Source organism: Marmota flaviventris, chromosome 8, assembly GCF_047511675.1.
Source record: "Marmota flaviventris isolate mMarFla1 chromosome 8, mMarFla1.hap1, whole genome shotgun sequence".
Lineage (NCBI taxonomy): Eukaryota > Metazoa > Chordata > Mammalia > Rodentia > Sciuridae > Marmota > Marmota flaviventris.
In genome coordinates this window covers 74,115,089-74,187,177 of record NC_092505.1, presented here as the reverse complement: position 1 = coordinate 74,187,177, position 72,089 = coordinate 74,115,089, and positions in this window count along the sequence as shown.

The window sequence follows — 72,089 nt, the reverse complement described above, 5'->3', positions numbered from 1 at the left end:
AAATGGGACGTACTCAAACTAAAAAGTTTTTTTTTCAGCAAAAGAAACAATAAGAGAGGTAAATAGAGAGCCTACATCCTGGGAACAAATCTTTACTCCTCACACTTCAGATAGAGCCCTAATATCCAGAGTATACAAAGAACTCAAAAAATTAGACAATAAGAGAACAAACAACCCAATCAACAAATGGGCCAAGGACCTGAACAGACACTTCTCAGAGGAGGACATACAATCAATCAACAAGTATATGAAAAAATGCTCACCATCTCTAGCAGTCAGAGAAATGCAAATCAAAACCACCCTAAGATACCATCTCACTCCAGTTAGATTGGCAGCCATTATGAAGTCAAACAACAACAAGTGCTGGCGAGGATGTGGGGAAAAGGGTACACTTGTACATTGCTGGTGGGACTGCAAATTGGTGCAGCCAATTTGGAAAGCAGTATGGAGATTTCTTGGAAAGCTGGGAATGGAGCCACCATTTGACCCAGCTATTCCCCTTCTCGGTCTATTCCCTAAAGACCTAAAAAGAGCATGCTACAGGGACACTGCTACATCGATGTTCATAGCAGCACAATTCACAATAGCTAGACTGTGGAACCAAACTAGATGCCCTTCAATGGATGAATGGATAAAAAAAATGTGGCATTTATACACAATGGAGTATTACTCTGCATTAAAAAATGACAAAATCATAGAATTTGCAGGGAAATGGATGGCATTAGAGCAGATTATGCTAAGTGAAGCTAGCCAATCCCTAAAAAAACAAATGCCAAATGTCTTCTTTGATATAAGGAGAGTAACTAAGAACAGAGTAGGGTCGAAGAGCATGAGAAGAAGATTAACATTAAACAGGGATGAGAGGTGGGAGGGAAAGGGAGAGAGAAGGGAAAATGCATGGAAATGGAAGGAGACCCTCAGAGTTATACAAAAGTACATACAAGAGGAAGTGAGGGGAAGGGGAAAAATAATACAAGGGGGACAAACGAATGTCAGAGGAGGGGGCAGAGAGAGAAGAGGGGAGGGGAGGGGAGGGGGGATAGTAGAGGATAGGAAAAGCAGCAGAATACAACAGACACTAGTATGGCAATATGTAAATCAATGGATGTGTAACTGATGTGATTCTGCAATCTGTATATGGGGTAAAAATGGGAGCTCATAACCCACTTGAATCAAATTGTGAAATATGATATATCAAGAACTATGTAATGTTTTGAACAGCCAACAATAAAAAATTTAAAAAAAAAATAAATAAAATAAAAATATTAAAAAAAAAATACTGATAACCACATTTGTGTTAGGCTTATCCAGTGTAGAGATGCAAAACATGGCTGCTATATTGGAGGCTGCCAGTAGGTGGCAACAAGACTTCCAAAGACATTTAGAGAAAGCTGTCAGAAAACATTCCTAAAAGAAATGTAATTAACTTATTCATCTCTCGAGACTCAAGGAAAAACTGAATCTATTTTTTGTTTGAAGATTTTCCTAAGAATAAAATTTTGTTTTCTTCTAAAAGTATTTTTCACTTGGATGTAGTGGACAAAAGTCTGAAGAAAATAGAAAGTTCTGAAAACTAATTGAATGTACCCAGTCAGATATATTTAATTGATAACATCAGTCAAATCAAATAAATCGATGTTACATTTTATAATGCAATTAGTGAATTCAACTGGAGTTTGAACAGAATTAACCAGAGATGAAGACTAGATTCCTTTTTAAGTTATACTGATACTTAATCCTCACCTACATAAAAATAACTTATCTAATTATTGTATCAGGCATAGAGAAGAGAAACCAAGATTAAAAAGTAAAAGTTTCTGAACAGCCAAAATACTTGTTAAAAGTTCAAAGAAAAATAAAAATAACCATGAACACATTGCCTCATTTCCTACCCAGTTCCCCAACATGTAAGTGCTCACACAAGAAAACTTTGCACTTTCAACCGACTTAGTATTTTAACTCTAAAAATATTAGAAGAAACCAAGTAGAAATGTGAAAAAAAAAACAACTATTAAAGACACAACTAACCAAATAGTGACTACTGACATTTAGGGAAGAGAATAAAGAACCTTAAAAAATAAATAAATAAAATACATACACAGATTTACCCTACAAATGCACCCACATATACACGGATACACACACAAATTTTAAACGTTCTTATTAATCTGGGGTAATTTAGTACAATATTAAATAATGCTATACATTTCATGATTTCTTTTGACATAAATGTATTAAAATCCACTATAAGTTCCATTTATTATAATGATAATGAATAAAATTTTATGGAGTATATTATTTTTAAAAATTGTCATGAATTTGGAAAATAATGTTTTCAATTTAAATTGACTGAACTAGAACTTTAAATTAGATGGGCGCAGTGACTCATGCCTGTCATCCTAGCAGCTCAGGAGGCTAAGGCAGGAGGATCCAGAGTTCAAAGCCCCCCTTGGCTGAAGTGAGGCCCTAAACAACTCAGTGAGATTCTGTCTCTAAATAAAATACAAAATAGGGATGGGGGTATTACTCAGTGGTTAAGTGCTCTTGAGTTCAATCCCTGCAACAACAGCAACAACAACAACAAAAATTACAATCAGAAAAGGACTCCCATTTGTTACACAGCAAGCAGAATGTTTATTGTCTCATCGTACAATCTGATTAACAAAACATGCCTATTTGGTACATAATTTTAAAACCCTACTTTGTGGATGAGGAATACTGGCACAATAATTACTGAAAAGTAGTAATGTTGACACTGCTACTAAAGGGACATAACTGGGACTCAAAACCAGACCTGACTCTGGACACACTGCTTCCACCACACTGTAACATTTTAATGACTGGAATACTGTCTTAGAGGGAGTGTCACAAACTCTAAGATGAAGCATGAATGTATCAACTAGAAAGTTGCATGTTTAAAATGACAGACAGAAAGTTATATTACCTATCTAAATGATATGCAGCATTTTGGTTCTAAGAAGATGTGTATAAGCTCTTCATCATTGTACTAAGAAAAAAAATTGAATTTGTTCTGGATATCTATTTATGTTTATCTACAATATTTATTTGTTTGATTTTAAATTTCCTGTCAAGAATTTGGGTATCACTTTCCCACTGTGAATACCTCTACCAACCTCTTCTTGACTAATTTATAATCTAAGCAACCAAAGTTTTATCAACTCATTAAAGTTTACCTTATAAAGGAATTTATCATTGAATAGCTGTATATAGTTTTCTATAAATAAAGACATGAATTATAGTCCCCAGATTTTTAGGTCATATATTTTGCCTAGAAATATTCTTCATTTTTCTTTTTTTCTGAATTCTCAACTATGTTTTGAGTATTTAACCATTCATTGGAATAAAAAGTGATACCAGCTTTGTACTTTGAAGAATGAGGTATGGGTACTTATATTTCACATGAACTCTATCTCATCATCCTTTACATCTTCTTTACTTCTGCAAGTTTTTCTTCTATTACTTATGTACACTGGATACCCAACCTAATGCAATAATAAAATTGATTATTTTCTAAATCATCCAAATTCCAACATCAATTGTGTATCTGTCAGGAGTGTACGAAACTATCATGAAATTAGCTTTACTATCCTTTAGAAAGTTGTTAACCTAAATAAAAATATTACATTCTATGTGTATGCATTATCTGTAGAAAATGCACAACAAACATCTATAAATAGTATATGTTATACTTCTTAAGTGAAAGATACAGAATGTTTTCAATAATACTTTGTCTTTTACCTCTCTTGATTATATGCATATATTTCTCTAACACAAGATATATATCTGTGTTAGTCACCACTTTGTGTCTATTTCCAAAATAGATGAAAAGTATAACTTAGAGGAGGAAAAGATTATTTTGACCTCTTGGTTTTAGAGCTTTAGTCCATGGTAAGCTGACTCCATTGCTATGGGCCCAGAGTCAGGCAAAACATCGTGGCAGAAGGCATGGTGGAGGAGAATTGCTTTTTTTGTGGCTGGCCAGGAAGGAGAGAGAGAGAAGAATGCCCCTAAAGAAAGTCACCCTTTCCAGGGCATGCCCCCAGTGACCCACCTTCTCCAACCATGCCCCATTTGCTTAAAGTTACCACAAAATTAGCCCATTCAAACTAGGGTGAACTAATTAGTTTATAGCTCTCCTAACCTAATCATTGCAACCCTGAATATTTCTTCATTAATAAAGGAGCTATACTCATGATAGTCATTAGTGATTGCATGTGTAAAATGAAGGACAAAACTATCATTATGACTTTTGCCAGTTATTATTTTCATATGTGAGCTGTTCTTAGTTCAGTTTGTATTATAAATTTTCTTACTCTACAAAGAGAAGGGAAAAAAATAAGAGTCACAGAGAGATCCAGAGAAGTGACACAATTGTTTTTTAACGTACTTTTCCATTTAAAGATCATTTGCTCATTTACTCACTTTTCCCTTATTGAATCCCCAAACCTGGTCAAGCAAAAATGTAAAGTAGTAATATACATGTCTTAGTTAATTTAAGTATAGATCATTAGGCATTTAGAAAAAAAAAAAACATATTCACTTAGCAATCAAAATAATTGTACTGGTTAGCAAAGGATAACAAAAGGCAAAACTGTAGAGAATGATTGAATGGTTGAACCACGCCTCTGCCAGTCTCTGAAAGAGACCAAGCATATTCTCTGTAGTCTTCACAGGAACCAACATCTTTATAGATTTCCAGAAAACAGGGAAAGAAAGATAATGATGCTTACAAATGAATTTTTCTTTGTTGTGTTCCAAAAACATTCTTGCTAAGTTTGATATGACATTAAGTGTTCTGTAATTAGTCTCAGTATGTTTTTGCAATAAACAAATAAACTCAGTTCAGAGAAGTCATGGAAGGATAGAAGGAAAAGTGGACTCGATTTGAAGCCAGATAGAAGTAACACTGGAATTAGAATCCAGCAATAGTCATTATGCTAGATAAGGAATGGAATCTATTGTGATGGAAAACATATATATTGAACACATGAGCATGTATACTACAATAGCTAAAATGAGAGAGAGGAGAGAGGGAGATGATGAGTGAATCGCCCATTTTGAGCTTGAACAAATGAGTTTCTTCTTTAATTAAAGAAGAATACGTAAATGGAAAGGAATATGTGTGTCAGTGGTGGAGGAGATAAATATCTGTGATAATATAACAACTCTTCAGAGGTGAGTCAAATTGATATTTTATATCAGGGTTTTGTTTTCACCTTATTTAAAAATTGGATTGCATCTTTAATTTTTTTTTGTTCGATATTTAAATTTTACAGAGACAAAATAAATCGGAAACTTGCAGAAGTATTCTGATCAATCTGTTTACCAGGTAATATCAGGATGATGACAAAGACATAGAAACAAAGAATATCTAGATTATTATCAACCACTTGGGCAAATAATGTGTTTTATCTGAGATTTGTTCTTCTCTTCTGTCTTCTTCAAAGCTCTTGCATACACCACAAGTTTGAAACAAGGTACAGGATAGCTACATGAAATGAACAATGTAGCAGAAAGTACTGTATATATGAAAAATAGTATTATTACCAAAGTATCCCTAATTTTAGCATCTAATATGGAACCTTATTTCTCCAGATAATATATAAAGATTCATCTGTCATGGGATATGCATATGTTTGAAATATAGTTCACAATTCATAAGATGTGATGCTGATTAAACCTGTAATTAGGTGTTTTCTAATTTTAGACCATTGATGATGCTACAAGCCCTTAGAGTCTTTTCTCTGTTTTACCAATTTCAGATTTCAGAACTAACTTAAAATTAAATACATGAAAGTCAGTGAAGTGTGTGTGTGTGTGTGTGTATACATATGAGTGTATATATATATATATATATATATATATATATATATATATATACACATACATATTACACCATTAACTTTGATAATAAGTATATTTGTATCCATTGGAAATATACAAGATGCAAACACAGAGATTTTTAATATACTTTAAATCTAGAAATTAATATTTGAATCTGACACTTTAAAAAAAAGTTGGTGAAATTTAGACATTTTGCAATGCTTTTTATCATGTCCACAAAAAGAAAATGTGCCCCAATTAATTTTGTTAGACATTTACAAATGAAGAAATAAAATTGGAAGGTGCTTAGTTCTATTTTCAGAATGACATAGAAAACCACTATTTGAAAAGCTATTATTTAGCTTAATAAACTTCAAAAATATCACTTTTTTAAAATGTTAAGATTTTAAAGGAGCAAGAAGAAATGTTTATTTAGAGCACAGACTCCTGTTCCACAGGAGCTTAGAATGACACTGGAGGTGATGTATCTGGCATTTATTCAGTCACTAATCCAAACATTAAGTGATATCATCAGTATAATATCTTCACATTGAAGAGGTACCGAGTTAGTTTTTATATAGGTCCTAATTTTGTAATGCAGATCCCAGAGCTATGAATGATAAGTAGTTGTTAATAATTTTATATAATTAACCAATTTAAGCTTATATATATTTTGGTACTTTTTATCTCAGGATAGTAACTTTAAAAAATTCTTACTGCAACAACAACTACAGAGGCAATGAATACTCTATAGCTTTTTCAATGTATGTGTGTTATTCTATCACATTTATATTGATTCTGTGAGTATAACTGAGATTATTTTCATTTCCAATAAAATTTTGTAGGTTTTATAGTTATCCTTCATCTAAATTTGAGTGAAGTTAGATTTTTAAATTTATGTTATTGAAACATTATTCACAGACACAATTCTATTTTGCAAATACAGACAAAATAAATTATAAATTATAAACTATATTAACTGGTTTACTGTAACTACTATTTTTAAACAGAAATATTTTCAAATTTAACTCCAATATTGAAGGCATTGATGGTTCAAGATGTTAGGAATGTGCGAAAGAGATAAAAATTAATATATCTATATAAGGGGAGTAGCATTTATTAAACAGCTATTGTCTTTTCCTCATCAGTCTTGCCTCACATCCTCTTAGTGGGTCTTTATATAATGCTTTGGAGTTTCATAAAATATTATCTATTGAAAAAGTTGCTATCATTACCAATGTTATCAGTGCCCCAACCAACTATCTCCTTGCCAGACTGACTTTAGCTGTATATGGGTAAGGGAATACCATCTCCATGTCACTTCTACACAAAGTAATTCTCTGTAATCGCTTGCATCTTGTTCATTGTCAGTATCACCAGCACTCTCATCATAATTTGTCTTATTCTAACATAATTCTCTCAGTTACACATAGTTAAAAGGAAAGACAATTATGGTAGTCCTATGAAGTGGAAAAAGGATAACTTCATCTGCTAGGGCTAAACTGCAGTGTAGTGGCCAAGCTTTGACTGCCAGTATGCTATTGCCACTAGCATAGACTCATTCTTCCCCTCATGTCCTTGTATGAGTAGAAATTCTAGGCTGTGAAGCACAACTTTTTTGGGCTAAAGAAACTGTCCCTAAAGTTTTATATTACGAGAATCATAAAAGACCTGGAAATTCAAATCAAACTGTTATAATAGGAAAATTTTACATTGAGGAAAGTGTAAAAAACAATTCATATCAGTAGAATAAAACCCTAAAATGAAAATACAACAGAATCTGGTAAGCAAAGAAAGAAATGTAAAAGACGCTACATTCTACAGACAAGATAAGACAGCAGTTAATATAGAAAGTGGCTTATTCAGATTTACCCTTTTTGGATAAGAAGAAAAATCTATACATAAATACAATATAAAAAAAAAAACTGTAAGGACTTTCTATGTCCCCCTTTTAAAATCCAGTTCTAGAAGTGGATAGTAGAGTTGTAGCCATAATTTTAATCATGTTCTTTTTAAATTGTTTACAATAGAAAACAAATAGCTTTAAGGTCATAAACTGAGTATCTTAAAATTGTAAAATGTGAGGCAACAGTGTTTTGTGAGCATGTAGAAATAGTGTGTTTATTAGTTTAGTGAAGAAAAAAAAATTCTCAAATTCTTTTAGATCTGAATAATGATGTTACCTATGTTTTCTAGCATATATAGGCCAATAGGTAGCAAGACCTTGAAATCACTACTTATCTACGTAAGGTTTTCTTGTTTCAGGAACTTCAGTATCTTTCCAAATTCTCCTGAAATATCAAGGAATATCCATTATGTTATCCTTTCAGATAGACTATAAGACTCCTAGTTAAAGTATGTCATAAAGACATTTTCAAGTTTCTTCATTTGGTTTAACATGATATGCTGCTTTTCACTGTTACCATTAGAAAAAAACAGCTGTCAATATGCTGCATTAATTCCATGAAAACTCAACTAAAGAAGGTAACATAATCATGGGAGTCACAGAGTCAGGTTAACTTTTCTAACAAAGGGAGAATTAACCAGATACAAGAATAATAAGTAACAATATATTTCTACATTAAAGGTGCAGGTAAATAAATATTTTGTGTTAGAATAACATAGATGAGCCACAAAATAATTACTTTTTAAAGGTTATTGGGCATACAAGAAAGGAAATTTTCCAAGTTCCAAAAATAAATAAATAATTAACATTTATTTGATATCAGAAAAGAGGTTTTTCCCTAAAGCCAATGATCAATATCCATATCTGGAAACAACAACCAGACAAGCCCTAGATATTAACAAATTCAATTATCAGAAATTATACAACCATTGAAATTGAAAAAATGCATCTGGGATTATATAAGATTTAGCACAATTTTTTCTACTATTAAGGATTGCATTCCATCTGAAAGAAATAGAATACCCAAACTACAGAAGAAAGGACTAAGAATATTTACAAATAAAAAGTGTATATGTGCACATGTGAGTATGAATGATAGAATGAGAAAAGGTATAATATGTATTTAAGTAATTTACCATAAGGTGATAATAGAGAAAATAAAAGAGAAGTAACATTCATGAAATACTTTGTTAAAGCCAAATGAAGGATATTAATCCACAAATATTAAAGCAGATTAAATATCAAAAGTGATAATCACAAAAAGTATTAAAAAATAGTAAAACAAAACACGAATGGGCTAAATATTCAACTTTAGATGTAAGCAAAAGTATAAATGAATACATTCAAAATAGATGGAAGCCAACAAAAAAAGAAAAGAAGACATTTTTATCATTATAAAGACATTTTATAAAGTTGAAAAATCTTGGCAACAAAAATAAATGTGAAAGACTCTTTTGTCCAAATTTAAAATGAGATTTGTAAATCAACGCATGAAATATGAATACTCCAACAGAAAAAAAACTCAAAGGAGAGAAATTTGAGTAGTCATTTAGCATAGAAAAAGTTATGCAAGTTTATTAGTATTAAGAGAAATGCAGGTGCTGGGGTTGTGGCTCAGTGGTAGAGTACCTGCCTGTCATGTGTGAGCACTGGGTTTGATCCTCAGCACCACAAAAAATAAATAAATAAAATAAAAGTATGTGTCCAACTACAACTAGGTATATTTTTAAAATAAAAATTCAAACAATATACAATATTATAGCATTTTATACCCATTAGGACTGGCAAAAATTAAGAAATTTGCAAATATTAATTGTTAATATGAATATTGAGAAAAGGAGGAATTAAGACACACAGCTCAAGGAAACTACACTGGTATAATGGGTTTTTTTAAAATTTTGTATTATTTTGAATAATCCCATGTTGTATAAATCTAAATACAGTATTTAAAGAGAGAAGTTTGCGAAAGTACAACTAGAGACATACAAAGGAAATTTCAGGACAGCATTATTTATAATAACAATAAAAACAAGGGTTATATAATATTTATCAACAGCATATGATTAAGCACTTTATAGTTTATTTACCTATAGAATATTTTATTTTATTGTAGATATGTGAATTAGACAAGTAGGCCACACCATGGAAAGATCTTAGAAAATAAAGTAAGCTAGAGAACATATTCATATATAATAACATACCTGTAATCCCAATGACAAAGGTAGCTGAGGCAGGAGAATTTCAGGTTTAAGGACAGCCTCAGCAACTTAATAAAGCCCTAAGTAACTTGGCAAAACAATGTCTCAAAGTAAGAAAATAAAAAGGCCTGGGGATATGGCTCCATGGCAAGTACCCCTTGTTTCAATCCCTGGAACCCTAAGAATGGTATAATAGTATAGTAGTTGTTTGTATGTTGGATAATAGGTTAAGGAATTTTTTTGTATTACTGTACTTGGATTATTATGTTTTCATTATAGTTTCTTTTCTTCCCTATATATTTCCTTTTTGGTACATTAATTATTTCATTAATAAACATCTGGAAAAAAAAGATGTGTGTATACTATATAATATACTATATACATACATATGTGTGTGTGTGTGTATATATATATATATATATATATATATATATATATATATGTATATACTTATATCTCCATAAAATATATATAACATATATATTTGCTTATCTGAAATTAAAATTTAACTGGGCATTCTATACTTTTATTTGATAGTCTGGTGACACTAGTCTTGCACTTTACTTTCACAATTGAAGTTATCTTTAAAGAAGCTGCTTACTTGAATTCTGTTGATAGTTCACACTCGCATCATCCTTGGTCTTTCAGTCTTTGCTATGTTTTGTTTATAATTCAGGCATGCTAGAAAAAAATAAGTATTGCCAAGAGTATATTGTGTATGGCAGTGCTTTCTGACGTTCTGTGAACGAAAGGCATATGCAGACATCATTCTCCTCTGCATAATTCTTTACCAGCAATCTCTCATGTAAGTAGAAACACTGCAGCATTTTGCATGGCATTCCTCTAGGAGCACTCATACATAACTGAACCCTGAATTAATAAAACCCAAGCTCAATGTGGGGCCCAAGTTTAAGGGAATGTTCAATTGGTGAAGAACTAATAATTATTAATAACAAGATTCACTGAGTAGCTTCAGCTAATATCAATTACAAGACTGCAAGAAATTGTTTCTTACCAAGATTTACATTGGTTTTCCCAGTTTTTAGGCTTGTTTCTTAGAGTATCCTTCTTATAATAATGAATTGAATACATAAAATAATTTTATAAGTTGAAGGATATACTATTTTTAGTATTACTTTCTCTACATATAGGAGTGATATACTCTCATGTGGAATATTTTATTTATTCCCAGTGTCCTGAAACCAATATATAAAACAATGAATTATAATAAACCATATCAAGTTGAGGAGAGTTAATAACAAAGAAAATACAGGCCCATAGGACAAGATATTGTTCTGCGATATTCTGCTTTCAATTTTACAGCACCAATTTTGTGATTGCATACTAATTCAAACCAGTATATTGATTTCTGAAACTTTTACCTATTTATATTTATATCCTCCTGATAAATCTTTGTCCTTACTCCTTTTTTTTTTTTTTTTTGGTGCAGTCTTGACTGTAATTGTACATTCACATAAATAGGTGGAATTTTATAAGGATAAGTAGGATAACCCAGTATTCTGATAGCTGGTCCATAAAAAATTTCTCATTTTAATTTTGGGGAACCTCCGTGATGTTTCCCACAGTGACTGTACAAATACACATTCTCACCAACAGTGTGCAATAGTTTGTTTATCTCTAAATCCTTATCAGTGCTGATTATCTTTAGTCTCTTTGATAATAACCATTTAAATAAGTGTGAATCACAGCTTATTGTGATTTTTATTTTACATTTCTCTGATAATGTAAAAGGTCTGATAATGTAAAAGGTATTTTGCATATATTTAATGACTATTTCTGTACCTTCTCTTGAGAAATGCTTATTTTGGCCATTTTACCATTTTTAATTAAGTTAGTGTTTGTTCTCCTGCAATTAAGTTGCTTAACTTCCTTATATATTTCATATTATTAACTCTTCAATATATTTATAGTTTGCAAATATTTCTCCCACTCCATAGATTATATATTTACTATCTTGATTATTTCTTTTATGTCCATATAATACAGCAATCCCACTTCTGGGTATATGTTCAATGGAAATGAGATCAGTAGGTTGAAGAACTTTTTGCACTCCCATGGTCATTGCAACATTATTCACTACAGTCAAGATATTGAATCAGTCTTAGTATCTATCAGCAGATGAATGAATAAAGTTAAAGGGTATATATACACAAAAGACTACTATTCAGAACTATTCAGCCATTATAAAGGAAATAGTCATTTGCAACAATATATAACCATCTCAGGAAGTTTTTGTTGAGTGACATATATAAGGCACAGAAAGATAAATTCCATATGATTTCATCACATGTGAACGCTAAAAAAGCATATCTCATACAGGCAGAGAGTAGAATGGTGATGGGCAAGGGCTATTGTGTGTAGGAGGGAGACACTTCAGGGAAATATTTGTCAAACGTTAGAAAATCTCAGAGAGAAGGAATAAATTCAAGAGATTTATTGTATAACATAATGACTACATGTAATAATATATATTCTAGAAAATTATTAAGAGAGTTATGTAGTGTTCTCTTCACAAATGTGATAAATGTGTGAAGTAAATTGCATGATAATTACCTAGTCTTAGTCATTCCACAGTATATGAATACTTCAAACTTTCATAAATTTTACAACTTCACCTGTTATAAAATTTTATCTTTATAAAACAATAATACAAATAAAAATGCAAACTATAGTAGAAATTATAAAAATAGGATAACCTATAAGCCTCAATATAACTTTGCTAGACCTAAATGAAATAGAAAATATGTCAATACTTTTTATATATTAAAACATATTTTTAAGTGTGTTCATGTAATTGTTTATGTGCTTGGAAATTATGGTATTGAGTGATATAATAAGGTATTGGTAACTGTATCTTTCTGTGAAATCTGTTACTATGGTTTTACAAATACATTTGTTCAGGCATTCTAATAATATTCTCTAAGACTTACATGTCTTGTCTCCAAAGGAATGAAAGAAAATCAGCTTAAAAGTATTAATACTACATTTGTTATACAACTTGAATACCAACTAATCAAGGGGACTAAATTATGTCTCTGTTTTTGTAATGCAGAAAACCAATATCATGTAAACCACTTGAAGACACAAAATTTACCTAAGCCAATACCCTGCATTTGAAAGATTAAAATCAGCATTCCTCATTGGTTCAACCCTAATAAGAAATATTTAAAAATATATAATTTTAAAGAATTACTAAACTGGTAGATAACAGAATGTTGGTACTCACAAAAGCCAAGAAATAGAAACAATCTAAATGCCCATCAATTGATGAATGGATAAAGAATATATGGTAAATATACAAAATAGAATACTATTCAGTCATAAAAAGAATGGAATCCTGACATTCACAATGAAATGAATTAAACTGAAGGTCATTATGCTAAGTGAAATAAAGCAGCAAAGAAATATAAGTAGCACATAATTGCACACCTATGTACAATTTAAAATCATTGAGTCTGAAAAAAAATGTCAGTTACATGAGACAAGGTAGAATTTGAGTGAGGGTGGATGAGGAAAGGGTGATCAATTTATACTAAGTTTGTTAGAAGCAATAATTCTCATGTGCTTTTCACAGTATGGTGACTATAAATAATAGCAAGGTACAGTTTTAAAAGTGAGCAAAAAATTTTTTTTGAAAGTTTTCAATATAAAAATAATAAATGAAAAGAAAGATGTTTAATCTGATTTAAACATTATACATGGTATATAAGTATCAAATATCACATGATATCGTACAAATACGTATATTTTTAATGTTCTTATACATTAGTTAAATAAGTAAATAAATTTTTAAATGCTTACAGGAAAAAATCCTGAAAAATGTCAACAGTGCCTCTTCAAAACTAACACTATGTATTAAGATAAAAAGATAAGAATTAAGTCTACTTTCTCATAAACCATGCAAGCAAGAGTGAAATGATTTATGTAACATATTTAGAAAATAAATCACTAACCTACAATTATATAATCTATGAAATTATCTTTCAAAACAAAAAAGAAATAAAGCCTTTATCAGAAAAAAAATTTTAAAGTTGGAAGAATTTGCTGCAAGCACTTCTTTCTTGGATAAAATGTTAAAATAAGTTATTTAGAAGATGGAAAATGATGTAGGTCTAAAACTTTGATCTATATAAATAAAGGAGGAACATTGGGAAGGAATAGTGAAGTTTATTACAAAAACTTTTATTTTTCTTATTCTCAATTTACTAATATGAATAGAAAACAACAATAATCAAGGGAAGGATGATTGTATATATAGTATGATAAAGCTGAATTCCAAATAATAATGATCAAAATAGTAATAGCAACAATATATTTGATTATACATACATATGATTATGTATATATATATATACATAATTGAAATGAATGACAGGAATTATATAAGTGATGGAAGAGAGATATTAAGATTATTTTGTTAAAAGATACAGATATCTGTGAAATGTATAGTTTTATTAAATTGAATATGGATTATTTGTAAGTATATATTGCAAACTGTGTTAGTCAGATATTCATCATTATGACCAAAATACCTCACAAGAACAACTTAGAAGAGAAAAGATTTATTTGGCTTCACAATTTCTCAGTACAAGGGCAGCCAACTTCTTTGTAGAAACACTATGGCAAAGGTCCTTGGTAGATGAAAGTTGCTTAGCTCATATGAGCCAGGAAGAAGGCAGAGTGGGGAGAGGCCAGGGAGAAGATAAAGTTATCCAGGGGACCTCCTCCCCCAACTACAGTGACCAACATTCCTCAACTAGGTCCTACCTCCCAGTACTACATCTAGCTATCAGTGGATTAATCCATTTGACATCTGGTGAGGTCAGAGCTCTCATAATGGAATCACTCCTGAAAAGCCCTATCTCTGAATACATGAGACTCTGGGGGACAGTCCAGATCTGAACTGTAACACATTCTATGGCAAGAACTACAAATGTTTAAAAAATAATAAAATTGATACACTAAGAAAGGAGGAAAAAAGATTCATAATAATTGGTTAAGTAAAACTACAAAAATAAGAAGAGTGGAAGACAAAAATAAGAAAAAAGAACAAAGAAATGGAACAAATATGATGGCTGTTAATCCAACTACATCAATAATACACTTGAATATCAATAGCCTAAATACACCAATTAAGACAAAGAATATTAGAGTGAATAAAAAGCCAGACCTAAGGAACTATTGTTTGCGAGAAAATAACTTTAAATAAAGATACACTTAGATAACAAGTAAATTGATAGAAAAATATATACCATACAACATTAATCATTAAAAGTTGAAATAGCTATACTAATTTTAAACAAAGTAGACCTCTGACCTAGGGAATCTGTCCAGGTTAAAGAGGGAGATAACATAATAATAAAAGATCAACTCTCCAAGAAGATATTAACATGTATGTGCCTAAAAGCAGCACATCAATTACAGGAACCAAGAATACATAGAATTGAAAAGAGAAATACATTAGTCCATTCCTGTATAGACATGCTAATATCCCTCTATCAGAAATAGACAGTTCCACTAGACAGAAAATCAGTAAGGACATAGTTGAATTTAACCACACCATTCATTAACTAGATATAATAGACTTCCATAGACTACTTCATAAAAGAGCAGAATATATATTCTTATCAAGTGCACATGGAAGATTACAGGGAAAAACTTGTTTCAGGAACTAAGACACAAAAAAACTTTTAAAAAAAGTAGTAATCATATAATGCCAGTTCTCAGACCAAAACATAATTTATTCAGAAATGAATAATAGGAATATATATATATATATATATATATATATATATGAAAAATCCCAAATGCATATTAAACAACACACTTCAAAATAATATATAGGCTAAAGAAGAAATCCCAGGCAAAATTTAAATATTTTTAATTAAATAAGAAAAAAATAGCAAAAATATTTGTTGGATGCAATAAAAGCATTATTTGAAGAGAAATTTTAAGGCATTTAATGTAGCCACTGGAAAAAGAAAAAGATATAGGGCTGGGGATGTGGCTCAAGCGGTAGTGCGCTCGCCTGGCATGCGTGCGGCCCGGGTTCAATCCTCAGCACCACATACAAACAAAGATGTTGTGTCCTCCGAAAACTAAAAAATAAATATTAAAATTTCTCTCTCTCTCTCTCTCTCTCTCTCTCTCTCTCTCTCTCTCTAAAAAAAAGAGAAAGATATAAAGTTAATCTTCTAAGTTTAGGATGTTATATGAAAGATAGCAAACTAATCTAAAGGAAGAAGAAAATAATACACAATAATATTAGAGGAGAAATTACTGAACTTTAAGAAGTAGAGAAAATCAATGTATTCAATAACTGCTTCCTTGAAAAAAAATGATAAAATTGACAAGCTGAAATAAGAGGACACAAATCATTAATATCAATAATGGAATAAAATCATCACCACAGATCCTAAAAACATTAAAAACACATCAAGAAACACTATGAACAATTGTGCCCACAAATTTTAAAGTCTAAATAAAATGGAACAACTTCTTGAAATGCATAATCTATGAAAATTCAAGCAATAATTATTATAGACATAATAGTCTCATTCTATTAAAGAAATTGAAGCAACAATAAACAAGCTTTCAAAACACAAAGCACATTGATAAGATCACATTGTGGATTAATTCCACCTAACATCTAAGAAATCACTCCAATTCTCTGCAATCTATTTCAGAAGTGAGAAACAGAAGGAATACTTCCTAACTCATTCTATGACGTTGGCTTTACACCAATACAAAAACAGACTAAGATATTTCAGGACAATAAAACTACAAACTTACTCATATACAATGATGCAAAGAATACTGAATAAAATGTTAACAGATTAAAAATTTTAAAAAATCAATATAAATACTAATTGCATTTCTAAAAGTCAAACCTACTTCAAAATTGCAATGCCATGTATATGTACTCCTAAACTATAAATCTAACAAAACATGCACAATATCTATATGATGAAATTTACAAAACATTGATAAAATAAATAAAAGAAAGCCTGAAAAAAATATAAAAGAATTATATATCATAACCAAGTGGGAACTCGTCCCAGGTATCCAAGGCTTATCAAATATTTGAAAAATCAATTAATTCGAGTCATCAAACTAATAAGCCAATGAAGAAAACTCACATAATCATGTAAACAGACACAGAGAGTACATCTGACAAAACCCAACACTCATAATTAGTTATCAACTCATAATAACCTAGGAATAGAGGAGGATTTATGCAATTTGATAGAGAACATATAAAAAAATTTAAAACTGACATGATACTTAATTGTTAGAAACTCTTGAATTTTTCCACTGAGGTCAGCAGAAAGGCAAGAACATTCTCTCTTATCACTGTTCTTCAGTTTTGTACTGATAGGCCTGGCTAATGCAATAAGAAAGAAAAATGAAAAGTATACAGATTGATAGGAAAAAATGTAGCTGACTTTGTCTGAAAATGCCATTATTATCTTTGTAGAAAATCCAAAATAATTGATGCAAAGATTCTTGGAATTAAATGATTATAATAAGCTTATTTTAATTAATTGATAAAGCTGACTAATATTTGATAGTCAATTGCTTTCATATATATTTGCAATAAAAAATAATATGAAATTAAAATACAATGAATACCACATGTATAAGCAACCCCAAGATGAACTACTTAGACATAAACCTATGAAAACATGTATAGAATTATTATGAAGAAAACTATAAAACTCTAATGAAAGAAATTAGAGAATAAATAAATACATGAAAAGATATTCTCTGTTCATGGGTAGAAAGACTCAATACTATCAAGAGGTCAGTTAATCCCAAATCTATAATTTCAAGGCAATCCTAAAAACATCTCCAGCAAGTTACTCTGTGGATATCAACGAACAGTTTCTAAAGTTTATATACTGATGTAAAAGACCTAAAATAATCTACACAATATTAAAGAAAGCTAAAATTAGAGTATTGAAACTACCCCACTTTAAGACTTACTACAAAGCCAATGTGATTCCATTCAGATTCACATAAATAGAGTCAACCGGGCTGGGGATGTGGCTCAAGCGGTAGCATGCATGCATGCAGCCCGGATTTGATCCTCAGCACCACTTACAAATAAAGATGTCGTGTCCTCCGAAAACTAAAAAAAAATAAATAAACTCTCTCTCTCTCTCTCTCTCTCTCTCTCTCAAAAAAAATACAGTCAACCATCATTAACAAAGGAACATAAGCAATACAAAGGGGAAAGATGGCCTTAAATTTCTATAATATAACACAACAGAATTTCTATATGAACTTGAATTAGGTAATGGCTTTTTAGATACAACACTATGAAAGACTGATGACAGAAAGAACTGATAATCTGGACTTGAATAAAAATAAAAATTTCTCACCAAGGGCAGTGGCACATACCTGTAATTCCAGTAACTCGGGAGGCTAAGACTGGAGGATCAAGGGTAGCTACAGTAACTTAGCAAGACCCAAAGCAACTTAATGAGACCCTGTCTCAAACTACAAAAATAAAAACACATCTGTGGATATAGATCAGTGGTAAACACCCCTGGGCCTAATCCCCAATGCCAGTAAATAAATAAAAATGTCTGTCTTGTGAAAGACTGAAAAGAGGATGAAAAAATAAACCACAGTCTGGGAAAAAATATTTGTAAAATACATATGATTAAAAAAAAAACTGTTGTTCAAAGCAAACAAGAAAAAACTGATAAAACCCGAAAATAAAAGAAAAACAATGCAATTAAAAATAGACCAAAGTACCTGAAAGACCCCTCAGTAAGTAAGGAAATAAAATTATTTAATTTAATCCATCAAATTAATAGACTAAAAAAAATGGCATGATTCTATCAATGGATACAGGAAAAGCATTTGCTAGATGCTTTGGACAATAAGCAAAATAAGCAAATAAGTGTATGAAAAGATGCTTTACAGCACATCATCAGATAATTATAAATTAAAACCAGAAGATACTACAAATACTTGTTTGAATGGCCATTATCCAGACCACTGAAAACACCAAAAGCTGAGACTAATAGGGAACAACAAGAGCTATCATTCATTGCTGGTCGAAATGATAAACTGTACATCTACTTTGAAAGATCGTTTAGTAGTTTCTCACACAAATTAATGTACTGTTTTCATGCAATCCAGTAATCATGCCCTAAGGCACTTACCCAAGGAAATTAGAAACTTATGTCTTCACAAAAACCTGCACACAGATATTTAAAACAGTTTTTATAATTGTCAATTGTCAAAACTTGGAATCAACCAAGATTTCCTCCAGTAGGTGAGTAGATAAATATACTGAAGTCCATCCAGAAAATTGATTGCTAATCATTGCTAAGAGGAAAAGATTGATTCAGGAAAAGACATAGATTAAACTGAGATGTCTGTTAGTAATAGGAAGAAGTCAATATATATATGTGTATGTATATATATATATATATATATATATATATATATATATATATATATATATAAAAGTACATACTACATGAGTCCAACTAAATGACCTTCTGGAGAAGGTAAATTATGGGGTAGTAAAAAGATCAATAATCATCATCAGGTTAAGGGGAAGAAAAGGTATGTATGATTAGTTGGAACAGAAAATATTTAGGGCAGGGAAGCTACTTTGTATGAAACTGAAATGGTGGAGATATATATATATATATATATATATATATATATATATATATATATAATTATAAATTTGTGCAAGCCCATAAACTATACAACATTAAGAGTAAAGCCTAATAATGTAAGTTACAGACTCTGGGTAAAAATGGTGTTTGAACATAAGCTCATAAATTATGATAAATGCTTAACTATGGTAAGAAAAGTTGATTATGGGGGATTCCATGCAAGTTTAGGGATTGATAACAGCTGACCAACTTTGTTATGAGCCTAAACATGCTTTTAAAAATTGCTTAAACAAAATCTATTAAAAGGAAGTATGAGCCAGGCATGGTAGCACACGCCTGTAATCCCAGTGGCTCAGGAGACTAAGACAGGAGGATCATGAGTTTGAAGCCAGCCCCAGCAATGGAGAGGAACTAAGCAACTCTGTGAGACCCTGTCTCTAATAAAATACAAAATTGGGCTGGGGATGTGGCTCAGTGGTTGTGTCCTCCTGAGTTCAATCCCCAGTACCTGAGTAAATAAATAAATAAATAAGGAAGTATGATATCAGTGAGTAGGACTAGGGCCAAAATGCAAATACACATTGAGATAGATTTCACTCTATATAGGATATGATGAAAACTTAATAGGATAATATGTTTTTGTTATCCTTGTTGCTTAATCATGCTTTAAATTATTATTATTTGGGCTGGTATAGAAATTTCCAACACTGATCATAAAATGCATTAAATAACATTAAAAATAATTCTGAGCCCTGACTTATGGATTCTACGATCATTTAACTAGGCTTCAAACTGATCTTTGCCTTGCTCTTATTGCTCATCACTCTTTGAGTATTTTATATTTTCCAACATTTACTGTGGCATGAATAGATATTACAAGAAATTACCGATACCTCAAAAGGTTTTCAGGTCCTTAGTTGTATTTGATTCTGCTTTGGTAAATATGTTGATAATGGGAAACATTTTAGCTCCATAAGCAGTAATTTAATTGAGGACTATGCCATATTTATGTTATCATTAAAACCATGACAGATTATCTCAGGAAACTATAGACCAAGACAGAACAGAAGAACTTCAATGGAAAAGACCATGAAAGCAAACTAAAAAGACTAACGAACATGAAAGTAGGATGAGAGGGGAAAAGCCCCCCCCCAATCTACCAAAAAAATGTTATCAAAGACAAAAGGATGAGATTAAAGAAAACATTTTTATAAAAGAAAAGAGTGAAAAGGAATTAGCATTGAAAAGAAAAGAATTCATCACAAGGGGAGAATGTGCACAAAAGGTAAATGCATTTCACCTCAAAAAATGACTGGAGCATGTCCAGAAATGACTGGAAAGGCTAGAGTGAGGAGAAATGAGGTTGCATTGGAATTTGCATTCAATTAAGCCAGTTTCCAAAAAAAGAAAAGAATTCTAACAGGGAACTAGAAGCACTAGCCTGACAAAGGAGAAGGAAGCCTCAATGGGAACTGACAAGTGGAGCACCAAACAATGCAGATGGTGGGTCCCTTAAGCACAGGGAAGCTGCATAAAACATGGAAAGGCAAGGCCAGTCCACAGGCAGAGAAGAGGAAGAACACTGCTGGGTGCAAGAAAAGCCCTGTGAGAAGTGATAATAAAAATGGGCAGGGAGATTGAGTAGAAAGGAGCTTAAGGAAATTGTTGATATTGGAAGCTTTTATCAAAAGGAATACAAAGAAAAATATCTGAATGAATCAGTCTTTCTAATCTCTCTCTCTCTCTCTCTCTCTCTCTCTCTCACACACACACACACACACACACACACATGCACACATGCACACACACGCACACCTGCACACACATGCACAGGGACAATTTACCATTCCATTTAAACTGCATTTTGACTTGAATTATTACTGGTTACCTAGCTCATACAGACAATTAGTGTCAGAGTTTAGATGTGGTATCCCTCCAAAACTCACATGTGATACAGTGCAAGGAGGTTCAGAGAAGTTATTGAGTTATAGCCTTAACCTAATCAGTGAATCTATCCCTTATGGTATTGACTTAGTGGTGGAGGTAGTTTTGGTGTAGATGAAGGAAGTGGTTCACTGGGGGCATGGCTGTGGTGTAGAGATTTTATATCTGGAAAGTAGAGACCCTCACTCTGCTCCCTGATAATTATATGAGCTGCTTCCCTCTGCCACACTCATTCACCGTGATGTCTTGCCTCACCTCAAGCCCCAAAGAATGGGCCCTGCTGTCTATCAACTGAGACCTGAAACTAGAAGCCCCCAAATAAACTCAAATGAACTTTTCCTCCTCTACAATTTAGTCACAGCAACAGAAAACCTGACTAGAACAATTAGCCATTCTCTTTCTCATCATAATCAAATCAAGTTACACTGTAGGACCTTAAACTTGGCAGACCATTCCAACTCCTCCAGAAAGTTTAGTACTATTAAAAAATGCAATTATTCATCAATTATTCAACAAGGCTAAAATTACGACTCCATTCCTATCATCATGGGTTTCTTCATATGTGTTCAAACATGAAGTGCTTAGAAAAGTATGAGATGAAGCTTTTTTATTTGAGCCTTTTCAATACAGAATGAATGTCACTTTCTCCTTATGACAAGTAATATTCTGGATAGAGTGAAAAATCTAAAAGGCAAACACTTATAAATTTATTTATTTATTTGGGCACTGAGGCCAGGGATGGTGGTGCACTTTTGTAATCCCACTGGCTTGGGAGACTCAGGCAGGATGATTGGGAATTCAAAGCCAGCCTTAGCAACTTAGCAAGACTGTAAGTAATTCAGTGAGATATCTCCCTAAATAAAATACAAGAAAGGACTGGTGATGTTGCTCAGTGGTTAAGTGCCTATGAGTTCAAACCCAAGTATTATATATATATATATATATATATATATATATATATATATATATACACACACACACATATATATGTATATGTATATATATAATATATAATATATATAATTATGTATTATATATACATAATTTTTTATATATAAAATTATGTATATATTGGCACTGAGGATTGAATCTAGCGGTGCTTTAACACTGAGCTATAGCCCCAGCCCTTTTGAATTTGATTCTGATTTTGAGAAAGGGTCTCACTAATTTGCTGAGGCTGACCTCAAACTTGTGATCCTACTGCCTCAGCCTACCAAGTAACTAGGATTACAGGTGTGCATCACTGTGCCTGTAAATACTTATTCTTTAGTAGTTAACCCCCACTATTAGATAAGCAGATATATTAACATCAGGAAGAAGAATTAGATAGGGTATTTTTGGAGATTAATATTTTATTGGTAAGAGTAGGAAAATAGACATTACACAGTTGCTGGTTGAAAAAATGTTGAAACAAATATTCTGGAAGACAACTTAACAGTATTAATCAAAATCTTTAGAAATGCTTAAATCACCTATTTCAACAATTTCCCTATGAAGATTTTATGCATAAAATAATCAATTAATGGTACAAAAATGTGCATAAGTAATTTTTACCACAGGCCAGTTTATATTGGAAATATAATGAAATCAACCAAAAATGAACAGGTTAAAAAAATTCATTATCTATTTGTATGGGGAATAATATGTAACCTTTTAAAATGACTGAATTTACTCAAAGCAAATACCATAGGGTTATGTCTAGATACCTTACTCAGAAAAAAATTCATACTATGCATTTATATAAAAATAATCTAATTTTTGTGTTGAAAGGAATTATATATTACATCTATGTAAAGGAAAAGTCTGGATGACAGCATGCCCATACCAATACACTTTAAAGTATTTTTGATCTTTTAAAATTGAATACTTTTTACTTTCATAATCAGAAAAATTGTAGGCATCTTTTCAAATATGGAAAAACCATGATATCTTGGTTTGCTTCCACAGAAAAATGTAATTTGAATATGGACACAGGATATTTTAGACAAATATCAAAATGGAACTGTAGGGTTGATATGCTTTTGCCTTTATAAGAAAGAGTAAGAATTGGATTAGAGAACACATTCTGAAAGCAGCAATGAGACTGTATCTTTATGACTTACATAAACCCATGTTTTATAGAATGTAACAATGATGAACTGGGAGCACATGGATTCTATTTTAACTGTGTTTCAATAAATGCTTAGAAATAAAGCCAGGAAAACTCTGTCAGGATCTATTAGTGGTTTCACTAATGCAAATCTTGAAAACCTATTCCAGATGTTAGTAGAGGTTGAATACATTATCAGATTCCCAAACTGTTGAGATATTTACTTTTAGGTTACAATGTCCGTCATCCTTTGTTAGCCCATATTCTAACCACTATTTTCATTATTAACTTTTTAAATGATAATATAACTAACTTTTAAAATTAAATAATTAACAATTTTAGTATCTAGTTACAGATATGTGCATATCTATATGTGTCTGTGTGTGTGAATGTAACTTTCATTCAGGAACTTTTTAACTTGCCAATGACCTTTGAAATCCTGTCACATTCTTTCTTATTCAAACTTTAGAGTTAAGGATGTTCACTTACTTGAAGTTAAAGGCAACGAAAAGGAGGGGTCCTTGAGCACTTATAAAACAATTTATTTTTAATTATGAAGTGATTTACTCTAATCTTGAGGGTCTTATAACTTTTCATTTCCCTTTGCAAAAATGGGAACTATTTCCCCCAGTTATAAGAGGGTACAGACTATTTGTAAAGCCATGAATGGTACATGACAAAAGCATTATCCACAGTTTCCCTGTTTTTTTTTTTTAATAATAACTTGCTTTTCCTATGTATGCAAGTATAAGAAATACTGTGACTTTTTTCATTTAAGTGAATGAAAACAAATATTCAATGTTTGTCACTTAACATAATTGATCCCAGGTTATATTGCCCTCAGAAAATGGGGTCTACAGGAAATTGAAAATATTAGAAATTAAATAATGCATTAAGAGAAGAGTAAGTTGAATCAGAAGTAGAGCAAAAAGGGGTAGATCATTAAGACAAATTAAGAGAGAGATCAGAGGAACAAGAAATAATAAGATCATGAGAGGTCATAATGCTAATTGAACTGAATTAAAGAAGCCTCCTGGACTCCATTCATAAGAACTGGGGCCATAAGAAGGAATCAACTTCAAGTTAATAATTGTCTTCTTTGGTCTCTCATCTATCAAACAGGATTAACCTGTATAAACAAGTATTCTTTCTTATCTTTGATCATTAGTCTTTCACATTTTCTTTACTTAGTAAATAAGATCTATGTGATTTTGGTCTTCATCTGATCTTAGGGTAAAGGACACAAAGAATATTACTGATACCAAGATAAGAAGTTATACCTAACTCTATCTGCTAAGATTTCAATGTTCACATGAGAGTACTGTGCACACTGAGAGAAGAGCATTCAAATTAAACTTAAATAAAAGCCTAAAGATCTGAAATAAAATTAAAGGATGCTCTGTGTATGTGTGTGTGTGTGTGTGTGTGTGTACGCACACACACTCGCATGCACACCTAGTTTTGTGTGACTTGAGTTACTACAGTGAGGCAGGAGATTTCACAAGATTTTCACAAGGAAGGAATTATAACATCTTGAAATAACAAACAGGCTTTTTTCTTTCTTTACTACTTTTTTGTCTCTTGCTGAAAATATCTCCTTTTTTCCTGAGTTGAGATTGTTCCCAACATTACTCTCATATTGCTGACATTAATTAATATTTTTTTTTTTATGGGAAAAGTGGTTATTTTATTTTGTGAAATATACTTCAAGGTAAATCAGTAGTTTAAAGCCAGAAAAATCTAATAAATTGGGGCTGGGGTTGTAGTTCAGTGGTAAAACTCATGCCTAGCATGGTGAGGCACTGGGTTTAATCCTCAGCACCACATAAATAAATAAAGTTATAAAAAGAATATTTTTTTTAAAAAAAAAAGCCTAACAAATAATAAGAGACCAAGAAAATTCTTTGTCATGAATGAATCAAGGTATGTCATCCCATCTCAAGAAGCTGTTCCTACCTCAGGATGCTCAGTGAATAACTGTCCCATGCATTGGAGAAACTGACTCAGCCAGTCTGGAGGTTGCTGAAGAAGCTGTTTATTTGAAAGAAAAAAAAATCCTCACAAGAATTAATATTTTTTAAAAAGTCTGAATCAGTGAGAAGGACTGTCATTCCTTCAGCACCTAAAACTCCAAATATCCTTAATCACCAAAAAGAGAGGTCCTGGTATTGCTAAAAACTTCTTTTAAATTGTAAAAATCCCCTGAGGGGAAGCGTTAACTTCTTTCTTTGGGCCAATGGATATTAAGAAAAGATCACTTTCGAATAAGTGGCAAAGCCAGGATGAGACCTAACAGAAATGATGGCAGTTTGTGAATATTCTTATCAGCAATAAACCCAATAAGAATATAGTGTTAAATGCACTACTCTGGTAAATATGAATAAAGAGTCCAAGGCCTAGTTTTTTAATTCAAATTAAATCAGTGTCATAAGGAATTAAAAATGTGAGGTCATTAGAAATCATTAGTTTAATATAGTCTCCTTTTGCAATCAATGTGGCTTCAGTCCAAAAATCCTAAATGTCATTCTTTAAAAACTGACAGTGAAGGCAGAAAGTGTCAAAGCTCAGATTATCCTGGTTTTTATGTCACTGTCAATTTCATGATGTCAGCTTTCCTTTCTAAGTCAAAGCAATGAATTTCTAGTCATCCAGCAGGTGGAGTTAGGTCACCTAATCTCCATCAAGTCACAAAGAAAATGCCGAGAGAATACTGAAAGTGGAGCAGCCTGGCCTGTGCAGAGAGATGGCAATATTCCTTTATTAAGAAAGTTTAAATCTTTCCTTTTCCCCTTGTACTACTGAAAATCAATTATAATTTTGGTTATTAGCAGAAAATTATTCTTTCGGTGGTTCCCCAAGTCAGCCTTTATTTGTCTACTCTCAGAGCAAAGAAAACAAAAAGATTTTTTAAAAAAGGGGGGGGCGTGATTTTTGGTGTCTTTAAATCCTAAATTCTCCCCCCCCCCCTTTTTTTTCCTGGAACTTCCATTTTGTATATGTTTATAAAAAAAGTGTTACCATAGATCCAAGGATACATGCATGTAAATGGAGTCACAGAATCTCACAAGACAAAAACAAATTCAAACTAGAATCTGTTCTTGGCACTAATCAATCCATTTCTTCCATGTGAAGCCCAAAGTATTCTAGAATTAGTAGGACAAATCACTGAAAATGCCATTTAAGTAAGAGGTACATGCTCAGTTGGGATAGAGGGGTATGTACATGTGAAATGGATGACTGGGGATTAGATACTTGAAGACAGAAAAAAAACAAAACAAAGCAAAAAACCCTTGTGGAAACTCTGTGCACTACAAAGTAAATATCATATAGGTACCTGGTTAAGGTCATAGGTCAAATGATATAAACCTGTTTTGGATAAAACAGCATCTCTAAATTTATATATATATATATATATATATATATATATATATATATATATATATATATATATATATATATATATATATATATAAAACAAAACCTCATGCATTAAAGGCTTCTAATTTATCACCTCTCCTCACATTGAAGCTATTGTGCAGGATGATATGTCAAATGTGCTCATGGGACCTAAACAATCATCTGGGGAAGATCTGGGGAAAAAGAGAGAGAAAGAGATTGATTTAATTATAGAAGATAGATAATCTTGGTTTTAATGCCTATAGTTGCTTTCTTAGAAATGTTTTATATAAAATAATGGCTTATTCCATTTTTTTTCCACTGGGGATGGAGGAAATAAAGTTCATGTATCATCCTCCTGTTGGGCACATTAAATCACATGCATTTATTCTGAATCTTATTTCTCAAGTGTTTAGAGCCAGGAGTTATGTGTGGGATATAAGGGCAACAAGAAGGAAGAGGATAATTAATGCTTCAGTACAGAAAAAACTTTTTCACATTCTTCTATTTTCGTATTCATAAGTAGAAATATGTACTCAAGGTTCATCATTTCTGCATCATTCATTCTTTAGGAATTTTATTTATATAGTAAGGAAGCCAGAGTTCTCTCACTTTGGTTAAATTAGGAGTTCATGTTTTGGTGTTAATATGAAGAAAATTAGTGATGTAGACAGATATAAGGGTCAGGGCCATAACAGCCTGGAGACAAAGAGAAAGGACAAAGATGCCCCCAGCCATAGAGTTCTTACCCAGAAAAACCACATATGCTCTAAGACCTAGAATATTTTCCATGGGTCAGGGAAGGGAACAAAGTTCACATACCAATATTTTAAAAGATGTGAGAGATTATTTGATTGTGTTCTTTTTCATCTCAACTTTTGTACATAGGTAACCTTTATACATAAGAGTTTTATATTTATAACAATTCAGTTAAAGAAATAATAAATATAATTTAATGGGAATATGAGATTCATTTTCATATAGAGCAATAGTTTGAATAGAACTTAAACAAGTTACCAACAAGGGTTGTTATCAGCAGACTATTCTGATTCTTCAGGGTACAGATTTCTCCCTCTTTTATTCTTGCTACCTTCTATCAGAAAGTTTCTACATTTTTATCCAGGCAACTATTCCCTAGGGCTTCTTATTTTATTCCATTGATTGAGTAGTGAGAAATTCTTCCAGAAAGTCTCCTCTGAATCCTTATTTCATTCACCTTCTAGGAACATGAGATATTAGATGGCTTCCACTTTTATTAAATTTTATAAAGCTTTTATCTGCAGAAAGTTATACTCAGCAAACTGATTTATGTCTAGGAAGCAAATGATTAAAATTCACCTAATGGGGCTAGGGATGTGGGTCAGTGGTAGAGTACTTGCCTACCATGCACTAAGGCTCCAAGTTCAAGCCTTCAACACCACACTAAAGAACATTTAGAGGCATTCTTAAACAACAGTAGGAATAAAGTAATTTAAAATGAGTCTTTCCATTCCAGAAAAAAAAAATATATAATTTCAGTGAAATGAAATTTGGGATACTCTACAAAAGTGGAAGATTTCAGTATTTGGAATTGTGTTTTCTTAGTCCTTTTTGTGTGACTATCATAGAATAGCATAAACTGAGTGGTTTATAATGAATAGAAATCTATTTGGTTCATGCTTCTGAAGGCTAGATCCAAGATTGCCTCAGTGAGCAGCCTGCCATGGCAGAAGGCATTAAAGCAATGGCACAAGAGACCAAGAGTGAGAATGAGGATCGATGTCAATTTGTGGAGTAAAGCTACTACTGCAGTAATGACATGAATCCATGCAAGTGGGCAGAGTCCTCATGACCTAACCACCCCTGAGAGTTATGATCTCTCAGCACTGCTGCATCAGGGATTAAGTTTCCAATGTGTGAACTTTGGGGTACATCCAAACTACAGTCTACATACTTAGTATTAATCTTCATTGAATGAAAATCCCAGGAAATGGGAAAATAGAGATGGCATTTTACACAATCTTCATTTGTCATGTTAGAGGGCAGTGTTTTCGATCAACAGGTGTGGTCTTCTTGGTGTTTCTACAAAGACTTCTGGCTGCTCTCCAGATTACTCATAAGCTGCACCTGCCAGACACCAAAGCCTTCCTTCTACCCTTGAGAAAGAGTAAGCAAAAAATGTTTTCACTCTTTTATTCTTTTATGAGTTTCAATTTAAAATGTTTGTTTTATCCACACAGAGGCCTAGACTTCTTTCAGAGAAGAAACTCATTACCAGTGTGGGAGCTTGCAAAACCCGCTGTTGGCCTGGAACACAAGCAGGCTCACCTATCAGCTTCCACCCCCTCCTGCACACACCCACTTTCAACCTGTTTTCAGTATACACCCAACCCTCGCATAGAGACTTGGCAGGGTCTAGACGTACACACTGCTGCAGTTCAAACAAAGCAGAACAACAAACAAAGAATCTTTTTTCCACATTTAACTGCCAGTGAGAAAAGCCATTCCTTTAATGGGCACAACCCAAAACCTTAGGTAAAGAAGGTGGAATGAGGAGAACAAATCACAGCTTAAGAACCCACACTGTCTACCACCCTGAGACATTCCCCCATCCTGCTGAGTACATTCTGTTTTTACTCTAGTCTCTTCTGGCAAGAAGTTTTCCCATGGCACATGATCAGATGTTAGAGAAGAGACGCTATAAGGTATTAAGAATACAAGTGATAATAAAAATGTATTTCTATAAGTGAAACTCCTTAATTCTGCATTTAATGCATGAGCTCAAGGACATTCTGTACAGTTTCACAGAGAACAGATGTCCAACCCATTATGTAGCTCATTTTCCAATCCCAAACAGATCAATAGTAGTAGGATTTACTCTTACAGCCCCTGGACAGAGTTGATCAGTACACTTTTCTTTCTACATTTCTTCCTTCTGGTGATCTCGTCTTATAAAAATTCCCAAGCTTTTGACAAGTGTTCTGAATTCAACTGGATAGCAGCTTCAGGCAAATTCAACTGTTATAGAAACTGAAATATGTTTTTAGGTCTTGTCTTCAGTAAAAATAGGATGCCAGGGTGGTGGCACCAAGTCAAGGTTTTTGTCTTTTGTCTTCAAGTCCTTACCTTTGGTCATATCTGATTTGAGCAGATGAGTGGCTTAGCTGGATTTCAGGATAGTGTTTTCTTGTTATACATGGATCAGGCAAGAAGGCATGCAATTATCTCCCCAGCACACAACCTCAGTAATTATAAGCAAGCACTCTAAAGGGTTTAGACAACACCTTTCATCTAGAGAAGAGAGAGTCCCAGGAACTTTTCAGATGGTGTCAGCTCTTGTGTTTACATATCATATTAAGTGAATTGAGAGCTATAATTACTGATGTTACTTGTTATGAAATTCATCTGCATCACGCAGCCTCCATTGAAAATCATGGTTCACAAATGACCTTTGGGTTGGAGGTACAATGCATTCTTCACATTAGAGGGAAGACTTTCACTAATTTCCAGGCACAGAAAACTTTTCTATTCATTATTTGGTCATTTCAGGTCCATGAGGTCATTTTGATAGTAACAGGTCTTCTTTGACAGGAAATAGTTTTTAAACACTATTTTATAATTCCAAAACAAAGGTAGCTCTGTGTATCTTTGAATGTCAAATAAAATCAAGTCAATCATTTCTTCTCATCAGTTTAAGAAACAGATTATCATATCAGGGCCACTAAGAAATTCCTTAGAAATAGAAATTTACCCAATTAATTGAAGAGCAATTCTGTATCTACTGATTATTCATGACAAAAATGAATTTTCATAATAAAAGTTTAATTATTGAGCTGAAGAAATGTAGAAGTGTGGGAAGGTAGAGAAAGCTCCACAGAGAAAATGGAAGAAGTGGGTGAATAAAGATGTAAATAAACACACACAACAACAACACCTGTCATATATTTGACTATTCACAAAAATAAAACCAGAATTTTCTGAACTTTTCTGTGCTTTTATTGAACTTATTTAAAAAAAACTTCAGGTCCAATGACTTAACTTTGTCAAACATAGCTCTTTACTTGTCGATAGCAGGAAAATACAATTTTGATTACATATCTCCTGCATATATTATTCTACTGTATTTCAAAATGATAAGTTATCATCAGAATGAGATTTTTATAATGGTAAGTATTGATGAACCTTACTTGCATTCAAAAGGACAAAAAATTATCTATTTTTCCAAATATATGAAAATATGAGATCAGATAACAAGGGTCATTTATGGTATTAAAAAGAAGAAAATTCTCAATACTAGGGACTTTGGTTGTAATTGTAATTACCTAGTATCACCTTTCTTTTCATTTCTGAGCCAGTCAGATCATGCTCATTTGTGTTGCTAAATTATAATGCATAGCCTCTTACCATCTGACATTCTTGTCTGGCTCTGAGTTCCTCTTCCTCCCTAGTGGCTCAATAAAATCTTATTTGTCCCATCTAATGAAAGGTTTTCAAGCCAAAACCCTCAAGCTAAAAAATGGACATTCTCTCAGAGCTTGTTTTAGTACAATAATTCTTACAAAGAAAAAGGAAAAGGAAAGGAAGCATCTCTTCCCGATCTTGTTTTTACTGGGCTGTAATCAAAGACAGTAAGCTGTAAGCCTAGGTATGCACTAGTTAGGCTGAATTGATAGTGCAGACCTTATTCATACTATTGTTTTTGGTTATAAGAATTTGGAATTCAAAGTAGAAACATCATTACTACTAGTAATATTTCATGTCCAAAGTTTTTTATTGAATTTATGTAAGGGTGCCAGACAATAAACTCACCAACTTGTAAATAAATAGTTCATTGCTACATTTTTCAATATTCTCTTCGTTTTAAAACACACTAGAGCATTATTATAAGGAGAAAGAAAGACAGGGATAGAAAAAGAACATTTTCTCTCACAACCAATGTCATTTGTGAAATTACATACAAAAGTAAATTTACTACCAGGTGGTGCTCTGAGATACATATACTTTGCTTTTATGTTCTTTTATCCATTGTAGCCTTGGTTTTAGCTCAAACTAGATGTTTCTACTGAGTTCACAACTGAGGTTTTGGCTGGGATATGCAGCATGATGTCACTACCAGTGAGGAGGCCAACTATCAAAAGTGACAAAATGATACACATTTTCTCTCCAAGGAAGTGAAATAGAGACAAAAGACTGAATCTGTGATAACCTCCTCAGGCTATAAGGTTATTCTGCATAAAATTCAGCACTTGTAGCATGAGCCAAGTCCTTTCCAGTCAGGAAGCTCTTTGGGGGAAGAAAAGAGGTAACAAATCCCTCCTTTGTCCCACACTTGAGTTCTTCCATGAAACCCAGGGCATTTTCATATAAGGGGAGACTTGGAAACATTTCCTGCAACCTAACATGATCATTGCTAGTCTTATGTGCCCATGTAGAATCAGATGCTATCAGACTTGCTTATCTTTTTTTTCTGCCATACATTCATAATTACAGGGGAAATATACATTTGCACAGTATAAAGTAACAACTGGGTAAGTGTCCAAGTTTGTAGATTCCTTTGGTAAATTCAAGGATTTTCTGTTTCAAAATAAATATGGATATATCAGTGTGAGAAATATATATATATATATATATATATATATATATATATATATATTCTCAAGCTTTATTAGTAGAGCAGAATTCTATCAATTTTTAAAACAAATTCCTTTGCTTTTGATTTTCTTTAAAAGTGTTCTTTTAGTCAGTCTGATAATTTTGGCAAAGTTCTGGAAATCTATAAACATTGCAACAGAAGTCATCTAGCAAAAGTTTGGAATCATGTAAGTGCTTTGTTTGCTGTCTCTTCATCCAATTCACCCTCCATCCCTCCTCTGCTAGTTCCTAGTGTTATCATGTTGAACAGCAGAACCCTGCTTTATTTTGAAGTTCTGTGATAAGTTCCCCCACCCCCTATACACTGTCATCCCCCACAAACCTGTGACAGGAAAACTGTAGCTTTGGCCTATTTTAGAAAATTTTGTTAAAGAGCACAAAAATTTATTAATTAAGTTAAGCACTAGGAAAGCCGGCGTCAATTAGCTATTTCCTCATCTATAGACATAGTTACAATTAATAAAATAATTTACTTTGAAATGTTTCTAATGCCTCAATTTTGTTCCATCTGCCAAACCAGTATATAAGTTAAAAAATTATGTACAGAATAATAAAAGAAAATAATAATTGAAGAAACTAAAGATGAGATATTAAAAGGAAACTAAAGAGGAAACATTGAACATAAACTAAATTAAACAAAAAACATTAGGCACCCATATTTTTTTTTCTTTTGTTCTTCTTATATTTTAGAAGGCTGTTGAGGTGTGTTTGATTACTGAATAGCAAACATATCAAAGACTGCTATATTTGGGTAATTTGATTAACTGGCCTAATTTCAAGAATGGTACTCACTGTTCTGTGCAAGTTTCTAGGTACCTTTCCTGGATTTTGAAGAAAGAATGGTAAGATCTAGGAGATACCAATTTACTCTGAATTTTGAGTGCTGTTGCCTAGAGCAGGCAGGTAGCTTGAAACAACAAAAGCTGATTTGACTTTTAACCAGGAAAAGCAGGAAATCAAAGTGTGTAAAGGTTCATTTCAGATATAAGTGATCCTGTTAATCATTCATGTGAATGAGAACCAGTTAAACAAATATAAAAACCCAATTTTAAAGTGAGTATCTCAGGTATTCAGAAGAATCTACACTAAATGTTCTTATTTTGTCTCTACATTTTTCTAATCTTAGAACCTTTACCTTACTTAACCCCTAATTTAATAAGGAGGAATCTAATCTTGAGATGCTCACTGTAAGATCCCTTGAAGCTGCTAGTTATATACTTACCATTATCTTAGATCTTATATATAAGCTTTGAATTTTATAAAAAGTTTGGACTTCTATGTCAGGCATATGTGTAGAAGCTTGTACATATTATGGGCAATTTAATTAACTCTTTGAAATCTTGCTTTCATCACCTGTGATAGAGAAGCACCTGTTTCACCAGATTATTATAAGGAATACATCTGATAAGCACTTGTTCTTACAAATATTCATTGCGTGCCAATTTTATTCAAGGTTTCTGTCTAGTTACTGTGAGCACAGGGAGATGAACTAGTTCCTTATCTTTGTAGCTTTCATGGTTTTGTGTGTGAAAGAGAAAATCTAGTTATTAATATAAATCAATACAACCAACACAATTTTTAAGTCTGGTAGGTATAAGAGACAAAAATTTGAATGCAAAGAGTACATTTCTGAAGCAGTACCAGGAAAAATTTTAAGCAAGAGAGGGAAATGAGATCACAGTAAGAAATAAACCAACAGAGGGTGTTTTATCAGGTAAGTTACCACTGTAGGCAACCACAGCTTAATTCTTCCAGGCAACTCTGAGTGTCATTAAAGAACATCAGCTCTCAAAAGTAATCCCATGTTGGGTTCATAGGAACTGGAGTATTTCTTACACAACTCTTAAATCAGCTTCTATCAGTCATTTGTTGGGGAATGCTGAGTAGGTTGAAATAATTTAATTGGTAATTATTAACTGCTTTGTCTACAAAGAGAGCAGACAGAGCAGACTCAGGACTCTCTGATCTTATTGTGAGACCTGATGTATTCATGACACACTAAAAATGCATGGGAGAACATAACTAAGGCTAAAAATAAGTTTCAGAAAGTAGAAGGAACCACATTATGTAGAACTTTATAGGCCATGATCAGTACTGTGAGATCTATAACTAAGAGTTTCCCACAGATTTTTAACTGGAATGATAATCTGTCTTAGATTTTTAAAGATTGTTCCTTTTAATAATGTATGGAGGGAGGAGACCATTGGGGAATAAGAATATATTATATCATATTAAGGCAGGGGATTTTGAATGTTTAAAAATAAAACTCTTAAAAATTATCAGGAGCTCCAAAGATATTTGTTTATGTAAATATCTATCATATTAGAAATTAAAACTGGGTAAAAATAGAACATTTACTAAGATTTAATTCATTTTTCATAAAAGTTACCTATTTATAGAATGGTAATTATTGATTTTTAAATATTCAGATTAGTGCAATTGTTATGCCTAATTTTAAAATCCCAGTAGAGGATTCTTTATCTAAAGTTCTTGGGAACAGAAATAATTGAGACTTCAAATATTTTTAGGTTTGGGAATATTTGCATGTACAAAATAAGATACCTTATAGATGGGATCCAAGTCTAAACACAAAATTCATTTATTTCATATTCATGTTATATACATATTCTGATGATACTATCATATAATATTTTCACTGAGGCTGCATTTTGAATCACATAATGTTAGCTGTGGGATTTCCCACTTGTGGTATCAAATAATCATTCAAAAACTTTCAGATTTTGTATTTATTAATTTGGTGTCAACCTATATTTTCATCACCCCCAAAACAAACCTATGGGTACTATCAGTCAGCCTTTCTGCCTCCCACCCAACCTCAGGCAGTAACTAATCTACTTTCCTTCCTACAGGTTTAACAACACTGGATAACTGAATATTTTGTACAATTAAATCTTACAGTCTGTATAGTCTTTTGTCATGGACTTCTATCAGTTGTTTCAAGGTTCATTCATGTTTAGTTTAATTCTTTTTGATACAGAATAATATTTTATTATAAGGATTTATCACATTTTGTATTTTCTTTCATCAGTTGATGAACATTTGGATTGTTTTAACATTTTGTCTATCAAGAATAAGCTGCTATGAACATATGTGAACATGTTTTTGTGGTTGCATATGTTATCATTTCTCTTGGATATAAAACTAAAAAGAGAATTGCTTTGTCATATGGTAACCCTGTTTTACCTTTGAGAAAATGTCAAACTTCCATTTTCTATCAAAACTGAAACATTTAAAAAATACAACATATAAACACAAATTCTATTAACTCTGAAATGTAATGCTGTTATATTTTCCATATCGCCTCTGGAAAACTGTACTACACAACTGTGAAAGAGCATGATTAAAGCAAATGACATCTAAGTACATTTAGCAAAGTAATACATAAAGGTTATGGTAATTTTCTTACATGTGGAATCTTGGGCATGAGATAGGATTGGATTAAAGGTATAAATAGTTCACAAAAGAAGAAATACAAATGGTCAACAAATATATGAAAAAGTTCAATATCTCTAGCAATAAGAGAAATGCAAATTAAAATTACACTAGATTTCATCTCACTGTGGTCAGAATGGCAATTTTCAAGAATGCAAGCAACAATAAATATTTGTGATGCTTTGGGGATAAGGGTACACTCATATATTGTTGTTGAAACTTCAAATTTGTGCAATCACTCTGGATTGCAGTATGGAGATTCCTCAAAAAACTGGAATGGAACTACCATTTGACCCAGTTAATTCCTTGGTACATAACCAAAATATTTAATATCAGCTTACTTAAATGATGCAGCAACATCAATGTTTATAGCAGCACAATTCACAATAGCTAAGCTATGGAGTCCATCTGGGTATCATTCAACAGATGAATGGATTAAAAAAGATAGTATTGCTCAGCCATAAAGAAGAATGATGCTATCATATTTGCCAGTAAATGGATGAATCTGCAGATTATCATGCTAAGTGAAATCAGCCAATCCCCCCACCAAAAAAAAAAAAAAACAAAAACAAAACAAGTTCAAATGTTTTCTCTGATATGTGGAAGTTAACCCACAATAAGGGGAGAAGATAGAATTTCAGTGGATTAGACAAAGGAGAATAAAGGGAAGGGAGCAGGGATGGAAAAGTAAAGACAGTGGAATGAATCAGACAAAACTTTCCTATGTACATATATATGAATATACCACAGTGAATCTCATCAATATGTACATCCTGAAAAAAATCAATTTAAAAAAAATGTATGGGTAAATAGCAGAAAGAGCAATAGAGAGAAGGGAGCAAGGGGGTGGCGAAAGGGAGGGGGAAACAGTGGTACTGGGGTCCAAATTAGGAGAAGATATATTCTATGCTAGTAAAATTATTTCAAAAAATGGATTGTACAGTCATGTATAACTAAAAAGAACAAGTAAAAAATAGGAATAGTGTACTTGGGATACCCTTTTTTATAACTAAAAGAAATGGTGACAATCTCTTAGGATTCCTGAAATGTTGAGAAGGCAGGTGGATTTCAGGATAGGAAAGGGGGCTTAATATAAGCATTTGAGAAATATATATATATTAAATCACAGATTAAAAATATTACATAGAAAATGAGTATAGATTTGGAAAAGAAGTCCAGGTGTTATTACAACATCCTAAAAGCTTGGGAAATGATGAAGATCCAACTTCAGAGTTAAAACCAGTAATGAAGTTGGAGGAAAGCTAGGCAAGGGTGTAGTTTTCTAAGCCAATTGGGCAAAAGATTCAAAGGAGAAGTTACTGATTGTTCAATGTTACCAAATGGTTGAATAAGAGAATTGATCATGGGCTCTTTTGTTGTCACAAAGAACTCATGAGAGACCCTGCATTGTTTCAAAGGAGTAGTAAGCAAAGTTTGATTGGTATGGTTCCAAGAGCAAATAGAATTTTAGAGACTGAAGACAATGTCCCTAAATTTTCCCAATGAAGAAAGCAGAGAAATGAAATGTCACCAAGAAGGCAATAAGTGGTGTAGGTAGTTTTATGGTTTTGTATTTGTTTTACTAGATATATTACTTTATGCCTTTGTAATGAAGGATGCAATATAATATGGAAGCAATCATTGACACTGAGTTTTGAAAAGGGATAATTCCTGGAAAAAGTCCTTGAGAAATAACAGTTGGTGGGATGTAGAGTAGAACTGGGAAGTTAGCCTTCAATTAGAACACGCACAGGCAGGTGCAGGGAGGTCAGGAGACATGATGGTGGAAGGAAGTGGAATTTTACATCTGGTTGCTTCCATCTTATTAATATCACATGCATTTATGAGGAGGGGGGAAGGATGTGATAAAAATGCGATGCTCAAGGAGATTTAAAATCATTAGGGAAGGAGAACATGAAAGTACTCAGGAAATACAGTGGGTTAGCAATCAATCTAAGTTAAAAGTCAATGTACCCAATGCCTGGTATCTTGCAAGGACTCAATATTTGTAAGCAGTTTTATTATTACCTAAACCCATGTTTTTCAGGTATTTCTGGACTATACCTCCCACTCATATTAGACATCTTGACAATCACGTTGCCACTTTATGGCTTTGCTTCCTCATTTTCCTTTTGATTCACCTACTAAACCCTCACACTTTCTTCAAGTCATAATCCAAAATCCCTTTACACCATTTTTTCTTAGCAACAATTAATTTTCATTCTTAATTTCAGTAAAAGCCAAACTTATTGTCCCACAGTATTTCATACCAGTGCTAGCTAAAAAGCCTCCAAAACCTCTGCATTGATATAAAATAGATTCTGAATTGCTATCTCCATCTAGAAAGGCCCTAGTTGGTTGACTTCTGCTATGCTTTTCTTTACATTCCTCCCTGGTTACTTTTCTTTTATGTAAACAGGCAGAACTGACTCCTGCCTCAGGAACTTTGTACTCAATACTCTCTCTACTTGGAGCACACACTCCCAGGTTTTTGCATATTTAGCATGCTCTCATTATTCAATTTAGTTTATTCAGTTGAAAAGCTCCCCTTTGCCTTTTATTTTTTCCAGAGCTCTTTCTGCCTCTCCTATCAAAAGCTGCCTAATAAGTCACCTGCCATTTTGTTTTACAATTATCTATTTATCCTCCCCATTAGTATATAAATTTCATAGCAACAGGTCCCGTGTCTATCTTTTTATAGCCACAGACTAAAAGTTCAAAACAGTGACTAGGATAAAGCAATTTCTCAATAAAATTTGTTTTAAAAATGACTATGTGTAAATCTACACTGTAAATAATTTGTTTTTATATCCACATGCTATAGGCAGGTTTTTGCTAGTAGTAAGAGATCCTCTTAAGAACAATAAATCTGTGCCCTTTTCAGTAGGTGTCCATTAGCACAAATTCAACAGACCAACAGAAAACTTTGGACTGAAGTTCTTTTGAAGACAACAACAAAATCAAGACCACAAGACAGAAACTCCAGTGCGGGTTTTCTAAAGACAACTCAGTTTTCAGTTTTATCTCAGTGTGATGCTAGGACGATAATCATGCTAGGAAAGAGCCTCAAATATCTCAGCAACTCAAATTCTTTGATATAAACAAACCCTTTTGGAGGGGCAACCTCCAAGGGATTCTTGGGTCCCTAAACAGGCTCTCTTTTGTTCTGAATCAGGAAACTTGAAGTATCTACAGGCATTTTTCCATCTGTCATCTTCCAGGATCAGTGCCCACAGTTTTCTCTTAGGTATTCCTATCACCAGATTTGAAAACAGCTCTTGGTTTAGTGATCTCTCCTGGGTAGTGTCAATGCAATAATCTTAATGGGCATAAACACACCTGGAGGCCAAAAGTACTGCTCCCAAGTCCCTTGTTCTTCTCTGGCTAAAAGCCCAAAGGGCTCACAGTGCTGACCTCAAACTTAGTATGCCACTTCAATGTGTTTTCTTTATTTATCTGAAGAAAGATTTGTTTATCTAAACACATTTTATTTTTGTGGCCTCATCATTTGGAACACCTGGATGACTGTTAGAAAATTTATAACATGAACTATAAGGGAGTATTTGGTTATAAATTCAGTCTTCTTTTTTTATTTTTATTTTTTTTCCTTTCCATTCTGGTTTCTTTGATTTCTCACAGATTTTTTTCAGGCCTACTCTGTACTAAAGATAGCAATAAGCCTTTAGGACAGAGATTGTTTGCATGAGAACACTGCCTTTGAATTTATGGTGAAAAGAGAAGAGTAATACAGTTAATACTAAACAACATCATATTTGCTGTCAAAGTGATAACATTAGGGACTAATACAAGGGCCAACTCTGCCTGAAAAGGCTGGAAAGGGAGGGTTGCATTTGAGGTGTGTGAGCATGGCCTGTGATTGCTTTTCCTGTTGATTTGCAGGGCTCACAGAGCTGCTCTGAGGATCCTCAAGCTTAGCCTGCATTTCAGACAAAGAAAAAAAAAAAAAAAAAAAAATATATATATATATATATATATATATATATATATATATATATATATATATATCTTTCAAGCTTAGTAAATATTATTTAAAACTGTTGCCAGCAATATATATTCCTAGAGCTTAAAACTGAGACTGACATCTCTTTGGAGGGAAATTAATAAGAATTTATTTTCCAGCAGTATGACTAGTTTTTATGCTAATTATCAAAAACCCTGAAGGGATGCCTTCTAAAGAGAAATTAAAGAATCAGTTTACTATGACTTGAGGGTAGTGCCTTCCTGCTGGGCATGACATCTGAAAAAAAAAGGTAGAAGGTTGGCCCAGGATTGAAAAAATTCTCATATGCTCTGCTAAGAAATCTATAGTTAGTTTTTTTCAGTTGTGCCTTCAGTAATGGATGAAAAGTGTGAAAAACCTGTTTTGCCATGGATTGGCAATTTCTACAGATGCCTGGCACAAAGTAGGAACTCAACTACAAATTTTTATTGAATTAACAAATAATCATATAGTATTTAAGTACTACCTCTTGTTATCCAAATATATTTTTTCTTGTTCACTTTTTGTTTCATGTGAATTTCTTTGGACACTATACTAAACCAAGATTTAAAAAATCTATTTCTTTTACCATCTCTCAACATTTAAGTAATGAGGACTTTATCTTTCAAGCTTAATAAATATTATTTAAAACTGTTACCAGCATCATCTTAAAGATGTTTTATTACTTTTTAAATATTTTAATCATCTAGATTTAAATTTATCCTTATAGTGATTCTCTGAATTTACTGATTCTATTTTACCAGGAATGGATCTGAGTTTTAAAAATATTACATCTTAAACAAAGTTTTATAACTTGTGTTAGTGGCTAAGACAGGACAAGATTTCAATTTTCAGCTCAGGAATCTATTGATAGATGTGACTTTATTCAGAATTGTTACAGTTTTAGATACTGTTTTAAGGTGATATATAAAAGCATTTATGTCAAGGCAAAGATAACTTGGCCTCAGAGAGAGCTGGTCTAAGCCACTGGATCTTGAAGTGATAGTGACATAGGAGAGAGTTGAGGGTTGGGACAAAATTAACAGAATCACTGGATCCTGTTCTGCTCTAACCCAGTGAAAAATCTCTGAATGGGCTGATAACTCTGTTTTTACATCTTCTGATGTTTCTGACAATTAGGCCTCTTATAGAATCCATGGATTCCTTAATACCTGTTATTCTTAACTCCAATATAATTCTTTTTTTTTTTTTTCAGAAGTGGCTATTTTCTTAACTGATATTAGAAAATTTTCATAAGCTTCCTCTTGTCCCATGTTTAATCCTACAATCTATGAGACAAATAGAAGTCCTAAGACCAATTATGTAACAAAAGAAGGTATTGTCAATACTCACAGATATGCTGGGCACACTGCCACATGCCTATAATCCCCGCAGCTCCGAGGCAGAGGCAGGATGATTGCAAAATAATAAAGGGGGGCCGGGGTTAGGGATATGACTGGGTTCAATCTCTGTAGTAAAGGAAAAACAAACAAAACAGGCCAAAAAAAAAAAAAAAAAAAAAACTAACAAACAAACAAACAAAACACCTCAGACATGCACTCCTAAAATGGCCAGATTCCAGTTTCTAGAAAGTACAAAATGGAAAATAATCATGGTGCATTAACCTAAGATGTTGAATGTGAGTTGATGACTGCAGCAACATGTTTCATATGAACAAAGGCTATTCCACTGATGTTACAGGTGGTACTAACACATGTTCTTTGTAGAGACAAAAGAGACAGATAAGTTATATGTGCTGCCCAAACCTGAGTCTACTCCCTTCTTCTCATTTGGCCCCTATCAGTCTGTCATGCTGCCAAGCACCCTCTATCATCCCGTAGGAGGTCTGGAATTTACAGCCCCAAAAAGCTGCAGCTGGATCAGCAGATTGATCAAATATTTCACAGGTGGTCAGTGTGTCTGGCAAAAGTTGGAATCACCTAAAAGCCAAACACAAAGCTGGCACTGAGTCAGGTGCATTTTCTGTAGTTCCATCACAGGGATATTTATTCCTGCCTGTGAGGGAATAACAACTGAACCAACTGAAAGTCCAAGTCACGTGTCTGTGCTGGTAGGAGATCACCAGAAAAACATAAAATCTATCCTCCCCATCCAGTAAATCAATACCAGTAAGAACAGAACACTGATTATCTGCTTTAGCTAAATCTATCAAATATTATGTTTTTTGTCTGAATAACCATTCCATCAAGAGTGAGTAAAGAAATCAGGAGGGTTGGACTGAAAACAATAAATTTCCATTCTCACCCCAGTGTTTCTCAAACACTTACATGTCTCAGAATCACTAAGAATGTTTGATACACACAGAGTTTAGGCCCAATTTCCACATTTTCTGATTCCATACGTCTGGATAAGGCCTGGGGATTTGCATTTCTGATAAATTCCTAGGTGATGCTGAGGCCTCAATGATCACATTTTAAGAAGTATTGTTTCTTCAAGTTATATTTCAACATGGGCTAAAAGAATTACTAGGGGAGGATTATCATTCCTCCTATAATTCCTCAGGACAGGTCACACCCCAGACCAGCAAATCAAATTCTGTCCATAAGGGCCTGTTAAACCCAAGAATCTATGGTTTCTAAATCTTCACTATTGATTTCAATGGACAATAATGTTTGAGGACCATCACACTGTAGAGGAAAGAGATTTATGAAAACTGAAGACAGAGAATAGCAGATCTGACCAAGAGGGAGGAAAAAACAGTTTTAACTGGACCAGACATTATTGAACATACAATTTTTGTTTATAATGCAACTTTGATTCTTAAGTTACATGCATCTATGATGTCTGAAGTTACTAAATAAAAATCCTTGCATCTTCCTAGTTGTGCAAATCCACAGGTCCTATCTGTGGCTCTCTTTTTCTCTCAAATTAACATCCCAACTGAGTCCAATAAAGGGACACAGCAAAGAAGTAAATCTCAACATTTTTATAAAATATTTCAATTCTAGAGATGATTATTAAGTGTATTAGTCAGGGTTCACTAGAGGAACAGAATCAACAGGAAGTGTAATTATAAAAAGGAGATTTATTAGGTTGGCTTACTCAGCCAGAAACTACATAGTCCATAGTGGCTATCTGCAGGCTGGAGAGCTGGACGAACCAGCTCCAGTCCAATAGGCTGAAGCCTCAAAACAAGAGAGGTCATCAGTTCTACCCTAGTCATAGATTGAAGGCTTCTCCCTGGAGAAACAGAGTCCACTTTGGAAGAGTAAAGAAGTGAGAGTCGGATTGCAGCAACAATTAAGAACCGCTTCAAGAAGATTCAGCTTGCATCTGCTGCTGCTTGCTTATCTTCCAATTTTTATTTCATCCAAGTCATCCTCCTATTGGACAGTGCTGCCCAGGCTTAGGGAGATTTCCATTTCAGTTGGCTGTTCTATATGCCAATCATTCCTAGACACACCCAGAAGCCTCCTAATCATTGGTATATCCTAATCCAATCAGTTGGCGATTCAAATTAACCATTATATTAAGTAATTATTAAATGAGATTGATATCTTTAAATGCCTGACGCTGGAGCATGAGTTCTATGTGAGTTCACTGATGTGTACCTCACAAGAGGACATGGCTCATAGTAATCTCTCAACAAATACTTAAGTAAATGAATGAATAAATGCATGTAAAATGCATTAGATCATGAATAGCTATCTCCTGACCTTTGCTATGATAAAAACGCTTTTGAAAGCAAGTTTTGGCTGGTGATGTGTGCCTTTATTTTCATCTTAAAGATATTAAATGTGCATGGAATGGTACCTTTGTTATTTCATTGCTTTCAGAAATTTCCTTGCTTATATAGAACAAAAATACCAAAAATGTTCATGTTTCTCTTTCCTCTTTTCTCATCCTAGGAAGTCATTCTTTGATTTGCTTTTTAGTCCCCTATCTCTGAAAACAAATCAAACCTTCATCGTCTGCCATCTAACTCAAAGACATGTCATCTAAATTGCTGAAAGGAGCTCTTTATGTTACTTTTTTTTTCCTTCACAACAAAAACTACCCCACTCCAAGACTTAAACATAATGCTAACCTAGCAGGGCTATTTGAAAAATAAATGGATAGACTACAATAGAGGAACAAGTTGTAACCATGAGGTTCTCCCTCGAGTTAGGAATACACAATTAGAAAAATAATTCTCTAAAAGCAGCGACAGGCTTTCTCTCCACAATTTCCAGAAACTGTGCTTTTATTATGGCATTTGCTGCCTGTTTGGTAATTTCAGTAGCACCTCACAGTGCCACTAATGTAAAAGGTTTGTCAGACTTTCCATTGTGGACTTCATTGTGTTGAGGGTTTAAACATTTCATACTGCATCAGCCTAAAATTCTTCCCTACTAATTTCTGCCTGGAATGTAATTTTAAAATAGGAGAAATGGTGAAAAAAATCACTTTGACATATTTCCCTCTGAATTTCAAGCAATAGCTAAAACATACAAATGGGGTTAATTGTTTGCCTCATGCACCAATGCACACAAAAGTATGCATGCATGTATACACCAATGTATCACCTAAAGGGAAAGAAGAGAGAAGTTTTCCCTGACAAAAGAGAGAAACTGCTTAAATCTTTCCAGGAGCTCAGTCAGATCTCATATCATGAGAACTATGAAAATGTTTGCTTAATGACAATAATATTTTTAGTGAGAACACAAGTCATGAGAAAAGGCCAATGAAGTCAGCTGTAAATACTTACTAACAACTTGTTCTCTAATACAAAACATCTTTTTGTTATGGACTGTTCTGTCAGCAACTCTCTTGGCAAGGAATCTGATGAGCACTTGTCTTTTAGAGTGAATGCCATATTTTCTTAGAATTGCACCTAATACCAGCTTTCTGAATCCTGACCTCTGCCTATCCTTTCTTTACTTGTCACAGGTTAAGTTTCCTAGATTCAAGCTTCAGCCAAAATATAATACACTGGTGCAACTTGGTGTTGCAATATATTAGAATATATTATAAATCCAGAGAAAAAGGGGAAATAGTTTTCATATGAAGGTACATATGAAACTCAAAATACAGTTACAGGGATGATCTCTAAGACCACTGTATATCCCTGAATTTGTGATTAGTGGCAACTTGGGCTTTCCATGTGAGGTACATAATTTCAGTAATGTTTTTCTTTTTTCCTCTTAAATTTTGACATGGTAGACTAAATCTATCTTTTGATTTTGATGTTTTGTTATTTGGAAACTTACAGACTCTGGAGAGACCACCACCGACAGGTCTAACAATTTCCTAGAAACAGTAAAGGTCTTGCCTGCAAGTACATGTTTCATATGCACACCTGCCAACTGTCACCACAAACCTTAACCACCACCTGTACTGGACACTCTCAGTGCTCCTGGTCAACTTCAGTGACATTAAAGCTAGGGTCACTATATTTCTGCCCTAATCATCCAAGGACCAGATACTACAGAGCCAGAAATATCTAAGTCCATACTGTGCCAAAGATTTCTTAAACTAGACATCCTAAACTGGTCTAGTATGCTTTGCATTGCCAAAATAAATAAATAAATAAATAGATAGATAAATAAATAAATAAATAGATAGATAAATAAATAAATTAAAACAAACTATAAAATATAGCCTCTTGTCCACCTTTCCTCCTCACCTCTTCTACCTTCTAACTTACCATGGTGATCTTATGCCACTTTCTCTTGAGAACAAGGAGGAATAAATTCTTTTAATGACAAATCTTTTGGCCTCATCATAGCTGAATAATAATAAAAAAATAAAGACTATATTAAAAATTAATAAATTTTATAATATAAAATAAAATTAAAAGAATGTTTTAGAGTTTCAAAATTGTTATTCACTACAACCAAATTCTTTCAGGTCACATAATCTTGGACATTCATATGTTCAGTAGCATTTTAAGGCCGATCTGTTCCTGTTGAGAATATAATGGTAAACCGCGAAGACATAATCGAAGACCATTTAGAATTTACATTCAAACTTACTGGGATATGCAGACGGATAATAAAGCAATTACAATGTGGTATGATGGGGAAAAAAGGCTACATATGATGAAAAGTCTGTAGGGTAGTATGTGCCACTAGAGTAGCACTTGCTGAAAGCATTGGTATTAAGAGAAGTCTTTCAAAGCTAAGCTCAGTGGCTCACACCAGCAATTACAGTTACTCCATGGGCTGAGACAGGAAGATCACATATATTTGGTCAGCTTGGTCACTTTCTCAAAGTGAAAAAAATAGTGCCACAGGGGTCAATCCCCAATACCATGAAAAACATTTTAGAAAGTAACATTTGAGTCCAAGATAAAGTGTAGGTATTGGGTATCACCAATATTCCCTGAATATCACCTTCTTAAGAAACAGTCTCTGAACATCAGCTAATCCCTGAATATCAGCTTCCTTGTTTGTTGCATCAGGAAGAATCAAAAGCTCTAGGATTATTATAAAGAATGATTAGCTATCAAAATTGAGGTCCATGGAATATGATAGACATCTGCAGTTGCACACACCAAGTCCCTGATCTTTTATTATTGACTTCTTTTCTTGATTTTCATCTCCCTATAAGTCTTGCATTTTACACAAATATAGCCAGTATGGAGCCAGCTACCCCTGTGCTTTTCACAGAGAATTTAATTTGGCTGATGCTATGGCTTTGAATTGGATACCCTTGGGTGGGAGAACATGTGTTAAGTATTCTTCCAGCCGTCTGCCAAATCAATTCAATTGCAATTTTTTTTTTTTTTTGGAACACTAGACATCTATTTACCTCAGTAAAACAGATCAGCAAATCATCTCCAATCAATTTGATATGTGTATAGTAAATACATTAAGAAACTTAAATAGATGACCCAGTGACAACCAACATTTATGATTAAATACTACCATTAAGAAAATTAGTAGGTAACAGCTCATGAAGCATACTCTCTGAATTACAAATACAAATAAATTTTAGAAACTCCAATTTACTAGAGAAAATGACCCTTTTAAAAGTTAGATAAACTGACTTTAGGGTAAGATTTTTGAAAATATTTACCAAGACAGTAACTCACAATTCTTGTAAATATATCATTCTTATACAGAAAAATCACTGGTAACAGTATCATAACTAATGTCATTCATTTATTAATAAATGTGCATGGAGTATTTGGTACCAAGGACTGTGCCAGAGATTGGTGAATCAATGGTGAGAAAAATTAAAATTGTCCTCAGTACCATAAAGACTGCCTTGTAGTGCAAAAGAAAAAAAAAATACCCATAGAAATATAAAAAAACTATCATTGTTATGAGGATAGTTAAAGACATCTAAAAAGCGGGTCTGGGAAAACTTTCTCATACAGGACAATTGAGCTGACATATTAACCATAATTAGAAGTTGCCTGAGTATAGTAGAAACTATTTTTGCACTTACAAAAGAGGAGGCAGAAAGACAGATCTTGTGTGTACAGGACCACTGCAGAAGATGAGTAGACTGAGTTAAAGAAAGCACATAGTGAGATGAAACTTGAGCCTTAGGACCAGACTGTTTACAGCTTTGCAAGCCCTTGATGAATAATTTATTTTCTATCTTATGAGTAAGGGGAAGACATCGATCAGGCTTAAGCAAGGATCTGATTTAATCAGATTTGCATTTTTAAAAAGATCATTATGGCCTCTATATGTTGATTTGATAAGAACAGGGCAAGAATAGATGAAGGTACACGAATTAGAAGGCTATTTTTTGGGCCAAGAATTTACATGGCAGCATCCTGGATTAAACTATTGCTGGGAAAGTTAGATAGAAATGGACATATTTGAGAGATGCTTAAGAGATAATACTGGAAAACTTTATTTTAGATAAATATGATGAGAATGAGAGAAATTCAAGGATGACTGTAAAATTTTAGACTTTATAAATGAAGTGATTAACTGAAAGTGGAAGTTAAATTTTCTAAAATTGGCAATGTTATAAGTTACTATATTTGAGGTGTGAAACATTATGAATTCAGTTTGAATATATTGATTTGGGTGTGACTTTGTGTCATTCCAGTGAAGATATCTACTGGCTATTTATATATTCCAATCAGAAAAGGCATCTGGTCTGGAAATATAAATTTGTAAGTCATCTGTGTATAAGCGATAAAAGAAACATACATGTCAATGTAAGTGTCTAATGAGATATGATAGAATAAGAAGGGAATTAGGACTAGGCCCAAACCTTGACGACCTCCAAAGTTGGAGACTGGATAAAGGAAAGTAAAGTGAAAAGAAATATCCAAAAATGAAGGAAAATCCCTAGGGCAATACCACTTAGAAGACAATGGATGAGAAATCACTTCTTTCCAGGAGAGTGCTCACGCTGTTGAATGATGCTGAGTAAGCTAGTGTCCCCAGCTCAGGGCTAGATGCTGTGAAGCTGATGAATACCAAGCTGTAGGTGCCTTCACAGGCCTCCATGGGCCAGTGAGTCCTGGGAGACTCAGGAGAATTATAGAGTGTCCTAGCTGGGAGAGCGGCCAGGTGAAAATCAGAAAATATATATTTTTAGTAGACTTTATTTTTAGAGCAGTTTTAAGTTCACAGAGAAATTGAGTGGAGAGTGCAGAGATTTCTCATATTTCTCTGCCCTCAACATTTTTTCTTATGCAAGAAGTTTGGCAAATTTCCTTAAAAATTCCCAGAGGGGGAGAAAATGATTCAGATCTCCACAGGCCTAGTAGTTTGTTGAGATTTCTTTTCTTAGTCTAAGTAAATGATCATCATATTTTCATCTAATTATATATTTGTTACTTTTCATTCGTTTTCTTTTAAAGGTCCCATATCACATATGATTTACGCTTAAATGTAATTCCATTCCTACAATGTCCTTTCAAAATCCCCGGTATTTGACCACAGACACAGATTTTTCAAATACTTATTTTCTTGTCACAATATAAATAACAGCTTCCTCCTAAAAGTAAATGAGTTTTTAGAAAGAACCCTGTCATCCCTTGATGCCTTGGTCCTGCCATCCTGCCATAAGCGTCCAGGGTGTGGATATGCAGAGAGCTACATCAGAGTAGGAATAAAGAGTGAAGTGTTTATATCTCATATAGTGCAACCAGAAACCACCATTGTGGGATAACCGCTGAACAAACAGGTAGACAAAATGCTGTCAGCTAGTTGATATTGAGCTTCATCAAAATGGACAAAACACCAGACATAGTGGCTCATGCCTGTAATCTCAGTGGCTCAGGAAGCTGAGGCAGGAGGATAACAGGTTCAAAAGTAGCCTCAGCAATTTAGTGAGAATCTAAATAACTTAGCAAGACCCTGTCTCAAAATAAAAAATAAAATAAAATAAAATAAAATAAAAAGGGTTGGGGACGTGGCTCAGTGCTAAAGTGCCCTTGAGTTCAATCCTTGGTTCAAAAAAAAAAAAAAAAAAACTGACAAAATGAGCAATATACAGAAGGGCTGACATGGATTCCCACTTAACAGGATCTTCTCTATGTCTTGAGAAGATCAAATGGTCAATTTGTAGAAAGTTGTGTATATCAGATCATTTTCACTCTGGTCAGTGATCCAGGGACTTGTTCTCATAAATATATTTTGGGGGGTGTATGCTGTGTTGTCCTGCTCTAGGTATCCAATATTTACAGAATGCATGATCTACAGACATTGAATGTGACCTAGCACAACATCTGATTGCAAATTTCGCTTGTTAGCAAAGGAGGTACAGCATAAGGCACCAAACAAAGTAGTTCACTGGTCATATCAGGTACTATATTATTCAATAAAAGCCCCACTCAAAAATTTTAGAACCTTCTAAATGTGCAGCTGAAAGTCCAGTTCAGTGGAAACACCGTGAAAGGATTTGGTCCAATCTGTTAGGATGCAATCTATTAAATCAGAGACTTCTGTATGGTGTTATGCCAAAAGAAAAACAGGTTAAGTCTAGGACCCATGACTATGGAAGCGGGATTACCTCCATTGAACATCACTCCCATGACTCACTGAGGTGTTTCATGAGTCTTTTCTTCATAATTCTGATTTTTACAGAAGTAGAAAGTCTGATCTCCCAAATGGGGTAAACTTTTATCAGAGAAGCTAGAGTCTGAATAAACTAAAATTAAGGTACTTTTTTCCCAAGGGCATCTAGATTTTACCATATTGCCATGGGGTAATTGATCCCAATCAGCAGGAAGTAAGACTGCTTTTACACAATGGGAAGAGGGTGTGATATTGGTGCAACCCAGAAGACTAAATTTGGTTCCAGCTGTTACTCCTATTTTCCATTGTAATTGGGAATGCATATGTGTGGGCAACTTCAAACTGAGAAGTTTGTTGCTATGAAGTATTCTGTTCCTTCAGGTCTGATGGTTTCTATCTCAAGACACAATTATGTACAAAGGTGATAACTGAAGGCACTCAGTATTTAGAATGGATCATACAGTGACAACATGTAGTGCCCAGAGATCAACTGCAAAGTTTGGAGTTTTAGTTGATTCCACCAAGCTTCTTCAGAGTTTCCTTTGAGAAAGAAAGATCCACATGAACAACGGAGAGTTGCTCTTAAAATCTCAATAGGAATACTGAGAAAAGCAGAAACCTCAGAGAGACCGTCAGATTGTAATGCAAATTTGATGTTAAATAAAGAAGAAAATGAGGAAAGGTTGTATGGAAGTGTCCTGGTTTCTCAGACAGTCTAAGGATTGTTCAGCAAAAATTTTAAAAAGTCCTTGAGCCAAAGTTGCCTACCACACCAATCTGGTATCTCCCAAGACTACAGAGCTATAGTAACAAAACCAGCATGGTACTGGAACCAAAATAGGCATGAGGTCCAATGGAATAGGATAGAAGACACAGAAACAAACCCACATAAATAGAGTTACCTCATATTAGGAAAAGGCACCAAAACATATACTGGAGAAAAAATAGCCTTTTAAACAAATGATGCTGGAAAAACTGGAAATACATATGTAGAAGAATAAAATTTAACATCCATCTCTCATCCTAAACACAACTCAACTCCAAGTAGATCAAAGGCCAAAGAATTAGATCAGAAACCATGTACCTACTAAAAGAAAATGGAGGCCTGACATTCCAACATGTCAGCTCAGGAACTGACTTTCTTAACAAGACTCCTAAAGCTCAAGAAGTAAAATTTTTAAAAAATTTTAAAAAATAATAAGTGGGATGGCATTAAATTAAAAATTTTTCACATTAAAGAAAACAATCAAGTGCATGAAGATAGAGCATACATAATGGGAGAAAATCTTTGCCACCTGTTCATCAGATAGGGCATTAATTTCCAGGATATATAAAGAACTCAAAAAACTTAACATCAAAATAAAACCAAATAACTCAATCAATAAATGAGTAAAATAATTAAACAAACATTTCTTACAAGAAGAAATATAAGTGGTCAACAACTACATGAAAAAATGTTCAATATCTCTAGCAATTAGATAAATGCAAATTAAAAATACATTGAGATTTCATCTCACTCTGGTCAGAATGGCAATAATCAAGTAACAATAAATGTTGGAGAGGATGTGGGGGAAAGGGTACATCCATGTATTGCTGGTGGAACTGCAAATTGTTGCAACCACTCTGGAAAGCAGTACTGAGATTCCTCAAAAAACTAGGAATGGAACCACCATTTGACCCAGCTATACCACTTCTCCCCACTTTTCAGTATATACCCAAAGGATTTAAAATCAGCATACTACAATGATGCAACCACATCAATGTTTACAAGAGCACAATTCATAGTAGTCAATCTATGGAGCCAATTTAGGTGTACTTCAACTGATGAATGGATAAAGGAAACATGTTATCTATACAGAATGGAGTATAACTCTGCATAAAGAAGAATGACTTTATGGCATTTGTTAGTAAATGGTTGGATCTAGAGACTATCGTGCTAAGTGAAATAAGCCAGTCCCAAAAAGTCACACATCAAATATTTTTTCTGATATATGGAAGCCGATCCAAAATAATGCATAGGGAAAAAGAGAATAGAGGAAATATCATTGGAGTAGATGAAGGGAAGGGAGGAGGGATGAAACAGGGAAATTAAGTAGAATGAATCTGACTTAACTTTCCTATTTACATGTATGAATATGCCACAGTGAATCTCACTATCATGTGTATCTATGAAACACTAATTAAAGAAAACAAAAAACAAAACTATAAATAGATAGCAAATAGCTATAAATAGAAGCAGAAAGATTAGTAGAGTTGAGGGAAGGGAACAGGGGAGGGAGGAAGGGATGGAAAGAGGAAGTACTGGGGACTGAACTAGAACAAATTATATTCCATGCTTTTATAATTATGTCAAAATGAATCCTAATGTTATATATATATATATATATATATATATATATATATATATATATATATATATATATATCAATCATAATAGTTAAAACATGGATGGGTCTGCTTTAGAATTTGTGCTGCTCCAGGTCATCTGTGGAGAGTAGTCACTTCTGTACATAAATATGTTTATAGATAAAAACCAGCAGATCTGAAGGAACAGGACACGTGATAGTTCTACCAATAACTAAGATTGTTGGGTATTCATAATTACAATGGGACAAGGGAGTAACAGGAGGCACCAAAGTGGATTTCCTGTTCCTATTATATAAAAGCAGCTTTACCTCCTGTCATGGGGTTCCATTAATCCCTGACAATAAGGTGAATGTCTGTTTGTTCTTGAGCAAAACTGTCCTTAACTTTTAGTTTACTGGGACTACTTTCAATTTTTTGGAGATGTTGCTTGGTAAGGGATAGATTTGAAAGTAGAATGGCTTACACTGTCAGTTGATTTTGCTTCGTGTACTTGGAGCTTTGCAAGTATATTTTCATAATTATCAGACTATTATTTATTACAGTTGTAATAATCATCAGAAGTAGAAAATTCACCTAATTTTAATGTGAGAAATTCTAAGTAAATATATACAAAAATATCATTTCCAGCAGCTTTCACAGAAATCCCTTGGTATTTATTCTCTTTCTACAACATCTTCTAGATTCAAACAAAAATTCTGTCTGACTGTGGCCTACAAAGTACTCATGCTTTCTTCCCTTGTGTTCATCAACTCTTAATTGAAGTTCAAAAAGCCCTATATCCCTCAATCTGATCTCACCCTTTTCTAACACATTTGGCAAACAGCTGTTGGTCTAATCTCTGATAATCAATATGATTATTCAGTACTTTGCCAGAATATCCCTGAATGTTTCCCATCCTTCATTTAGCATATGAAGTCTACTATTCTAGCTCAATTCCTTATACTTTCCCAAACTAAAGCAATGAGCCAATTACAGTGTTCCCTGAAGATCCTTTTTCTTTCATCCTTCAAGTTTTCTTTTTTTCTTTTTTTAATGTATACTAGCCCTACTTTCTCATTCAAAAGAGCAGAGGAGACACAGCCAATCTTTCATGTTTGAAACTCATGATATAACTATCATTTTTCTCTGAGAGTTTCTCAGGTAGGGTTCAGAGCTCCTTCTCATTTTCCACAGGCACTATATAGGTAATGTCCTATCTTTTAGAATATTATCCTGGCATTTTTTTTCTATAAGCTCATTTTTTCCCTTGAAGGCAATAGTACAAACAGGTGTAGGTTTGAATTTCAACTTTCCATTTTATCATACAATTTCCATCAAAGATTTTTATCATTGTCAAATATGATAACAATATCCTCCATGTAGAATTGTTTCATGGTTAAATGTTGTAATTTAAAAAGAGATTCACAAATGCTGGATATTACCAATGGCTAACAATAAACAATAGCTGAATGCTTATTCAGTACTAAGCACTGTTTTAAATATCTTTGCAATTCTTACAACAATCCTAATGGTTTTATTACCTGCATTTTAGAAATGAAAGCAGAGAAAGGTTGCATAACTTGCCCACATTACAATTATTGTGTTGGTGTCAGTATCTAAACTCAAACAGTCTGACTAAAGAAGAACAAATGTTCATTCCCTAAACTCTAAAATGTTGATTGCTCATTATATGTTTCCTTTCATGTATTTTCCAGACCATCTTTTTCTCAAGTTTAATTATGTATTTAATGGAAGGATCTAGTTTTATTCCATCTGATTCATCTCCATGCAACCTGCAGCAAGCACAATGAGTAAAACTAAGCAGCTACTAAATACTTGGCATCTAAGTATGCACATAGGAAGCCAATGTTTAAGGAAGGTAGTCTTAGCTGCAAGGTTTTCAGACCTGCTGTGTTACAATTATAAAGGACCAATTTGTGCAAAGGCAGGTTTTTGATAGAATTTGATTAAATGGGCAAAGTTCAGAGTCATGTAGGATCATAGGCCTAGCAGTCAGAGAAGTTTACCAGCAACAAGTGATAAAGTTAGGAATAGGAATCAACACCATATCAACATAATAGTGAGGCTGATGCTGAATAAGTGAATGAAGCTATGGCTGCATTTGCAGAACAGGACTACTGTGGAAATTAGATCAACACAGCAAAAGAGATATTTCTTTCTGGTCCTTGTGTGTTTCCTGGCACTTTATCCATGGTCCAATGCTCTTTTATTTATGATTCACCCATTCCTTTTATCTTCCCTACTTGACAAAAGAAAAGTGAGGAAAGAAGTAATAAAAAAACTAGGATTTGGGTCATTTCTTATGTCACAAGTTGGTTTCCAAGAAAGAGAAAGTGAGGTGGTTTTTCAAAATTTTTGTTTGTTTGTTTGTTTTAGAAAATGCTTTCAGGAGAACAAGAGGACAGTCAGGAACTGAATAAGTAAGAAAAAAGAGAGTGGACTTCACTAGAGACTTGCTGAGTAGGACCCCATGGAACAGCTGTGGAGGACAAAGAGTACCAGAGAATTAGTGTCACCTTGAAGCCCATCTGCCATCTGTGCCAGACAGCCATGATCTGAGGGTTGTCCTGAGCATGAAGGAGAAGGAGCATAGCATCCTGGGGTAACTGACTCCTTAGCAAAGAACAATGTTCTGAGAGAAGTAGAAGTTTTGAACAAAACAGCAACCCACAGAAACTGGAGGTTGGAGGATGAATATCTTGTCCTGGCAAAGAGAGCCCATGATGGTGAAGTGGTGATGAGATTATAGGACAGGGCTGTCATTAGTGTGTGGATCACATTTCACATGAGAACAGTTTATCATTATCTTCTTTTATCTTGTTAATGATAAAACATTCCGAAACCTGCATTTCTCTCCTCATCTGATGAATTTTGTCTATAATAGAAAAGTACCATTATATAGGCCTGAGGAAGGGCTATCCATCATGGAGGGCTACTGGAGGTTCTGACAAAGCTGTGAAAAAAGGGTCTAGGTCACTTAAGTCATACCAAAATAGGGATTTCTCTGTTCACTTTCTTCATGGGTCTTTCTTAGGAGAGCAGACAGACAGACAAATGGACATATAAAAAAATAATAATTCTCAAGAGGCATTCCAGCTCAGCATGAAACAGATAATATTTGTAGGCCCTTAGGGGACTACAAGCATTCATTCATTCTTTGAGAATTTATTTTCTTAGCTACAGCTGTGCATATTAAAAAGACGAGGGAAAGCTGCTAAAATGTGTAGGAAGAACTTTCACAAATTAGAAATCATGCATTCTGTATAACCTTATAAGCAACACATTTTCACTTGAGATTAGAAGCCCACAATATTTTGCCTTGAATTTACATGTGAGCAAAAATATTAAAAGTTTGTGTTTAACAGCAATCTGGATATCAGATCCATCTTTGCCACTAATGAGTTAAGTGACCCTTCAAAATACATTATTATTATTATTATTATTATTATTATTATTATTATTATTAAGTCACAGCTTACTCATTGATAAATCCAGGCCCTTTTTGAGGATAAATCACAAAAAAATAGTTAAATGTCCAGTGAATGTTATATACAACTTACATTCAGTAAACATCAGCAATTAATATGATCACTGCTTTCATATTTAAAGTTTAGAATATGGTCAGGGACAAAAACATTAACTATCCCAAGACTATGAAAGCTGCATATTCTACATTCATATTGTTTTCTTTTCCACACAGAAAGTTTCTCAACTGACTAAAATGATTGGGACTGCATTCATTCTACCAAGATAGCAAGGAAAGAAGAAGGAAAAGAAATAGTATACCATTCCACAGCTGGTCACATGGAGGCAGCAACCTCTCAGGGTCAGATGGAGAGTGGCAGGTGTTATAGAGAGAGCAGGTTGAATCTGGGTGCCAACTACAAGGATGGAAAGGCAAAATAGGAAGTTTTTCAATTCTTTTAAATAATCAGTGTATTAAGATATCTCATGTCTTCCCTTGTTCTGATGAAAAATCTGGGAGAATTTCTTGGAAACTTAATCACAGAATGAGTCATATCTTAACCACTTCCCCTACTTATTTATACCTCCATTCAGTTAACAAATGATAATTGAACAGCTCTTCTTTATTGTCTTATTATTTTCAGTAGATAAAACTCCAAGAGAAAGGTCAAGATCTTTTTAAAAAATGCTTTATTCATTTTTTTTAAAGAAATGTCTGACATGTTTCATAATCAAGTGCGAATCACGGGGCTAGGGATATACTAGCAGAAAAGATAAATATAGCTCCCACACATATAGGAATTATAACAGTTTAGTAGATATGCACACTGAACAGATAGTCACAGATAACTGATTATTCATCCTAGTACATATAGAAGCCAAATGACAGGAGGTGAGGGCCAGTTGCTAGAGGGGAAGGTGCCACAGGCACACTTAAACCATTTCACAATTCTGCCAGAAGCCGACCTTTGCCAACTTTAATACAATGCTCTGATTTTACTTTTGGTGTAAATTTCCCATCATAGTGCTGTGATCCACTCAGGGAAGAGACACTGTTCCAAGTGTGGCATTGTTCATGGCAGGAGTGAATCTTTGCCATTGGCAAATTTCTGGCATTAGTCGTTTTGGGAAGGTGAGCAAGCAAATTTGTAGAGACTGGCTCATCAAGAGAGGAGAAGCATTTTCCATTTGTAGGAATCCTAAGAAGTGGGAGAAATTTTAGTCTGTGTAAACTGCTCACCTTCATCCTCATGACTCCAAGACTGCAGCCACTCTTAACAAAGAGATAATGGGGATCTCTCAAAATGTGTCATTTGAATTTGATACTGACTCTACCAATTACAGCCTGTGCAATTCTCAGCAAACTACTTAAGCTTTCTGTGCCTAAACTTATGGTACTTATTTTATGTGCACAATACAAATAGTAACAGAACTTCCCTCATGAGGTCGTTATGAAGGTTAAATTAGATAATAGATACAAAATGCAAAGATATCTTCTTGCCTTTGGAAAATTTCTGATAAACATTAGCTATTTTTAAATACACATATAGGTATTAAGTGTACATGATACTGACGTACTTGTATTTTTTATTGTACAAAAACACTTCGGTTGGTAGGAATCTTTGCAAATATGATCTGACCCCATTCCCAAAGGTAAAGATAATAAAGATTACAAATAATATTTGTCTTAAATATATTATGTATGCATCTCAAAATTTCAAGAAATTTTAAATATGCCATAAAAAGTTTTAAATATGCCATAAAAATATAGAAATTGTTTAATAACAAACTATTTTTCTTTGCAGAGTTTACTAAAATACTTCAGATTACAACATCTATTTTTCTATCTTGCAAATTCTCCTCAAGTCAAGAAATAAAATAAGAGGAAAGATATAGGAAAGTACATAATCAAATTTGTATTTCAATTAATTATATGAATGATTACTTTTCTTAAAGTAATAACAAACTATTTTAAAGTAGATGATTTGTGTGGGAAAAAAAAGAAAAATTTGTCCCATCTATTTCCTTGCATTTTTATAGCTATGATGTTACTTAGACATTACTTGTGGGTGTTTATAGCATGGCTATCGCCAAAGCCTTTTCTGTTAGTTCAGAGATCAGGTGGATGGTGTTCATTTAGGGATGAAAGATCAGGTAGCTAGATTAACTGTCCAAACTGTCCCAATACTCCATATATTACATGTTTATAACTCAAGAATAGAATGATTCATTTAAACACAAGGATTGCCATTCCTTCTCGCTCAAAATCAATTCATAAAATTTAACATATGGGAAGCAAAAGTAACTAAAACTTACACATTGACATCCTTCCACATTCCAGCTTCCACTCTCTTGCATCTTTACATATTATTTTTCTTATAAAAATGTTAAATGTTTATTATCTCCACTTATTGTTAGATGACACTGTGTGATGGACAGGCCAAATCTTGGTATCCCTACTTTACCCACCAGGGACCTGAGGTTAGAAAACTTCCCCAAAGCTAGTAAGATCTGCAAGGTGCTCCTTCACTCATGGAACTTAGACTCCCATACACCAGCCTATTTGTCTCTGCATTGCCTACTAGCATTCATTTTACATCTCTCTTCTATTTTATCTTCTGTTATAAAGTTGCATACTTAACCCTGCCAGTATTACTGCAAGGAAACCATTAATATTAGGTACTCAAGAATAAAAATATCTCTTAAACCATATCACTCTGGTCATGATCTCATTCAATGCAAACCTGTAATATATTAGTTTAAACATCAATGTACAGAAAGATTGAAAATATTATAAGTTAATCAATATTGTTCAAAATTGCTCAATATGGTTCAATATTGTTCAAAAATTGTTAATCAATTCTACTGCCATAAAACGCATTTTCTTTAATTCTTATATTTTAAGCATCTATGGATTTCTCCCTGCCTAGAATTGTCTGAAATACTGGTTCTCTGGTTTTTATTTGAGGATGTGAACTTTGATCATTAACACTGAACAAAAGTATTCTTATTTTCTCTTTCTATCTTACTGGTACCAGGACACACATTTCTCTTCATTCTTTATTAAGAAGTCACAGGTTAAAATTGAGGGGAGAAATAGTTGTGGTCTTCCCTGTGTTTAATAACATTCATTTAATGGGTTCATAAACACAACAGGCAACAGACTGGTGGTTTTCCAGCTGAGGTTATCTCTGGAGGACCACGAGTTGATACATTAAATCTGAATATTGGTGATATGCCTTCTTAAGAGGCATTATTTAGTATTTCTGCACTTACATCATGGCTAGGATAAGAGTCAGATCTGGCAAGAGAAAAGTGCATTCTGTGCTGTATAAGCTTGGGGAATAACATGGAGTCTGGGGATTTCAGAATTGCAGAAAGAGACAAGAATAAATTTACATATAGGAGTCTCCCATCCCTGATCCTCTCTGATGCTCTTTTCTCCAAATTAATACCTTGGCATTCTGCCTCAAACCCTAAACCACAGTACTTTTCTCCATCCATGATCTCTAATTTTCTTATCTTCCTGATAATTTTAAGATCTTTAAAGTGCCATTTCTCTGCCTTTAGTCAAATAATCTTCCCACTAGGAAGTGCATAAAGACCACCCAGAGCATTTCAGCAGATCCGCCCCACAGTGAGCTGAAGCTGATAACTGCCAATCCCAATTTGCCTGGCTTCATGGAACTTTTATATTAAAAAGTACTGCCACATATTTTTAATTTCCGTGGTGAGTCTGCTCCCCCTCCATGATTCTCTACGAAGAAACTGGATAATATAAAGATGTGAAAGAAGACATGCTGTTCCAAAATTCACATTTTTCTTTCTTCTTGATTCAAGAGCAAATTTGTGAACATGGGGTATTGTGTCACATGAGAAAATAAATTAGATTAACAAAGAGTCAAGAACAAAATATTATATTCACAGTTAGACCATTTTCCTGTAGACCAAATTATATGCAGTGATTCTAATGAGATTGAATTGGGAGGATTCAAGCACTCTGGCTAAATCTGTTTAATCCTTTTTGTTCTTGTTGAAGCAGTTACTTTGTATATTTGAGCATTGTCTTTTTCTCACTTACTTGATACAAATTTATTCAAAGTCAATGAGATGTTCTTCTCTTAGCAATGTACTTTGGCATTTTAAGTCATGTCTTTAGGAGAAATTTAAAGTTAATTAGCATAGTAAACAAATTATAATACAGGTTAACCCTAGGAGAAAATTGAATTAAAATCAATATTTTTTAAACATTTGCACTTGTCAGATTTGCATTATGACTATCTGTTCAGCTGAATAAGAATGATTTGTGACATAGTTTACTGAAAAAGCAAAATATTATGATGTTGGTCACTCTTTCTCTGGACTTTTTTATCTAATGTATGCAGTCTGCCTTCTCTGACTTTGCTATAATTTAAGCATTGATGTTCTCAGTAGCAAAGCCTGATCTAATCATTTTCAAGCCAAAATAAATATTCTTAATCTCAGCTGCATTACACCAAGGCTTTTTCTTCCCACACTACCCCTAACGTGTATAAAAGGTAGGATTCAGAATCAGTTCATTCCATTGATATTTAATCAAATTTGATTTTGAGATTTCACCATTACTTCTTTCTTAATATATTTTGTATTGTTATAGCAAAATACCTGAGACTGGGTAACCTATAAAGAAGAACAGTTTACTTAGGTCACAGTCCATGAAGTTTCACCTACATGAAGAAAAAGCACATGTGAGAGACAATGAGGGGAGGCTTTCTTTATAACAATCTGTTATCATGGTAATTAATCCAGCCCTTCAAGACCCAATTGAGATCTAACCCAATCTCTGGAGAAAAGCATTTATGCATTCATAAGAGAGAGCCCCATGAATTAATTATCTCTGAAAGCCACCACATTTCAACAATGTTAAATTGAGAATCAAATTTAACATGATTTTTTATAAGATCAAACCATATCCAAACCCCAGCAATACTCGTATAGAGTTCAAAACTTTCGGGGATCCTGAAAATTTCCCAAACATATTTTCATCAATTTTTACATATCCTAAGCCAAATGAACCATCATCCTTGTCTTGTCTGAACTCTTATTCTATTGACTTATTTGGCTCCCAAATTCCCCTATTGCTATGGACCTTCTTTATTTTGCAACTCTCCCCATGCTTAACCAAAGTTCTAATGTCCAGTTCATGTCCAAGGGCTTTGCAGAGGAGAAAACAAACAAACAAACAGCTAGGGCCTTTACCCCCTACTCTCTTTCCATAAGTAGATTTGTACATAGGCAAGAGTAATATACAGTTTAAAATGGACTATTAACTTCTGCAAGTCTAGGTCATCTCATCTAAATTACATGTGTTTTCCTGACTGTAACAGGCTGTTCTACACATTGACAAAGATGTCTTCACTCCCTAACATTAGAGAAATAACTTTACAAATGTGTGATACTGGAAATTTTAAGTTGAATGAAACTCAAAGACCAGCATGCCTTTTCATCAAGAAAAATGGGAGGAAGTATTTCATATGCAAACTATGCTACAAGAAGTAAATAATAAAAATGGGAAATGCAAATATTGATAATTCTATGCAGACATTTTTCTTTTAAACATGAATAGACATAATAGTGAAAATGAAAATTTACTAATTTGGCAATCTTCCATACATATCATTTAAAATAATTTAATATTACTTTCTTTCAGAGTTCTTGAGTATAATAAAAGTAGAGGAGTGTCTTTGAATGGTGAAGAAAGCATAAAACTTTAAATAAACAAAAAAAAAAATAATGATAGGATTAAAAGCTTCAAATAAATAGAGGTATTTCAACAACTTTAAAAGCAAAATATAAAAACATGTATTTGCTGAGGCCAAAGCTATTGCTTCTTAAAACTTGGTATCAATTGAAAATATCATGTTTGAATTTTTAATTTGAATAGGATACAAGGCAGCATACCTGGAGGTCCCTGGATCTGTCTCTTGGTGCAACAGTTTTCAGACAAAACAAAACCAGGGATTCCCCCTCTTATACTCTTCTACGTCCCTCCCTCCCATCTCCTCTGCAATTGCAATCTACAGGAACACTTCTAGTCCATGTCTGGCTTCTAGGGCCAGTCAACACTATTTTTCTATAACTGGTTTATCCTTGCTGATTAAACATGATCTCCCAAATCCATTGGAACTATTCCACCAAGGAGAAAGTCACCATCAAATGCCTGAAGAATTTTATTTTGTGTCTCTGCCCGCTACCCCCAGCTCTGCCTCTCTTTGGGCTTCTATTTCCTAAACAATCCTTGTGGCACTGGAGGCCAGGGGCCTGTGCTGTGAGCCAGGTGAAGATGACTAATAGGATGACACACATATCTGAAGATGCAAACCAGCTCAAGTGCCTACATCTTCTTCCACCTCAAGATGAATGAGATAAACCCTGAGGCCATGGAAGCTTCCATTCCTCTGGGGAAGACTTTGAAACAAGCCCTTTGTATCTCCAGGCCCCACGTTCTGTCCACAGGGACTCTAATCTCTGTTGGCTTCATGGAGAGTCACTTCCTAGATGAAGGAGTAAAACACATCAAGAAGAACAGTGACAATGTGAGTAACCTTCAGGAACTAGCAGACCCCTAGGTGGGACTGGAGAGTACCTCTTCAAAAAGCTGGTCCTCAAGCATGATATAAGAAACCACTAGAAACCAGTGGCCTCTGAGGGGCCACTGTGCATCTCCTAGTATCACAGCTTCTGGCTGAGCCTCTTTCTATAACCACTAGAAAGCTTTTAAACCACCCTGGAGTCCTCCTAACAAGGCTTTGTCTAAATGGAAATAAAAATGTTCACAGAAAACAGCAACATTGTGTTACCACAAGAAATCACAATAACAACAACAAAAAAGTGATCCCAAAGATAGATCTATATGTATGTGTGACCCTAAAGAATGGCAAAATTGTTATTCCAAGTCAGTGAATAAATGCTGGCTGATTTAATACTGTACTTGGTTTAAGAACTGGACTAAGCTCATTGTAATTTATTCTCTGGAGTTATAATTATTTCAGCTTTCTCTGAAACATTTGGCCTTGTAAAAGAAGGGAGGCACCTGAGCTGTCATCTCCAACAATGTCAGAAAGGGGTTGGGATGATGGGGTGGGTTTCAAGCTAATAATCATTGATGTCTGATATAAGATACTTCAAAGTCATATCTGTATGAGGCACTGGGTTTGATCCTCAGTAGCACATAAAATTAAATAAATAAATAAATAAATAATCAAAGTATTTTGTACATCTACAACTAAAAGAATATTAACAAAAAAAAGTTTTATATTTTTTGGGTCCCTGCAAAGAACCCACTACTTGCTTTAATAATGAAATCTAAAATTTGGATTGGTACTTACTCATTTCCTATTTTACTCATGCTATTTCTTTTTGGCATATTGTTTATATTTGGTTCATTGATAGTCTTAGGAAATAAAGTTTTATAAATTTTGTTCAGTGTATTAACTTTCTCCGTGAGAGACCAATCATTTTTTTTTGGGGGGGGATGCATTCTTATTTATTTCTTTTATGTTATGTTAATCCTTTCTTTTTTAAAAAATATGGTTCTTTTTTAGTTTTACATGACTATACAGTACATTTTGATATAATTATACAGAGCATAGAATATATCTTATTCTACTTTACACCCCATTCTTGTTGATGTGCATCAATTTTGTCAGATTTATTCCACTGTCTTTCCTTTTCCTATGCCCCATCACTTTCCTTCATTTCCATTTGTCTAAACTGCTGCAATTCCATCCCCCATCTCTTAATTTGGGTTAGCTTCCACATATCAGTGAACACATTTGACTTTTGGCTTTTTTTGGACTGGCTTTTGCAAACTGTCTGTTAAGTTTCTTTGCACATTTATGGACTGGGTTATTTGTTGTTTTTTTTTTTTCTTTTTTTCTTTTTCTTTTTTTGTATTTGGTGTTGAGTTCTTTGCATCCTCTGGAAACCCCCTATCTGAGGTGCAGGTGGCAAAGTTTTTCTCCCATTCTGTTAGTTCTTCCTTATGCAGTTGAATTTCTTTAAATATTTAGAATTTGAGGATATGTAAACACACATAGATATATTCATTATACAGTATTTATGAGGTATAAGTAGTATTAGTAGCCTATGCACCTTCACCTTTCACACATATACTTCACATTGGAAATGTATTTTACTACATGGAAATATTTTCCTCCTTTTTCTATGATGCTTAATATTACTTGGATCACCTGTCAAATACTCCAGTATGCTGATAATATCATTGTCTGAACTGCTTCAAAATTCTCCTGTGGCTTTATAACTGTAATGGTTCAGACCAGCTTTTTCTCAGTCTTTTATCAACATCCCATCAGCAATGTGTTCTCCCTGAATCCACCACAATGATTTTGGAGTCTGAATTTTAGAGTAGGCAAAAAATAATAATAATAATAAGGATTATTATTTTACTTGTACATGGTAACTAATTCCTCATATCTGTTGAATTTCTCCATCATTATGATCTTATCTGTACTCTCTAATACAGCAACTGCCAAGAGACATAAATAACTTCACAGGATGTTGGTATTGTCAGGGATTTCTTTCCTTTTTGTTCTATTGTTGATTTTGTTTTTGTCACTTTGGTGGGATGTGTGAGAGAGGTCAGAATAAAGCCTTTGTTTAATTTACCATTTTTCATTTTATACTTCTTGTTTTTCTTTAATTATAGAACTACATACATAACATATCTCAGAACAGTCATCCTCAAGCTTTAACCTGTGTCAAAATTGCCTGAAGGGTCTATTAAAATTCAGACTCTAGGCATGATTTGATAGGCATAATTTAAGAGGTGGGATCAGAGAACTGAGAATCTACATGTTTTACTATTTTTTTATTTTATCTTTTATTTTTAATTAACATGAAATGATTGTACATATTTATGGGATACAGTATGATATTTCTATGTCTAAATGCAATGTATGCTGACCAAATCAGAATAATAAAATCATTTCTATTCCTTTATCATCACTTTATAATTGTTTCTTTCCAGTTCCTCTCTTATAGTTCTTCACTAAATATACAGTAGGCTCTGATGAGCTATAGCTCCTCTGTTGTGCTGTAGAACCCTAAAGTTAATTTCCATGTGATACCAGTGCTGCTGGTCAAAGCCATATTTTGAGAACCACCGCCTGAGCACAGCTCTTCAAGTAGATCTGGACAGATGTATGTTCTCAAATTAAACTGCTGTAATCAGGGATCCTAATGCTCAAATGAACCTCCAGATTGGGGGTGGAAAGACTGATTCATCTCATTGTAAACTCTAGGTTGGCAGGTAAAGTAAAGCAAGAGCAGCAGAAAATAGTGCTTTGCAAGGAAAGCTAGTTCACAATGCTTTATGGATTAATTTGGTTGAAACATTCATTTTCAAAAGAACAAACTGAAAATCAGTAAAATCAAGGACTTCCACAAAGCTAATTACTGGTTGACTCAGAAAAAAAACCTGGAAAATACATTTGGAGCATGAGATAAATGAAGTGACCTGGTTTTCATTTTAAACATAGAATTTTGCAATAAATGTTTGTACTTCCCTTTTGGGATAACAATAGTGAATTTTAGCAGAACAGTCTTAGAAGGTTAAAAATGAAGGCTGCCTTCTAAAACCAGAGGACTATTGTTTGCAAGTTTATTTTCCAGTTTTGTCTCAAGTACACGTTAGTGGAAACAGCATGCTTGCATTTATCAAAAACATCCACTTCCTCCTCTTCTTTTGACCTTTGGGCTCCTTTTTAGTCCATTTCAGATAAGGTTTCCTTACAGTTTCTGTCCAGGTCTTAGGACTTACCCTTTTCCCCTGCTATCATTTAATTGACAGTTTAAACTAGATTATATTTAAATATTACACATACTGCTTACCATTAAGTTATAATTGCAGTGAAATTTAAGCTAGAATCAATATTAAGTGTTCACCCAAACCATTGCTTTCAACTTGATTAATGATTGCAATTGATTGATGTGAATTAAGAATGGCAGAGCATTTAAAAGCATTACAATGATCAGCTACATTTCATTTTCACAGTAATACCCTAATAGAATACTTCACATGTAAATGGTTTCAGAACTCAGAATGCTATTATAGAATCTAGAAATAGCTGTAGAAGATTTAGGGCAATATTTTCCCCCCACAGACTAAATTATCTAAATTTAAGAAACCTGAGTTCTTTAATTTACAATGAATATTCTGGTTTTATTAAGGAAATTTCACAAGTATTTTCTAATGCCTCCAAATTTTCCCCTGAAGTTATCAGATCATAATGCTTCCTGAGAATACACAGAAAATGAAGGGATAGACAAGACAGGTTAAAACTAGTGTTTTTAAATATTCAGGAAAAAAGTTCATATTTTATTATCCTCTTGCATTAATAATATAAATTATGATAATTTATAACCATGATTTCAAATGTGAACAGCACTTTTCTAATAAAGGCAGAAGATGAGTGCAAGCATACTGTGCCCCCAGATCTGGCATCATAAGGTGACATAAAGCTTCATGTATATGTGACATTTGAAATTACATTTGATCTTCCTTTATCAAATGCCAATAGAAAAGTGGCTTTATTATTGTAACTGAATTAGTTGAAACATATTTACAGTTAATTCCACAGATTCTCAAGTAAAATAAATTCAATTTATGTTTTAAAATTAGACTGAAGGATTGATATGTGACACACTATCAAAACTTTCTCCTTCAGTTCTTTTTTTCTTTCCAGTTTCTCAGAGTGTAAAGAATTCTGCTTTCTTAACTAACTCTTGTTTTGCCTTTTATCATATCAAAAATGGAAAATAGCCAGTTGTGAAGAAAATGTTGATGGTTTTGTAAGGTACAGGAATGCAGTTTAAAACCTAGCTAAGTTTGGAGTCAGCCTTTTTCCTGCCAAAATGAATAAACCTCTCAATGAACCTCTGAGGTTCACCTTGAAGTTCATGGTGGAGTAAACAGAACATTTAAAACAAAGGGTGAACAGAGTAGAAGTAAACGGGTTTCTGCCAATTACAAGATACAAGGGAACATTATTAATTCTAATCACAATGAATGAGGAGATTGTAATGTCAGTTTAAATGTGTTCTGAGGAGTGGGCTATCTTTGCCAGCTGAATGTATTGTCTGGACATTTTTAAATGTTTATACAGCACATTCTCTGGCTCAGGTTATTGAAGAAATCAAACTATTTTTGAACACTTAGTAAAACAGAAATCTGCTTTTGAGAAATGAAATAATTCTAAGGTCCTTACATTTAACCAATTAAAAACAGGCTAAGATAGTTGACTGTGAATGGTTTCATCAAAATTGTATATATTCAAAGCAAAAAAAAGTCTAAAAATTCTCAAATTAATCCAATTTCCTAATTAATCAAGTAAGTGTGCATGTGTTTTGAAATAGCATGCTATTTTTCTTATTGGCTTGTTTATTAAAAATAAATTTGAAAATATTTCATATATAGAAAGAAATACTATAGCAAATTAGTGGTTCTGTCATTGCTCTTTAGAACATCTACAGTTTTAGCTGGTAGAGTACTTAATAGTGTTGTGACACATTAATGTGGTCCTTTTAAAGTACTTCAACTACAAATGTGTTTCCTTCTGCCTTCTTACAGTTACTATACACAAATTTTACTGGTGTGATAATAAGATCCAATATTAAAAACTTGAATATAGACTAACATATGAAATCATTTTTAAAGATAATGTATAAGTATACATAAAGTACAATTCATTAATTATAAAAATATGTTGAATAATGAAAATATAAACATGAGAAAAATTCTCCATAACCCATTTGAAAGAAATAAATATTTTATTTTATTTTTTTGTACCAGGGATTGAATTCAGGGGCACTCAAGCACTGAGCCACATCCAAAACCCTATTTTGTAGTTTATTTAGAGACAGGGTCTCACTGAGATGCTTAGCATCTCGCCTTTGCTGAGGCTGGCTTTGAACTCTTAATCCTCCTGCCTCAGCCTCCTGAGCTGCTGGGATTAGAGGCGGGAGGCACTGCTTGAAATGATTATTTTTAATATAGAGGTTTGATTATTTCTCTTTAAAAATGTATATACTTGTGTAGACATTGTGCTCCAAATGGAAGTTTTGAAATATGTACCGTAAAATATGCATTTAATAAATGTTGAGGAAAGTTTTAAAATAAAACAGTTAAATCTATATTTACTATGACACACCAGAAACATTGCAAGAAAATTGAATACTTAAATTTGAAAATGAAAGCTCCAAAAGACAAGCACATTTGTATTTCATATTTGTTTTTGCCATTTGCATTAGCATTATAATCAGCAATCTGCAAATAAGATGCAGTACCTGAATCAAAGCTTCAAGAAACAAAAGACATTTTATATAATTATATTATAGAGATAATATTGCAGAAGCAAAGGGATCTTGCGCTTGTGAAATAATGAAGCAGGGGACCCAGGGACTGTGTCCTATGCTTGGTGTTCTCCAGTGTTTGGCAATGCTCATGCAGAAGTGCTGAAGCAGGAGTAGCTGCCTTCTGAGCCACAGTGTGAGCCTGAAGAACACTGAGAGGCTGTGCTGTGCTCTTCTCCACAGGGCGGTCAATGCACAGCATTATGAGATCTCAGCAAAAGTTCACCATAGGGTGCCAAACACTAGGTGTTCCAAATGTATTGTTTTCCAATAAAAATTCCAAGTAAGTTCTCTAAAACAGTCATTTGCAATTCTCACAGCATGTATATACACATGTTATAAAGTTTATTTTATGTAGTAATGTTCTTGATAAAAATATTGGAACATACTTAGACTATTAATTATGACTAAAATATCTCCATTTGATGGAATATATATATATATATATATATATATTTGTGTTAAAACTAATTTGGGTAATGATGCATAAAATATCTGATCTTCTTTTCTTAACTCACAAATATTGTACTTATTTTAGAATTTGTTTACTATTATCTGTGATACTCCAGCTTTCTGGGACAAGCATAAAGATGTGATTTTTTTGCCTCTAATCATGATAAAATTTTTCTTGTAGATCAGAAAATCAACTATTTGTACATAATCTAATATTAACATGTTTATAAAGATCATTATTAAAATCATCCCTCCTTGACTTATATATCATAGATTATTCTTGTTTATAGGAAAGAAAGCTGTTTTCAGGGACAGATTAATACTTCAATGTCCCTGTGGCTGATACCTAATGATTTCATGTGAATAACAACATAATTTTTTTATTAAATTTAAATAATAAATACTTATATATTGCAATATTTTTAACAACTTTTTTTTTCTTTTTTAGTAACATCTATTTCTGTTGTCTTGCTGGTTTGCTACAATGGCATTTTACTAATTTAACATTTTTTTTCAATTTTTTATTTGTTGTTTTTAGTTATACATGACAGTAGAATGTATTTTGACAAATTGTACACACAAGCAGTATAAGTTCCCAATCTTGTGGCCAGACATGATATGGAATTAACACTAGTCATGTATTTATATATGAACATAGAAAAGTTATGTCCAATTCATCCTACTGTCTTTCCTGTTCCCATCCTCACTCCCTTCCCTTCATTTCCTTTGTCTAATCCAATGAACTTCTCTGTTCTTCCCTCCTTCCCCTTCTTGTGTGTTAGCATCTACATTTCAGAGAGTTCACTTATATTTTATACATTAATGTTTAATCCCTAAGAGTCAGAAGGGTTAAAAAAATTATACATCTCAGCAGCACTGGAAAAACTCTACTGCATGGAACAAAAAAAAATTGGCACTCTGACTAATAGTATAGTACTTACAGATTTTCAACCACAAATCGGGTTTAGTGATACAAATGGCTGCATTATAATTCTGAGCAGATTCTAGTACCCTGGATAGTAAGATAGTGAGTGATATGATGTTATTTATTTTACTTAGTAATTCTATGCTCATTTTAACTACAAAGGGACAAGAAACATCTGAAAAGTCTTTAATCACAATTATATGGAAAAAAAAATTTCTACTGGGTGAATTCTTAAAGCATTTTTTTTTTCTTTAAGGCAAAAGCATTTTGTATAATTATGTTGTTATTATTTGCAGGGGCACCATAACAGAATAAATGGAAAGCAAGGCAGTGAGTGTTAAGGAACTATAAACCATGTTTAGAAAAAAAAAGGACAGGATAAATTTACCACTTGATGAAGAGAGATGTAATACTAATCAGGGAGGTAAAACAGAAAACTATGTAACAAATTTTGCTTCAGTTTCTTCCAGTTACAAAAACTAGACAAAGAAGAACAAATAAGAAATAAAAGTTGGGTAAGGAAATTATAAGAGCACATGCAATCATTTAAATGAAATTAGGACACTAAAGTCAGAAAATTTATCCTACAATGTCAAATGAATTCATAGGTGTAATTTCAGAACACCTGTCAGTAATCCTAACAAAATCATAATGAAAGGAAAATATGCCATAAGAGTAATGATGGGTAAATGATTTCAAAATGAAGGGAAGAATAAAAGCCAGAAATGACAGGTAGATTCTGAGAAAATTTTAAGAATAGATTATATGTTTATGAAAGTTTCATTAGCATAACTCTAGAGTCGTAGTTTCAGAGGAAGAAAAAATACGAGACATTCAAGAGTCAATGGAATATCATTAAAATGAATATAGTATTATTGCCTAAAGCTAAAGAGATGAAGACTCTACTGAGAAATCAATAAAATTTGCTAACCTTGAGTAGGTGTGAAGATTTTCATCTAAGGACCTCGGATTAGAGAAAGCCATGTGAAGGATATAAAGACTCACAGACACTGTTGTCAGTAGAAGAGAGTTAAATCTCATCCCCAGTACTTCCCATCTCCCTCCCCTTCTCCCTTCCCTAAGCGGCTTTCTCTACTCCACTGATCTTCCTTTATTTTTTTTTAATTAGTGTATTATAATTATATATTACAGTGTAATTCACTATGGTGTGTACATACATGCACATATCATCATCTTGTTAATTTCGCTCCCCAGAGATTGATCAAATTATCATAAGTGCATATACAAATATGTCACAATGAATCTCACTATTTTAAGTATAATTATAATGCACCTGTAAGAACCATAAAGCAGTGTTTAGAATATCTGTATATAACAAAAAAGCCTCAAGGTAGATCTATTCCTTCCCTAGATCCTGATTATAATTATATTGTCCACAGTCTTGGATAAATAATGTCAATGCTTTGAAACTGTAACTGTCAAGTTTAAGAGTCAGAAATTATCATTATAATAGCCTCAATGTGCTTAAGATTCTAACATTTCTTTCAGATTAGTAAGTTTTCATTTCAAGTCCCTTAACATTTTAAAATTAAATAAAATATGAAGTAATTTATATCATAGAAAAAATATAGTACATTTTGAAGTTTGTAGTGAACAGGATAAATCCTATTAAATAATCTAACATTTTCATTTGAATTAAAATATGCAATTGTTGGAGGCAGATTACTGATTATGTCACCAGAAAACCACAAGATATATGGTGAAGTTCATGCTTGAAACTGAGATGTTTAAAGATCTAGGCTGACAGTATGTACTTATTTAATTATGAGATTTACATTAGCCATTTAAGCCATTGTAAAGTTTTACTTGTTAGGATTACAAATTATCCCAGTCTGGCACTTTAACTTTATAACAAAATTTTCTATATTTAAGTTTCTTTTTGATGAACTAAGTGAATAGATATGACAATTTTTATAAATTGTAAAATATTATAAAACATTTTTAAAAATTATAAGTTATTATACAAACTATAAAAATAATTTACTCTGCAAAGGTTAATTTAATACTATTACAAAATAGTAAAAATAGTTGGTTCTTTTTTTACTATATTTAAACATAACAAAACAGTAAAATATGCAATGTAAACACCTAAATATTAAATTAGTACATTGATTTGTTGGGATTGGCTTATTTTGCTTAGCATGATTTTCTCCAGCTCCATTTATTTACCTGCAAACACCATAATTTTATTCTTCTTTAAGACTGAGTGTATATATATCATTGTGTGTGTGTGTGTGTATATATATATATATATATATATATATATATATATATATATACCATATTTTCTTTATCTATTCATCTGTTGAAGGGCATCTAGGTTGATTCCATAGATTGGCAATTTGTGAATTGAGCTGCTAATAAACATTGATGTGGCTGTGTCACT